At 45.8% G+C, this 51,427-nt stretch overlaps 1 protein-coding gene across 1 annotated transcript; it reads left to right on the top strand.

Annotated features, from left to right (window-relative positions):
* Nucleotides 1-7,514: 7,514 nt before the first annotated feature.
* Nucleotides 7,515-50,951, top strand: LOC120850830 (histone lysine demethylase PHF8). Its single transcript, XM_040223498.3, has 19 exons — nt 7,515-7,723; nt 8,372-8,457; nt 8,570-8,628; nt 9,409-9,467; nt 9,618-9,778; nt 10,042-10,183; nt 14,665-14,863; nt 19,511-19,761; nt 21,286-21,392; nt 23,582-23,670; nt 24,039-24,125; nt 32,419-32,630; nt 36,563-36,870; nt 38,364-38,544; nt 41,140-41,450; nt 42,430-42,519; nt 44,183-44,295; nt 45,691-45,832; nt 48,987-50,951. The coding sequence occupies exons 1-19, from the start codon at nt 7,626-7,628 to the stop codon at nt 49,064-49,066; spliced, it is 2,775 nt and encodes a 924-aa protein (XP_040079432.1). The 5' UTR covers nt 7,515-7,625; the 3' UTR covers nt 49,067-50,951.
* Nucleotides 50,952-51,427: the final 476 nt, after the last annotated feature.

Here is a 51,427-nt window from a genome sequence, read left to right on the forward strand (position 1 = left end):
ACTCTCGCATCAGGGAGATCAATTAGAGGGAGATAATGCGATACAATATATAGGAGCAGTGATGGAGGAGAAATTTCGGGAACGGGTACATGTGGAAGATAGGAGAAAAGAAGGAAGTAGCAGTCTAGTTTGTGACATCGCGGATTTTGGACAAAGAGAATGGGAAAAGGCGGAACGAAGAGTCCCTAGTGGCACTTCGACAGGCACAGATGGTATCCCTATAAAGCTGGTGAAGAATTTGGGTCCTAAATCTAAGGCAAAACTAAGGGAGGTAGTGAGTACCATGATAACAAAAGGAAATATTCCAGATGAATGGAGGCTTAGTAGGATGAGTATGATATATAAGGGAAAGGGAGATAAGTCTGATATTAGGAATTATCGTCCTATAACCGTGACACCGGTTATTTACAGGTTGGTAATGCAGATTATAAAGAACAGACTGGAGGGATGGGTAGATTGCGAGGGCATACTGGGCGAGTTACAGAACGGGTTTCGAAAACAAAGAAGGTTGGAGGACAATTTATTTTCTCTAACACAGTGTATAGAAATAGCGCAAAAAGAAAACAGACAGCTCTGGCTGGCATTTCTGGATATCAAGGGTGCCTATGACAATGTGAACCAAAGAAACCTGTGGGACATAATGGAGAACTTAAACCTAGATGAAGGACTAACAGCACTATTAAGGAACATTTACAAAGATAACAAGGTGATTATAACATGGGAAGGAAAGGCGACAGGGAAAATAGAGATAAGACGAGGCCTTAGGCAGGGGTGCCCGTTATCGCCTTTGCTGTTTATGTTGTATCTGAGAGGATTGGAGGATAGACTAGAGAAGAGTGGGCTTGGGTTCAACCTTTCTTACAGTAAGCTAGGCCAAAAAATTCAGCAATCCTTACCGGGATTGATGTATGCGGATGATATTGTACTAATGGCTAACAACAGGACAGAGTTGCAGGAATTAATGAGCATCTGTGGTAGGAAAGGAGAGGAATTAGGTTTAGAATTCAGTAGCGAAAAATCGGCAGTCATGATTTTTAACGAGGATGAAGTTGAGAGGCTGAAGATACAGAATATTACAGTTGAGAGAGCTAGTAAATACAAGTATCTAGGAGTATGGATATCTGATGGTGCAGAATATCTCAGAGACCATGAAAAGTATATAGTAGGTAAGGGCAACAGAAATGCAGCTGTAATGAAAAATAGAGCACTTTGGAATTACAACAGCTATGAGGTGGTGAGAGAGATTTGGAAAGGGGTCATGGTGCCTGGCTTGACTTTTGGAAACGCAGTGCTATGCATGAAATCCGAAGTGCATGCGAGACTAGAAATAAAACTGCGCGGAGTAGGTAGACTGGCTTTGGGGGCACATTGCAAAACGCCAAACCAGGGAGTACAAGGAGGCATGGGATGGGCATCATTTGAGAGCAGGAAAGCGGTGAGCAAGGTAGAATTTGAGGATAGGTTGAGGCAAATGGACGGGGAGCAATGGGCACGAAAGGTTTTCAGCTATTTATACATGAGGAGTGTAGACACAAAGTGGAGACAGCGCACTAGGAAATTAAGAGGAAAGTTTTTGGGTTATAGCGAAGATACGGAAGAGCAAGTCTCAGTTAAGAAGAAAGTTAAGGCCACAGAAAGAGATCGGTGGCTAGAGGGAATGCAGACAAAGACGGCTCTGGAAAGCTATAGATTAAACAAAAGAGTTATTGCCAAAGAAAGCATTTATGACAATTCTAGGGGAAGCTCATTGCTGTTTGAGGCAAGAACGGGTGTTCTGCGAACCAGAACATACAGAGTGAAGTACCAGGAAATTGATACAGTGTGCACTGCTTGTGGAGAGGAGGACGAGACGGCTGAGCACTTGATACTCTACTGTAAAGGGCTTCACCCTATGCCTACCGAAGACAACATAGATTTAATAAAGTCATTGGGTTTTAGAGACAGCGAAGGGAGAGTGGATTTCAAGACTGTAGAGATTACCAAGCAAAGATTAAGTGAATGGTGGCAGAAATCGAGAGAAAACTAGGTATTTTCTTATTCACTGATGGCAAGGGGGTTTCATAGCCTCACTTTCTTTGCACTGCGGAGTGAATATAGATTTCACATTTAAATATTCTAAGCTTAAATGGTAAAACAAAATGGCTAGGTGGCGTAAGCTACCGCCCGATCCAAAGGGCTCAGCCGTATTCATCCATCCATCCATCCATTTCTTGTTTCCGTATTTTCTAAACTGCATGTGTTTCTTTTCTCATCTAAAATACTAAACAAGAGCTACTTTCATAACTGATTGAAACGGTTCGCGCCACTTATATTTTGTATTTGGACTAAAAAAGTTGTTTAGCGGCTCTGACCAGACGTAAGGCAGAAGCTGATCAGAACCGACAACGTCACGATTTCGTCACATGCCGCGCGCGTTCGGAACCACGGGGCGCCCCCGTAGGAGCAGGAGGTTTCCGAGCTGTCCGGTTAAAATATGATGCACTTATATTTAGTTACTCTCTCCGTACCGACTGGGTTTCCCGAACCACACGAGATGTGGAAACCGCAAAAAAGGGTAGCCACTTAGATAAAATTGCAGGGCCCCTTTAAGCGCCAGATTTATTCGCACTGTTTTTTTTTGTGTGTTTTTTTTAAGCCAATAAATTAATAATTAAAAGAAATATCTAGTTTTGAGGATGGGATCCGAACAAAATAGTCTCGGACAGAATGGTCCCAACTGCTAACCAGGACAAAATTGTTCAAGTCGAGTTTCTTCGCCATTGCATGGTTGATCTTCGCGGGTGAGTAGTACTACGCAAAATACATATTAATTTCATGACATGGGACATACTAATTTATTTACCAAATTTCAAACACTGAAAGCGAGTAGCTTGACTAATCATGAAGAAGCAGACACACAGAACTGGCGAGGAGTACTTATAGCAAAACAAATGCAATTCTAATAATCTAAGATAGGAGCACAGGTTTTTCATCGTTCGTGCCTTCAGCTTGTGATGCATACGAATTCATTTACAAGTCAAGGAGGTAGGAGAAGCTCCTCCCATAAGCGTGACGCGCCCGTTTCAAATCCATCCGCAGTCGAAAGAAGAGTTCCCTGGAAACGCCACTTGCTCCAATTCAATGAATAGATAATGCATACAGAGTGATGCCAACTTGTCTCCGACCCCCACTAAAGCGACCGTTGTATTCATCGGAGAGGGAACCGAGCGCTTGAAAGTGGCCTTTGTATCCATCGGAGGGGGAACCTAACCCCCCAAAGTCGTATTTGTTTCCATCGGAGGAGCAAAATTCTAATCTCCCTCTCGTGGCTTCCACAACGCTAAGTCAAAGTCGAAAGATAAAGAAAATATTCACAGGAAGGCCAAACACTCTCCCGCGTTGGCAACGATGTCACGGAAACGATGGGACGTTATTAGATGCGGAGGTGGCGGAGGGATATATGAATCCCTTTGAGGGGCATTGGCATCTACTTTCTTGACCTGTAGCTTATTATAGTGGGTTCCAGACATTTCGTTTTGTCCCGGACCATTCTGTTTGCGACCATATTGTACTGCTCCACCTTTGCCGAACAGTTCCTTGTAAGTCAACCTTTTTGTTCAAAAGGTTCGCGTGTTCCTAAATTTGGCGAATTTTTCAAATCGCAAAATCTACAGATCTAATGGAAGCCAACAAATTTTGAAACGCATGTTTAAAACGCAGGAGAAAAGCTCACGGGTGGAAAGCTCCCTGATGTAATGATCATTGCAAAGCCGGTTGATGAGGCAAAAGCTCGCCACCCTTTTGCCAAAAGCAGAAAAGGACACGCACAGCCAGTGGTGTACCAACTTGTCTTTGAGGGGGGGGCAAACGAACCCCCCCCCCCCCCCCCCCCGGGCGGGGGCGGTGTCCTTGGTACCTAACTTGGTACCCCTCGGGCGCCGGCGGCCAGTGTTTGCCCTGCCCAGTGGCGGCCGGCTGTTTCAGAGGGGGCAAAACACGTGCTTTTGGGGAAGAGGGTGTGGGAGAGGGGGAAACACGCTGGCCTCGGGGCGCGCTTCTGACATGCCCCGCAGACCATAAGTTGGCAATGTACACATATGTTGTTTTTGTTGTTGTTTTTACAGAACTGTTGTTTAGATGTATAGCTGTACTTGAACTACGTATTTTACGCACCACTTAGATTAATATGCATACTATAATGTCACAATGTCTTGACTTCAAATTAGACTAAGTAAAGCACTTCGGATTGTTTAACAATTAATAGTCAGCATTGCTCAAACAACAAATAGTAACTCGGCAAATCTGCGAATAACACCCTGGAATTCTTCGCCAAATAACAATATCAAGTGTGGTGTCGAATAAAATAAAGGCAAAAGTGTACCCACCACCTTACTAATCTCTTCCGCCGGCCGCACGCCAGAACGTTGTGGCGTGCGGCTGGGACTTCACTTCTCTCATTAAAGAAAGCACAGTCACAAATGAAGTTTTGACGGTTTTGACTTAGCGCTACAACAGAACAAATCAATTACCGAAATATGGTATCAGCTAGGTGATCGCTAGAACTCGGGAAGTAAATAAAATAGGTAAAAAAATGCAGCATATTATCTCCAAATATTATTGCTACCACCTGCCCCCCTCCCCCCCCCCCTTTCCCCCATGTACGGAAAGACCTCGCGTTTAATGCCTTCGCTGTTTTACACATTAGGATTACACACAATTTTAATCGCAGAGTGTAAAAAAAAAAAAAAAAGGCGTTTGTACATTTGTGTTTTATGCCAACGAAAGTACAGCATCTTCGACGGCGCAAATGACGAACAGGGGGGCTATGTTGCGCTTTTTGCACTCCCAGGAGACTAGGGAGGGGGAAGTGACGTCAACGACACAGCAAACGCAGATTGGGTGTTGATTTCTTTTTCTTCTGTCAACATCCAATCTGCATTTACTGTGTCGTTGACGTCACTTCCCTCTTCCAAGTCTCCTGGGAGTGCAAAAAGCGCAACATAGCACCCCTGGACTTCCCATCGTTGCGGACCAGATGACGCGACCTGTCAGGGCAAACACTGCATAGTTCATTGCATGGCTGCACGCCACCCAGGATCACATTTTTGCATTGCAAATTATTATTATTATTATTATTATTATTATTAGTATATATGCAATGCGAAAAACATAAGAAAAATCAGGAGCCATTTCACTCTGTGAAGGTGGATGTCCAGCGAAGCTTTAGCACACGACACAGACGGAATTTTGAACAAAGGCACGAACACATTTATTGTCTTGATGGGTGGTCATCGTGACGAAATGTACGCAAACACACGTGCCTGCCCCCCGCCGTCGCTCACATTCTCGTTGCCGTTCCCGCCGTTGCTCTTCGGTGGTCCGGACCAGAGCCGTATATGGTCCGGACTATTCGCGGCCACGCCATTACGACGAGAGACGTGAAAATGAAAATGGAGGACGGCAATCCAAGCTTCAAGGAAAACTCTGAAAATGGTGTTCCACGCGCCGCACGCGCACGCCTGCCCCGTATAAAAGATTCAAAGCAAATAACCAAAATAACGCGTTGGCGAACAGATGCCATCTGTTTTAGGCTTTTGCTTTAGAACAGTTGCTACTGCAGACGCCGGCACGTGCGGCACGCGGGAAACGGAACAAATGGTCCCGGAATAAATGGTCCTGGAATAAATGGTCCCGGAACAAATGGTCCCGGAACTAATGGTCCCAAGTACAAACTAGGAAAAAATGGTCCCAGATAGATATTGCCAATATCGGTTTCGCGTTTTCGAATAAATCCGATAAAATCCAATAACACTTGCCGGTAAAACATTTTACGGTTTCCAATTTATACGAAAAGCTCCGAATTTCGATGCTGCCGGTTGCACGAACTCATCCGGTTTTTATATTTTTCTGGAAAGCTCAGAAATGTTTTGCGTTTATTTTTTTTTATTTATTTTTTTACTTTTTGTGCTACAAGCGTCAGAAAATAATATATTTTCAGGCCATATAAAAAAGAAAAGTTAGGTAGCTTCTCTACGACAATAATCGAATGGGGCTCGCTTATATAAATATACTGCTGAAAAACACTGCTACATAAAAGAAAAGATACTCAAAAACAACTGCGAGGCATGTAACCGGGGATTCAGCAGCATAGTCGGGCATAGCCATCCAACTGTATGGGAGGCGATCGGCGCCCTACGGGCGGAAGCTTTATCTGTGTCCGTAAAATCTGCTCAGGAGTTTTCACGGAGAAGGAAGCAAAAACAGCTTCTGGTCCAGATGCAGCGCCGACTGCAGACTCTCCGCCCAGTAGGACAGGGGAGCAAAGACGATGGAGGAATTTCTTCGAGGTGTCATTCGCACTGTTCGGTTTTGAACACCAGGAATAAGACGTTATAAGGCACGTCCATATATGTGTTATCAGTAAATTGTATAATTTCTGAACATCTTGTCGTAAAATATATTTTAACCTAGCTAGTGCAATTGCTGATCTGGTTAAAGAAACATGGAGGAGCATCAAATGTGCATGGAAACCTAATTCACCTATAAAGGAATCGAGCTCCGCTCACTCTGTGTGCTACCATCACGCGTCATGGCGAGATGGAAGTAATTCGAGTTTCAAGGCTTCAACAGAATGACTAAGGGTACTTATTTTTTTGTTTCAAAAGAGCCTACTGATGCTATAAATATCCTAAAGCCCCTTATATGAAAATAGTAATAACTCCTATAATATCGTATAAGTCCACTAAATTAACAGTTAGGAGATAACTGTTGGACAGTATTCATTTTGAAAATATTCTCACGATTTTAAAGAAAATTAAGTTCAATACCCGACCACTTTCTTCGAAGTAACCGGACTCAAAATATAGACGAGATCCTTCATTCCACCAGGAATTCACTGATTGCATAACGGATGAGGTATATTGCATGGTGCATCTTAGTTTCTAAACGATATTCTTACGGGACCATTTTTTCCTACCTTGGACTTGGGACCATTAGTTCCGGGACCATTTGTTCCGGGACCATTTATTCCGGGACCATTAGTTCCGGGACCATTAGTTCCGGGACCATTTGTTCGTACACCCGCGGCACGCGGGTGCGGTGCGAGAGTAGATTTTTGGTCACGCACACGAAAAATACACGGAACCCTAGCCGTGAACGGCATCGCTGTAAAACCTCTGTTTGCCATCGAATAAACAAGAACGCAGAAAATATGTTAGTGAAGCCACTTTTAAAGTTAGCTTTTGCCTTTGGTAAATAAACGCATGATACACTTTTATTTAACTAACGTGATTGTTACAAATGTGTTCGATACATCATGCAAAAACAAAATGGTGGGATGCAAATTAAATTCAGTTTCGATTTCTAGGCACCGGAGTAGGACGCGGACTCTAGCGCCAGAAAGACGAACTAAACGACAAGCTCTTTCGCCGTGCAACGGATATCATCCGCGGCGCGCGTAATCAACGAATCAAACAAACATAAAATGACCCCTTCTCAAAACTTTAGGATCAAGATGTCTTTCACACTCACACAACAGCTAAAGTTTTGCAAAACGCCATACTTCCCTAACACAGCCAAACACTTCGACAACACGAGAAGGCCCTCAACCCTGTGTGTTATTATTCGGGCTGCCGTCCGGAGCTAAGATGGCGTCCGTTGATGTGTATTGTGTGTGCGGCCAGCCCTACGACCCAAACCAGTTTATGATACAGTGCGATGTCTGCAAAGATTGGTTTCACGGAAGGTAGGGACCCTTCGGAGCATACGCGGACGGGCCAAGCGTCGCCGTCAACGCAGCGATGCCTGTCGTTCGCAACTTGGGAGGCATCCCGGCAGCAAGCGCTCACAGCGTCGTAACTACCCCGTCGTCCGCGGGACCGCATGCGGTCTGTTGTCATTCCGACCGCGCCTTCCCATCGCTTCGCGTGTTCACTTTGAGCGCTCGGAGAAGCGGAAGGACTGTCGCAGGTGTTTCCAGCTTGCGGTACCAACTTTCTTGCTCGTCGCGTCTCTCGGCCACTCGCATCGTCAGCTGGCCCCCACCAAGTTTATCCACGCGCTGTTTTTCCCTCCTCTTTTTTCTTTTTTTTTTTTTTCTTTCTTGTAATCGTCGTTTTCAGTGACTCCTCGCGAGCTCGTACGAAAGACGCGTCGACCGTTTATGAAGATAGCGGACGAGTTAAACGTTAGAGGCATGGTGCGGGCGACTTTGGGGTGGAATGTGAATGCCGGTGTGAAATAGCTCTGGAATGTGTCGCGTCTCGGATTATCTTCGGATTATGCGATTGGTCGCTGAGACGCCGCTGTCATCCGGATGAACTCCATCCAGTGGAGAGGTTGACACCGCTGCAGCTGTCAGCTTACACGCTGCTTGCCTGTCTTTTTGTTTCAGTTGCGTGGACGTTAAAGAGCACGATGCGGGCGACATCATCAAGTACCACTGCCCCCAATGCCAGCTTTCTTTCGGACCATCTGTTTGTAAGTTTCCGTGTATTTTGTTTTGACCACTCTTTATTTGTTGGTGCGACGAAAAGTGACCTTAACACGTGGTTTTCTTTCTTTTTTTCTTCTTCATGTCTTGTCGCGGCAGGGAAGCAGAGGACAAACTGGCACCGCCACGATTATTCTGACCCACATGCCAGCAACAAGGTAGAAACAACCACAAAACGCAAACAAAATGTCTCTTAAAATTTCATGCAAAATTGAACCTCCCAGTTTCTTGGTTTGGTCTCTGAAATTCGCGAGATTACTTTTCTGATCTTTTTGCTTCCTAGTGTCACGCCACTTAGTTCATCACCCTGAATGTATAAGGTGCTGTGAAACAGTTTTTCTTGAAGTCTGCCCAAAGTTGCTGTTCAAACCTGCAGTAATCATATAAAATAGACTGTGCGCTTTAGCGGCCTAAGGGATGTAATGTAGGTGTGTGAGAGGTTCTTAGGTGGTAGCTGCTTACCATGATATATAACCGTAATCGTAATCTTTATTGGCCCAGGAGAGCCGTGGCACCACGGAAAGGCGAGAGCCCGTACCATGGAGGCCCGCGGTGCCATGTCTAGTGATAATGATTATGAGATGATATATACAAGGGGGACGACGCTGTCTTCTCAACATCGCAAGCACCGTTGCTTGAAGGTTCGGGGTTTGCCAGGACACTTCTACCAGCTGTAAGAAGTGCCTGGGCAAAGGGTTTTCTAAAGTAACCAGTTCAAAAAGTAAGGGCGCAAACGAGCTGGTGTACATTGCACATGGTTGAAAAAACCCCGAGACTGCGGGTAAACGACACAACTTAGACTTTTAGTGTTGTGTCGTTTACCCGCAGTCTCGGCTTTTTTTTCAACCATAACCAGTTCACATATTTGCATTATTAAATCATGCAATCTGATAGCTCGTGAGCTCAACAAAATTTCTAATCTTTGTTTTCCTGTGCAGGCGGTGCAAACAGGTACTCACGTTTTCATGAAGGAACTGAAGTCGAGGCACTTTGAGAGGTAATGAGCAATTGATTGTTTTTTTCTCCTCTAATGCTTACTATTGTTCATGAGATTTTAATTCTCAATGAGCAGCAAATGTTTGCAGCAAAACTGACATAATTTCCTTCATTTCTGTTCCTTGTACTTTTTTTTCTTCTGTTCTGCCAGTGCGGAGAGCATAGTGACTCGACTCAACGGTGACCAGTTCAATCTCCAGTACCTGTTGCACAGTGGCTTCACCAATCCCGTTTTGGTGACCAGAAAAGATGGCCTTGGGCTGGTGATGCCCCCTGAAGACCTCACCGTCAGTGATGTCATGGACTACATTGGTGAGATGATACAAAAGTGGTCTCAGATTTTGCAAGCTTTTTCATCCTGCGTTTTGAAAAGAATTTCTGCCCGAGCTTACCTTTTCATCGTCTTTGCATTTCGGGTGTGTCGCCACTACAGTTTCCATGTTTTTGGTTTCTGACATCGTAAAATTAGTCACAGACTCGTGGAGCTCTGGGAGCAGGCCGCCAACACCTAATGAAATTCATGCTCACTGTCTCTTTGTCGATGCTGCGAGGTTTGCATGCTTGCACCGACGCAGGACCGGATTTCATGCTGGACGTGATCGACGTGAGGAAGCAGGAAGACCTCAAGATGACCATGTCCGAGTGGGTGGAGTACTTCAACAGCTACGATCGGACCAAGGTCTTCAACGTCATCAGCCTCGAGTTTTCCGACACGCGGTGAGCCTGCTTCTGGCAAACTGTTTCATTGCAATTGGCAGATTTCTGTTGACCCTACATTGACTCTTGAGAAGAAAGATGTTTCCTATTTTGTTTCCTGATTTTGATGCTGCATGGACATAAATAAAGTTTTATGAGTGTTTGGAAATGGTGAGGTTCTTACAATGCAGGGTCGGGGTTGCGGAGTTCAGAGAAAACGGTTGAGATGCTGCTTGCTGTGGGTTTTGCTATGGCTTTATTTTGCTCCTGGCTCCCTCTCTAAAGGGTCACTGACAAGACATTTGTGCTACATACCTGGATTTCCACAGCAACACAACCCATAAGGTCCCAACAATGAAGTAAAAAGGTTTGCAAATCCAAGATTGTTTGTGCTACTGTAAGTCATACTACGGAGAAGAGCCTGTACAACTTCGATCGGCCAAGCCGCGTTCCAAAACGGTCGTCAGATAATGAGCCGCCAATACATTCTCGCTTCGACCATAAAAGTGCTTATCTGCTCACAGAAAAAGGACGAGAAGGCTGGAAATAACAGCAAAACGAATCTGCTTTGCATACTTGAGGACCTGCTCATTAAGGTCATGCTGAGGAGGCTTGTGGCAGAGGAAAATTGTTAGAAAACTCGCCACCTCCGGTCATGGGATATACAATATTTTATGGCTAACCTGCAAAAATAAATGGTCCAAAAATGGATGTGCTGATAGTCGAAAGGCCATGCGTGCACGTTCGTCCTTCTTATTGACTTTGCGAAGTTTTCGTTCGAATCATTTTGGGGTTATCACTTTTTAGAGCGCAGCTCTTAGGCGCCCGTTCCCAGCTTGAGCGGCCTCGCCGTCGGCATAACCGCCGTGCTAAATTTACCGGGAAATTGAGTTGGTGTTGAGGTCACGTGATGTCAATTTTCCCGCTAAATCTGGTGGAGAAATTGAATTTGTTTATGGGTGATGGGACACAAAGTCATGTGACGTCGTTTTCCTTGCCAAATTTAGTGGGGAGACTGAATTGGTGTTGAGATGGCGTGACCTGACATCAATTTCCTTAGTAAATTTTGCGGGAAAACTTGGCCTGCAGAAAGATAGCAAGTTGTGTGAATGCCTGCTCAATAAAAGGTAACTTTTCTATAAATCTTGTCGTTCCAACATAAATATAAATGCATTAAAAACCTGGTATCATAGACAAAATTTTTATTATACGGAGATTTAGTGGCGCCATCTAGGTCCTAGGTCCACAAAACCGTCGGTTCTATCTGCTACTGCGAACAGCCGCCAGAAGCCGGAGGGGGACGGAGGCAGCGCCGGGCGCGGATGGCCAGACCTGGATGAGACTTTCCTCCTTTCACCATATTGTTCGCGCTGCGCCAGCACGTGGTTACGCGGTCGCGAGCGGATGAGTTCTCGCTGCTCACTGATGACTCTAGAGAGAGAGCTTCACCAAAACCCCGCACGACCCCCATTGACGTCACAGCGCACGTGACTCGGAGGATGGTGAAGGAGTTGAGAGGTGCCGAAAACCTCCATCTTCGTCCTTTTTAAAATATATAAAAACTAGGACATGCAGGCAAAAGCGGTTTTTTGCTCTCTACTACTTCAGAAAGGTTGAGACACCAACTCCCAAATTATTTAAGCAAAGCACTGAAATTGTTGCACAGCTCTTTTAAGGGGGAACACTACCTGGGTATGTCAACTTTTGAACCGCTCACTTAATTGGCATCAAATTTGCAGGTGGTGTTTGTAGCCATATAGAAGGAAGGCATACAAAGATTGAGCCCTGTTATCCAGTTTAATAAGGTGCTATACTCCTAGAACGAAGTAAAGCATAGCTTGGCATGAAATCTGCTCGATGAATCTGTTGCCGAAAAATAATATTGAAACCAGATATTTTTCTGGTGGAATGCACACTGAAATACCTGTTGCAGGTTGCTATGAAAAGAAAAACTTAATAATATATGCATTTTACAGGTAAAAAAAGTTTCTGCAAAGAAAACAGATTTTTCACATTTACAGTGATGTGATTGCTGCTCCAATTGCGCCAAACTGCGCCAAGGGGCTAACCCTGCTACATCCTGCTACATTTCGCCGAAATATGGGTAATCTGCGCCAAGCCTGCGCCAAAGGACCAATTTCGGTCGCCTTTCAAAACCGAAACTAAACTGAGTACTAATTGAGCATGCGTGAGCTAGGTGGCGCAAGCGACCGCCCGACAGGAAGTAGGCTGTATCAATCGTCCATCCGGTCTAGCATGGTTTTTCCCGCCGTTCCTCATTTCGCACTCTCGTGGGTCTTGTCTCGCATCCTCTTGAAAATATTTTAACGATAGATGCAAGCGTACCAGCCATGCCGTCATGTTGTAAAACGAAACCACGTTTTTGCGCATTGGGAGTTACTTGTGATCTGAAGCACTCGCTTCTGAAAGAAACGGCCGTGGCAAAACTATCTTTGGTCCCTGCCTACCAGTTGCCGTGGTTATGACGTCGGGTGTTCCCGTCCACACATTGCTGCAGATATGGCGCCTTTTAAAATGAAACGTAAGGACCGCTGCAGGGTAATCAGCAATCTTGTCCTTGTTTAAATTAAACGGTATTACAAACATCCCTCTAGCTCAAAGACTGTTGTGTCGAAGTACTGTTTACCTAGGTTTCTCTCGGTCGGATTTCTTTTGAGAGGGACACCGGTACGTGAAAAGTCTGTCGCAAAAGAAAGTTTAAGACAAGTTAGCTAAAGCAACAAAAGGCAATGCCTGCACGCTGAACCCGCACAGCCCGCTTGTTTGTCTTGAGTCCAGTTGTTGCACAAAGCGCTCCAAGAACTTTTTGACCCTGACTCGCGATGTCTTGCATTGATGTGCTCAGGTTCTTTTTTCTTTTTTTTTATTAGCTTTATGGTCCTTGTTTTGTTTGCGCTTTTTAACCTTTTAACTTAGCTTGTGCCTCGCATACTGGCCTGGCAAGCACGCGCCGCTAGACTGTTTTTCTTTTTTTGTTCTGGATTGTTACATTTTGCATACAATTTTGGGGACCAGATGGCGATGGAGCGGAGTGGCAGAGTTTCGGTTTCGATCGAACAGCCGCCTCCGCTCGCATAACGAAGCGCGTGCAACTGCAAGCTGCCGAAGTTGCCCTCACGTGCATGCGAACATGATTGCACGATAGAGGTACCAGCCGGGACGCTTGCAATCCACTGTTTCACGTTTGCTTGCTTCTGACGAAAATCTGGCATGTCGGGAACCAGTAAAACGGTGGGAGACGTTTTGGAATTGCTCGGCAACGCCTACAGCACTGTACACTTGTGGGATGTCTCAACGTCTCTTTGGAGACATTGAAAGTGGACATTCATTACTTGCCGAAAGCTAATTGCGAGGCGTGCAGCAGCCTTGCAGAAAGTTTCAACTAGCAAAAGGAAAAGCACCCACCAGTCGCACTGCACCTTTTTCATGTGTACAGTTTCGTATTGCATTGCAGTAGTTACGTGTTTCATCAGTTGGATACTGCTTCAATTTATTATATTATATAACCAGTGAAGTGTATGCTTTCATATTTACTGCTAAGCTGGTCATTTTCAAATAAATTTAGTGTGTGCAATTTGGTTCTTATTTATCTATAGCGGGTACATATATATATGTCATTTAACTGAAGCATTGCAAAAAAATGTTGTGTCATTGCCATTTCAGTTAACAACTTGAAAGACTCCCAGGTCGTCTAACTTGACCATAATTTGATTATTGTGGCGAGCAAAGTGCCTTCCTTTGTCCAGCACTTAAAACAAATATTTTTTTTTTTTTTTTATAAAAAAATCTGCACCAAAAACCACTTTTTGCTGCTCCGAAACACTGTTTTGGCTGCTCCAAAAGGTGCTCCAAAACGGCTTAGGCCAATCACATCACTGCATTTATTAAGTATTGCAAATTACAATTTTTCATAATACAGGAACATGCAAATGCAAATCCTAATTTTATACTAACCGGCTCCATAAAATTTCAGTATATAAGCCTAAAAAAATCAAGTCTCAATAGTTTCATATTGAAACAATATATGTATTAAGTGAAATCATGTAAAGCGGAACGGAGAAAAATGCATTTAAAGTGCTCAAACTTCCCCCTTCTCTTTAGCATCAATGGACGGAAAATAATATATAAAAATATAATTATACAGTGCAAACAAAGGAAACTTTCTGGGAACACTCTCTAGATGTTGGCAGATGTAAATATTAAATTTTTCAAAATCAATGTTTTTTTGCAGAATTTTTTTTTCTTTTTTCTGAATAGTGTCTTTATTTAAAGAAACTTCGAACAGATGTAGTTGTCGGGAGTGAGACAGCACAAGTGACGCCTGACAACTTTCTGACCCTGACGTCACAGTCCTCCGGTCTTGGGTACATATATTTCTGAGCAACTGTGCAACTCTGCAGTTAAAGAATGTTAGGGTGGCGTCTTGACAATATAATGCTTTTTATATTAAAAAGACTTCTTGATTGCCGGCTTCCTCCCAGGCTGTCGGATTTTGTAAGGCCCCCATCGCTGGTGCAGCGCATCAGCTGGGTGGAGAACTGCTGGCCGTCGCACGTACCCAACATCGGCCCCCACCAGCGGCCCGCCGTCATGAAGTACTGCCTCATGAGCACCGAGAACAGCTACACGGACTTCCACGTAGACTTTGGCGGCTCCTCCGTCTGGTACCACATCCTCAGGGTGGGTGGACGTGCCCTGCCTTCTCCACCCTCTGTTTGTTTGTGTTCTGGGTCACGCAGTTTTTGGGGTAGGCGAGACGAGCGTGACAAGAGTAGTGAGTCGTTCTCTCCTCATGTCAGCACCTCTTGATTTTTGTCTTTAATGTGATGGTCATTTATCAGTTGTACTCACAAACTTTTTCATTGGGTGCATGCATGTGAAAGGTGAAATTTTTTTGGGTGTTTATAAATGAAGGAAGAAAATGCAAAGAGTTAAAGGGATGGTGAACCGAATTTAGATTTCAGAAAAAACAATGCAGGAGATGTAGGCGGGACACTACAACACTACTCGTAAGGTGATATCTCGAATGGACGGCTGTATTTTTGGAAAAAGAGGTCGAGATTGAACTAGGCCGACGAGGCGCGTGACGTGAAGATACCTAGTTTCCTTCTCTCTTCGCTTCTCTCCCTCAAAGCCGCGAGGCCGTTCCCTCTCCTTCTCGGAGAAACATGACGTCAACATTTCTGTCAAATGCGCCTCCCTTTTTTGAAAAATACGGTCATCCGTTCAAAATATCGCTGTATGAGTGATGTTTTGGTGTTTGTAGCATCCTGTTGCACGCTTTTGCCGCCGTGTTTTGTAGAATCCAGATTTCGGTTCAGCATCCCTTTAAGGCTCTACACTATTGCTCACTATGCAATAATGGCTTTCTTGTGGACTTTTTCTTGGCATTAAGGGATGCGTAATATTTATGGTAATCCCTCGTTATAACGAAATCGCTTTTTTATATTCTTGTGCGAATAGTGGATTTTGAGCTCGAAGCGAATTCGAAGCAAACAGTGGTTTTGGCCGAATATTTTCGAATCGAATATCGAATAGTTTTTCCACGCCTTTCACTACCATAGCATAATGCTTAGACAAAACCCCAGCTAAACTTGTGAAGGTTGTTCCACCTGTTCATTTATAAGCCTAGTTTAATCTATCTATATTTATGAACTGTGACCTCAGAATGTCTGATGTCTTGGGATGGTAAGTAAACAGCAAGTTTGACATAAAATGAATCCAATGCAAATGGATAAACTATACCCATTTGAGCGAATTTACAAATCTTAAGTATTTCGAGTTAAAAAAGAATGACTCGCGCATGATGAACGCAGGTTGTAAGGGCATCTCTGCCCAACATATACTTTTGCAAAACAGTCGGTTTAATTTTAAAACTTTTACTACAATGTAGATACTGTAAAACACTTAACGTTCGCGAGCCCTAAATTTTCGCGAATATCGGAAATTGAAAAATTCGCGAAACTTAAAGGTACGCGAAAATTTCGGTCTTCAAGAATTTCAATGCAGGTATCTGGAATTCGCAAACTTTAGTGGCTGCGATATGTCCTCTGTAACCGATTCGCGAAAAATAGGGGCCCCGAAAATAAAGGGTTTTAGTATACACATTCACAAAGTTTCCATTTATTTTCATATACAGACGGCACGCGTGCACTATCCCGCTTTGAATGTATGGTTTTCGTCCAAGCATGCAACTGCGATATTCATACTTTTCAAAATGTTTATCGCGGCGGGTTACTCCGTTGAGTGCGCTTCTTACCAAGCACCCTTGTAATGCGGAGAAGCAACACCCGCGGAGCTTGCTTTCGCGAGTATTGCTTCTCCGCAGTGCACCGGTGCTCGGTAACAAGCGCACTCAACGGGGCTAACCCACCGCAAACAAGACTTCGAAAAACGCGAATAGTGAAGTTCTTCTCGAAGCGAATATCGAATAGTGTATTATTCGGAACTACTATTCGAAATTTCAAATATTCGCACAACCCTACTTTTTTTTAATTATTGCTTTTATCAAAGTTCAACGTATTTTCGAACGAAATGCGTGCATTTTGAACCAGATTATTCTAAGTGTATCGGCGGCCAACCATGCTTATTGTGAAGGCTGAGGTGCCCAAAGGATGCAAGCCTACACGGAGGCACATGGAGGACCTCTCATTCCGTCCCTCCTCTCTGCCAAGGCAAATGGCAAACTGGGAAAATGGAGTACACGGGTGACGGAGGGCAGAGCATGCGTGTGCAGAGTGCGGCGGCCGACGCTGCCTGACTCCTGTCGGAATCGGGTCATGGGAGCGATGGAGCCTGGAGGAGATAATCCCTTTGGGAACCCCAAATGTGCATGCTTGCGCAAGCGCACCTGCGACGTACTACATGCACATGTGTGTCGGTATGGGAGATAGGGAGTGTTTACCTGAAGTCGCTTAGATCTGTAAGCTTGAGAAAAGGGGCCGGCCCAAGTCCGAAATCGCCAAAGAATTTGACATTCTGGCATCGGCTGCTTGACACTGCCCACCATTTTGTGGAACTTCGAAATTTCTCTCAAGAGCATGCTTGCCGAGCCGATGCACAATTCCCAGAGCTGCAACAATCTCTACAGGAGTGTGTGAAAACATGTCAGCAAAGCCACCGGAGATAACTCATTCGTTCGTGCTATCGATGCGGACATTCCTGTTGTTGCTCATGCCACGGATGCTGCGATCGTAAACCTTGCGTGTGGCCGTGGTAAACCCGAAGCGACGTCCGAAAGACACTTCGGGAAATGCCGACGACTGCGGAGACACGAAGCATCTTACGGCTGCTTTGAAACAAAGTGGAGTGCAGTGGCAGTGACAGTGTTCTTGCGATGCCTGGAGCAGTTTGAGGAGAACTGATGCCCGTATGAAATTATCGGTAAACCCCACTTAATTATTTTTTTACTCGGTGAAGCTGCCGGTGGTTGTTCATAACCAAGGTTTGTTTGATTAGATATATGGTCGGAGTGTTCCTCAGTGTTCCTGTCCACCTTGAAAGCTGCTGGGGCTGTTTTCTTGGCTTTATCGCTTTTATCGAATTTCCGCTTATATCAAATTTTTTTGTTGTCCCGTTGACTTCGTTATAATGAGGGATTACTGTATTTATTTATTTAGGTTTTGGGGTGCCCCTAAAAACAGCCTGTAGGCATACAGAAGGGTGCATCTTTTACCAGGCATATGCATTCTAACATAAATGTAAAACATATAAAGCATGCAATCTAAAACATTATCGGATGTGAATATGAAACATCAGACAAAATATGATCTGTGACATTGTAAAAAAAAAAGAAGAAAGAGGAAGGCACACAAGATAGCTCAAACATCCATACTGACAAAAAAAAGAAGAAAAACAACTTCTAATGCTTAAAGCAAGAAAGTAATTAACTCAAAGAAGTTTGAACATACTAAAATATTTATGTATAAAAATGTCTACCTCGGACGAGTTTACCACTTTCGAACCATTGAAATTGCAGTGCAATCGACTTATAACGATAATGAGAAATCCCTGAACTGCAATTGTTATAACCAATTATCAATGTGTCTGGTCTAGAAACTGGTTGTTTCTAGTCTAGAAACTCTAGTAATGGATTATTTCTAGTCCAGGAACTTCAGAAATCGATCGTTATAAGGGGTACATCGTTATATGTGGCATCGTTGTAAGTGGATTGCACTGTATATTGAATCCATTCAAGGGGTCGCATGCTTTTTGGCTCTGAGCAACCGAATACACGATGGGTGTCAAGAGCCCCATTTGGTAAAGTGATAAATGCGGACAAAGTTAGTTTAGGGTGGTCACTGGAACCATGGAGACACTTATGTAAAAATAACAAATCACATGTCATTCTCCTTTCAGAGAGGTAGTGAAGGTCTAAAATCTCTAGAAACCGCTCATGGCTGAAATAAATCCACCTGTGAAAATAACAGTTATAAAGCATGTGGACAAATTCCTTCTGTACATTTTCAAGTTCATGTGTGTGTGTGTTTAGTTTAAACACGATTAGAAATCTACACAGATATAAAAAGCATAAAAAAACTCTTTAAATGGCAAGTCATTTGGGTGATCGCACCCAAAGTGTGGTACTAATAAGCATTGCTTAAGTATGCAACATGTTCAGAAAATTTTAACTCACTATCTAAAAATACGCCCGGATCTCGTACTACTGAGACTTGCTCAGTCATGCAGTTCTTTAAAGTGTGTCCTTAGGTGATACTGAATTTTTCCTTAAAAAAAATATTAGCTTTGTTTTAGTCTGGTTAAAGAACAAGTTGTTTCTGCGCCAGTCTGTCAGGGCTGTATGTAATATCTTGCTGCAGTTGGTCGCACACAGACAAACCAACAATAGCTTAAAAGAGCTGCAAAGAGTTTGCTATGCTAGCATGTAGCTTTCATTGTTTCGAATCCTCCACGTGCAGAATGCAAAGCTGTCTTTCTCCTGGAAGAATCATTCTCCCAACATTGTTTTTTATTTCATGGGCCAGCCTGCGGGCTCAAAGATGAACTTTTCATTTTGCCGCCTAAAACAGTTTCTGGAACCCTCCTTGCACCCTTGCCCCCTCCCCCCCTCCCGAGGGTCTTCAGAAACAGACATGCCCACTTATCCCTGCAGCCTGCTTTACAGGCAAATTTTAGAGCGAGCTCCGATTTCTTTGTGCTGTGCGCGCAAGGTTAGCTTGAAAAGGGCTAGCACCGCTCTAGCTTCCTACTCTCCAAAATTTGCCGTCCCCCCCAATATTCTGCCGCCCTAGGCAGTTGCCCACACTGCCCGTTGGTAAGTCTGCCCCCGCGTATACCAACGCGACCTCTGTCTGGCATGGAGCGCAGGGTGAGAAGATCTTCTACCTGATTCGTCCGAGCCCAGCCAACATGAGCCTGTACGAGCACTGGATGGCCTCCGCCAATCAGAGCGAGACGTTCTTCGGGGACCAGGTGGACGCCTGTTACCGGCTCTCTCTGGTGGCCGGACAGACCCTCTTCATCCCCACGGGCTGGATCCACGCCGTGTACACCTCCACAGACTCCATGGTCTTTGGGGGAAACTTTCTGCACAGCTTCAACATCGGGCTGCAGCTACAGTGCGTCACCCTCCACTTTTTATGTTTTTTTGTGTACTCCGTTTCACTTTACAATGGTTCGCAGTGAATGCTGGGAGCCATCCCAGCAAATCTAGTGCTGCGGGAGTAACGCATGACTGCGAGCCCCACACGCGTTGCTGCGCCTCTTTTCATGGTAATGGGACACTCGTGCGGCATTGGAGTGACTCTGATGACTCGGTCCGTCCTAAGGTGAAACGGAGTATAGACGGCATAAAGCTGGTATTGGGACGTTAACCCTTCATTGAGGCAGTTTTTTTCCTCGAGCAAAACGTTTTGTGCAAAATTTAGTCACTGGACGAGGTGGTTTTGCCAAGATTTCGTTGTGACAACGTAAGTCTTAGTAAATATGGTTTTTGTTAGTTAAGTGATCAATTATAGGTTAGTTAAGGAAGCAATTATTAAATTAACTTGATAGTTAAAAGTTAAAAAGATTGAATCCATTTCATCATTGGACTGTTTTCTTGACACAGTAGTTTCCCCCACAAAGTAGCCAAATCTCCACTGCAATATAGTTATGCTAAAAAAGCATCATATGCAATATGCCTGCTGTGACTTGATCTTGACCCTATGTGCTTAAAGGGATCATGAAATGAATTTTCAACTTCCTCCTTAACTTTAACTCTCAGCTGAAAAGCGAAATGCGAAATCACATGGTTGTGACGTGCTTGGGCACTGGAGGTGATGACTCCAAGTTTCCACTGTGGTTTTAAAGCACAACATGGAACTTGTCATTCTTAAGTGACGATAAGTGCCATCACGGCACTCATTGGCGACGAACGCGAATTCAAGTATTTTTCGACGGATTGATTGTTGACGAGTGCGTAAGTCCGAGCTACGCAGTGCTCGTGTCCAATGCGTGAGCTGGGTTTGGATGACGTGCTTAGGCACTGCAAATGCATCACAGTGAAAAGGTAAAAAACTTTGGAGGTACAAAATAGTCAACTATATTTTAAAATTTTCATAGCGACAAGCAGTCTTTAGGCTTTTTACGCACGTGTACTAGTTTTATTTTGGTGCACTAAACCAGTGGTTCTCAACCATTGATATTTCGCGGACCCCTTGTGGATCGGCGGAGATGATTGAGGACCCCGTTCGTGGCGAGGGAAGGGAAAAGTCTAGGTTAATTATGATAATAATTTAATAAATGGCTATAACTAAGGGCTATTGTGAGAAAACTCACTCGAAAATTGGAATATTTCATCTCCACCTAAAAAATAACGGAGAGAAAAACATCTTTTATTGCCGAATTTGACTGATGAGGCGAGGATTTGTGGTCCCTTAGAATGCCTTCGGGGACCCCAAAAGGCCCGCAAACCCCCATTTTGAGAACCATTGCACTAAACAATGCGATTAGTAATATCCGAGTTTATCCCAGCCGAAAATTAATTTCATGGTCCCTTTAACCTATTCACGACCAAGGCCTGCCTGCCTGCTTTCCGTCATTGTCCTTTCACCTCAAATGGCTTGCTAAACCCTGTGTCTTTTTGCCACACTTCCTTCTAGGGTCTATGACCTAGAGAAGCGGATCGATGCGCCACACAAATATAAGTTTCCTTCCTTCGAGACGGCTCACTGGTTTGCAGCATCTTACGTCATTGAGCAGCTCAGAAGTGAGTGATTGGTCATTTTCAACTTTTGGGGCATTTGCTTTGTCTGGCTTTTTCTTTTTTCACCTGGGAATTCCTTGCCAAACTGAAACTTCTTTTTGACGTTCCTTCCAAGCCATGTTCAATGTATCTGCCTTGGAAAAGCAATTCTACAAATGTGCTTTGCTACACTGCAGGCAAGGAGCAGAATAAGGGGCCCTGCAGATTGGCTACTTTTGTTCTTCGTTAGGTTTACTTTTCATTTGATCTTGATCCCATGTTTCAAGCCCTCGGGGTTAACAAATGATTGTGGTGGGACCAAAAAGAGTAACATTTGCCACGGGGTATTCGTGGTTATTGCATGCTTTGATCAAGTTAGGATTTGCAGTTTGAGGGAGAATGCAGGTCAGGGACACCTTTTTTATAATGTTACCTCTAAAATAATTAAATTTAGCTACCTATAAAATATTGTCTTTTCTTTTTTAAAACAGTTGTTGGTTTTAGTGTAGCTTCTATAGTTTTGTGTTCAGAGGCAGAAACAGTTACATAGAAAGGTATTTTTTTGTGTGGACATCCAGGCACATTACCGTTTGGTAACAAGCATGGTGCAATAGCTCATTACACTCCCTATGAAGTGGAGAGTGCCAGTATCTAGCCAAAAGCTGTGAACAAATGTTTCATTTAATATGAAAAAATAAAGACGTCATAAAGCCTTCTTCTTTGAAGCCCTTTAAAAGTTAGTTAAAATCTGCTAAAACATAATTAAGATAATGCAATTCCAAAGAGATAATGGTACTCCACATATGCTCAAGATAATACATAAAAAAATTGCTTGTTATTGGAAGATTCTAAGTACTAAAGACTGTTTGCACAAACTGAAGACAACCCAAAGTTTCTAAATGAGTAAAATGCATTGAAAGTTCAAGAAATTTATTCTTTGCAAATATTGTTTGCAATTACACAAAATATGGCCAGAACATAAGTGGGGTGTTTAGGAAACATTCAGAGCCAACAAATCTGTCTCGCACTGTATGCTGCGACTTTCCTGGCCCCTCTTGTACTGCGTGCCATTGTCTGTGTTTGCACATAAAAGTTTACTCAGTACCATGAACCAACTTGCCCAACAACAAGTCTTGCTAAACTACATTATAGCTGTTCCTTCTATGTCGGCATTTCAGTCTTCACGGTTTTGTTTGGCAGTGTTCGCGGCGGCAGCATGAACTTTCTTGCTAATGAAAGTCTCTTGGTGCATCGGTGCTATCAGGCTGAGAATCGCGCGTCGCAGAAGCGCAGAAGGTGACGGCTTCCTAGTTGGCGGCAAGTCTTGTGCGAGCTCTTGCTGCCGTAGCTTCGCTTTGCGCTCCTATCTCTCTATCTGATACGGCACGTTTTGATGAAAACGTTGAAAGAAAGAACCCTCCTGGGGCACTTGCTTTTCTCTAGTTTTAGGGACAGTGAAAATCTTTCGCACAGGGACTCCCAAATACGTAGCGAATCTGCACTCATGACAAGCAAAACAGGTCACATAGCCCACAAGTATCGTCAGCGCGCCAACGTCTCGCATCACTGTACTCGCAGTGTCATAGTCCCGTGTTCTATATTTGTTTTTGAAGGACACAATCTTCCCTGTAGTGCTCCAGTAGTTCCTAGCGCGAAAATCATGCTTTTTAGTGTTATCTAATGTAAATCGAGTCGGAGATATACTTGGAAAGTGCTGCTGTCCCGAGTGACAGCCTCTCGAAGATGGCAGATGTTCGGTTAAACTTGCGATTTTTCAAGCACTGTGAATCAGTAAAACTTTTTTTTTCTTTTTTTTTAAACTTTAGGTGAGAATATTGTTTTGATTATTTTTACTCATAAAAGTAGAATGTTCAGGTATAATAAAGTAAGCAGAAAAAAAAAAAAGGCAATTTCCAAAATAAATTTGATTTTTTGACCCACATCTGATAACTAGGGAATTTCTCGAACTGCTGCCTTTCGGAATATTTTGTGCAAACTAAAGTTTGCGCTATGTGCGAAGCAGGTGCAGGATCACACGTTCACCCCTGTAAGTTGTTATATTTCTGCAATCAACTTTTCAGCACTTCCGATTCAGCCCCTGTCCTGCCTGCACAGATCTAAGGGGTATTGACGCGCTGTTCCTCCTCGGAAAACTGTTTTTGCGCCGTCCTGTAGTGTGTCGCGCCGTCTAGACAAACGTTTTTGTACCGCAGGTGCGACCGCGTCGGAATTTGAGCCGCCATCGTTCCTGGTGGTCGGTGCCAAGGCCTTGCTCACTGCCCTTAAGAACTGGACCCAAGAGGTGAGCCCGACGGTTATGGCCCATTATCCTGAGGCCCGATGCTACACGGCAGGACCAAGCGGGACCAAGAGACCGGGATAAAGTCGTCTGCAGCAATTGGTCAGCGGTGTGGCGCTGACCAATCGCAGCAGACAGCGTTGTTTCTGTCCCTCGGTTCCGCTTTGTCCTGCAGTGTAGCGTAGGGTCCCTGGGATCTGTTTTCTTGGTTTGCCTAGTGACATGCACTGTAATGTCTTGACACCTGGTCCAAGCAAAAACTGGAAGTGCAGGAGCTGCACACGTGCCGTCGTTGAGTGCTCTGCAGCTCTACGACGGCACGTGTGGATGCAAAGATTGAGCCGGATGAGTCATGCTCTTCCCCTCCGCAGCCGGATTGCAAGTTGGACACCATTCCCAGCGGCATCAACGTGCCCAAGCTGCTCAAAGACCTTGCAAAGGAGGTCAGGGCTGCAGAGGTGCGTAAACACCCTGACAGAACACTTCATTGGTACTTCTCTTGTCCTTGATGCAACCGGCATTGATCAAGATATAGTGTTGTGCGTGCTTTTCTTTGTTACATTCAGTTTGTTTGTACTGGTGAAAACTTATGTGTCTTGGGCCATGAGTACTCTACTCTAGAGTCTGCAGGGAATTCTAATGTACTCAAGATAGACCCTTCTTGAAATTTCGAAATGATGCATTGATTACTTGCGGCCGCCATTAGTTAGTCGCTATAGCGCGGAACACATGTACAACGAAACCGTCCGACCACGCAATACGACGGTCGGAGGCGAGGGTTTTCAACGCTCTCCGATGCTATGAAAACCCTCGCCCCCCAAGGTCATACCGGCAGCCCGCACGTCGGATCGGAAGGTTTCGTCGTGCATGTGTTTCCTGCTTAAGTCAGCATTCGGAGCGTCAGCATTTGGAATGTACTTGAATCGAAACGCATTCCACACGAGTGCTGCGTCGGTGCTCGGCGTGAACTCGCAACCAATCATGAATTTCACGACGGCAGCGATGAGACAAACAAATGGCAGCTGTGCATAATCTATGCGTCATTTCACAATTTTGGAAAGGGTCTATATGGTGCACAGTAAGGGCATGTCATGGTACTATAGCAGGGGTGGAAGCGCTGCGCCAATTGCGCCTCCCTGCGCCAATTCACTTCCCTGCGCCAGCCTGCTCCAAAACGCCAATTTCAACTTTTTTCTTTTTTTTTTAGTGTTTTCTTTAAATTTAGCGGAAAACGGTTGGCCACGGGCCACCATGTGGTGTGTACTTTTGCTTAGGTGTCACTGCGGGTGACTCCTACCAACTCGACTGGGGCTCCAAACCATGTCTAACCTCAGGGCGAGGCGCCGATTTTAGTTCATCGAGAGTGCGATGTCGTTTTTTACTACAAAGAGCTTGATATACGAACACATCGGTTTGGTTTCGGGCATAGTTGGTTGGCGCGGTTGGAGCGCGCATGCAGTTGCCCGTGGTCCCGATTTGCCGTGATCGTGGGAGTTGGTGCCTCGGCACCGGTGGGCTACCTTGGCCATTAACATGAGCAGAAGTAAGTGGTCTTTACTAGCTTTACCTGTTATTTGGTAGCCTAGCATATTTGGACGCTTAGCCGTGAAGAATCGCGAGCACAGGCACATCCGTTCTCGAGCTCAATTTGTCTTATCAAAACGAAACCAAAACCATCATTGTTTGCGCGAATGTGCACGCTGTCGTGTGTTGCCTCCCGCCGTCAGACCACTAGCGAAAACAATACCCGCGATCTTAAGCGAGTTGGTTAATTGGCAGTGCTACACACTTTTTTGTTTCTTTCCTTTAGCGTGGAGGAGTGGGGGTGACATCAGAAATGCCGTACAACACTCCCGCGCTGCCGATTCCTGTCAAGAACGTACCTTAACTTTATATAGCCACCCTACTCGTATAAGTGTCGGGTATAGGTGTATCTGGTTTGGGGGGGGGGGGGGGGGAGGTGGTTGGGTAGGGTAGAGAGAAGTTGGTGGGCTTTTTGTCACGTAAGAAGGCAGCCTGCCCCGCAGGGATCAGCGCCTGATCAGCTACATCTCATTTTCAGTCTCGTTCAAACTGTCTTCTCTTAAAGCACTTCTACTGAGTGCACAAGAACTCATAAGCAAGGGTGAGGCAGTTAAGGACGTGGACAAGGTGGGGAGTGGACACCTCCTGCTAAGAGATGTGAACTCTAAACTGCCCAAAGTACTCGAGCGCATAAAAGAAATTGACTCTGCTCTTCAAACTGTGAAAAAAAAGGTGAACTTCAGTGGTTTCTAAATTACACAGATTCAGCTTAGTCACAACCCCTTTTTTTTAACATGGAGCCTGTGGGCTCTTCTAGTCAGTGTTTATGCTGCATATGTATTAGTGGCCGTGATATCTTTAAGACAATATATTTTTCTATCCAAAGTAATATAGATATAGCTTTGTATGTTAACTTGGGTGTAGGGATTACTGTATTTTATGAACAGGGATTAAGAACATTTGTATTTAATGAAAACAGGTCAGCAAGGACTGCTTTATTCTGAGACATGTTGTGGTACCTTAATTTTTTTATGGAGACACGCAATGCACAGCATTTTATGGAGTACATAAGGTTGCGTTGCTCTTCTAGTCGATGCTTAAAGCTGCATATGTACGAGTGACTGTGGTAGTCTAAAGATATAAAATACACATTTTATTTTGCATCTGAATTTTTGTCAAATGTCAGTGGCCTTGTATTTTGTTACTAAACTTGATATAGGGCTTTTTAAGTAGTGATTGAACATGTGTATTCTTTATTAAACAAAAACTGTAGTCGGCGGAGGTAGATTATCTGACACCTTGCAGTGGTTTAGTTTTCTGGATACATGTTTACAATTGGTATATTAAGTAGACGGTTTTGTACTGGCGTGGCTCAAGCTAGGCTTTTATTGTCGGGGCCTCCCATATAAAGTCTATCATGACTCTGCCTGCTGCCGGAATGGTTCTCAAAGCCTTTCCTTTGCATAAATTGCCAATATTCCATATTTCAATGCAATAGAAATAGAAAGGTGTGTAGGTATGTTGCTTGAAAATTATTCTGGGATGTGTATGCATATAGTTTTGCTACATTTTCACATTTAGAAACAACAAGTCACTTTTAGACATTTGTTTGACCTCCGTGACCTGCCGCAAAACCTACTTCGACGGCTACAAAACTTATTTTTGCTGCTCCCGAGCTGCTCTAAAGCGAGCGTTTTACTGCTCCAAAACTGCTCCAAAGTGGGACTTTTGCTGCTCCCAGCCCTGATACAAAAGGCTCTAGCCCGCTTCCACCCCTGCTATAGGCATGTGTTTGCCATCTGGGCTCCCTGAGTATAGTCTTCTTCCAGTTGAAGTACTATTTCAGAATATAGACTGTATTTACTCGATTCTAAGCATCTCCTTTTTTTCACACCTGCAAAGAAGGGGGGTGGGGGAGGGTGCTTAGATTTGGAACATGCTTACATTCGCATGCAAACTTTTTTTCGGGTGTTTATGTTTGAAAGTCAGGGGGGGGGGGGGTGCTTAGAATGGCGAAAATACGGTATGTCATCTATTGATGCATAACCATGTTCTGAACAGCTCCTAGTGTATGTAGAGTATTGATTACGAGGTCTGTATGCTTCTGCACTGTTTTATAACATTAATGCCGAGACTAGGAGCAGTTCCTTGGCTATCAATCAAGAAAGATAGGCTTTTTCATAAAGTTTGAGAAGGCATCCACTTAGGGTACGAGCATGGTTTTGTGCAATCCATATGAGTTTATAGTGAAGTTGTTTTCAATCGTTTGGCAAGCTGGGTCACTGAAATAAGTTTGCCCAGATGTTGTATTTAGGGATGCCAGAAACTTTTTTCGAACCGAAGTTTCGATGATTGAATCAAGTGGTTCGAAAGATTTTGGATTTTCGAACTTTCTATATCGAAAAATTCAACGGAAGTCAAATTTTCGAACTTGTTACACTAAGAAGTTCGGCTCTTTTCGAAATGTCCAACTTTGCACGTTCAGAAATGCAATGTCTTTTGAACCTTCGCACTTATTACGCTAAAAAATTCGATCCTTTCCGAACATTCAAACTTATTATGCTGCAAAATTTGATGCTTGTCTAACTTCTGAACTTGATAGACCAAAAAATTTGATAATTTTCAAACTTTCGAATTTCTTGCACTAAAAGGTTTGAAGCTTTTTGAACTTTTGAACTTATTTATCTAGAGAATTCAAAAAGTTTTGAACTTTTGAATCCTGAAAAGTCAAAAGTTTGACGAACTTTGAACTCCTAGAGTAAAAGTTCGAAGTCCGTCGAACTTCGAAAGACTGGCGGACGGTTTCATTTGAATTCAAGCAGTAAGATACATTCGCAACTTTTTTCTCAAATTTTTACATGCGGTGTTGCGTTCCTTGTGAAAGACAATGCCGTTTATTTCAATGTTCTGGCATGCTTAGTTTTATAGAGATAAATTCCCGAAGGAGCGAGGAAGGACGACGGGTTTCTGACGATTGTTGTTTGTGCCATATTTGAAGCGCGCTATAGCCGTAACTATTTATTGTAGAAATGTTAAACTTTTTAAGAACGATCTATGTATAGCCTAGATGAGTTTCGAAGAAATGTTCAAACATGTATTTACGGACTATTATGCCCTAAACTTGGTAATTTTTTTTGTCTAAATTGTTTGAGGTATCGCATTTAAATTAACACCACAGACAGTGCATATCATTGCCACCTGCAGAATACAAAATAATGTATTGTTTTTTCCCGTTGAGGAATAAATTAACTCGTGAGGGAAGGTTTCTAATATTGTTTAAGTTCAGCACGTCATTAACCAAAAAAAAAACATAAAAATTTTTTTTTTGCTTTATGTTTCTGGGACGTGTTTCTTTTAGCCTGTACACATTTTGGTAGGAAAACTTGTTTCAAAGGTACCTCGGGTTGTGTCGGCTCTGAATATGCAAGAATACGTCGCTTCCGGTGGGTTCTTGGTAGTTTTTTTGTTCTCCAGCTTTTTATCCCCGCTTTTAGTGTTATGTTGTTTTTTTCTGTTTTCTTTTTTAATGGCACAGTTATTAAGGTTGAAAAGACATAGGTTTGAACTTCCGAATCACTAAGCATGTGACAAGTAGTGCCTTCTGACCAGAGGTCGGCATTTTAGGTCGCCCTCACTCACCCTCACCCTCACAGCCACACTCATCTAAGCCCCTCACTCACCCTCACCCTCACAGCTACACTCACCTTCAGCCCCTCACTCACCCTCATCCTCACAGTCACACTCACCTTCAGCCCTTCACTCACCCTCACTGAACCTCACGCCCCTCACGGCCCTCACGCCCCTCACCGCCCTCACGGCCCTCACGCCCCTCACTCACTCGTGGCCCTCACGCCACTCACCGCCCTCACCGCCCTCACGCCCCTCACGCACTCATAGCCCTCACGCCACTCACCGCCCTCACCGCCCTCACGCCACTGACCGCCTTCACGCCACTCACTGCCCTCACGCCACTCACCGCCCTCGCGGCCCTCACACCCTTCACGCCCCTCATGCACTGATGGCCCTCATGCCACTCAGGCCAGCTTCAGATGGGGCAATTTCGCCCAGAAACTTTACGTCGCAACACCAGCAACACGGGCCGCCCGCGATCACATGCAGCAACCAATTGCTGCAATTTGCCCTCATCATCATAAAATTTTATTTTTCTTACACTATTTAGACACAATTACGCGTTATAAACGTGTTTTTATGCATTTAAATCTTGTTAAGAATACTAATGCACCTTTCTGAAACAGTTTATATTCAAAAAAAAAGAACGATTGATTTCACACCAGAACCAAGTCTTTCGGTGTCATCATCACCGGCACGAGGTATCACGTGAAAATGTTTCGTCCCCGATTGGATGCAGCCGCTTCAAACGCATTCGAATTGCTCCGAGTTGCTTGCTTATTCCGAGCCGGACCCAATCTCAGCAATTCGTGTCGATCTAGGGAAAGCTAGAGAACAACCCGCCCTTAACACCAAAATTGCTGAGAAAGATGCTCGATCTGAAGGGGGCCTCACGCACTCACCATTCTCACGCGCTCATGGCCCTCACACACCTCATGCACTCACCGCCCTCACGGCCCTCACGGCCCTCACGGCCCTCATGCCTCTCATGCCACTCACTGCACTCATGCACTCATGGCCCTCACACCCCTCACGCACTCACCGCCCTCACACCACTCATGCCCCTCACGCCACTCACCGCCCTCACGCCCCTCACGCACTCATGGCCCTCATACCCTTACCGCCCTCACCGCCCTCACGGCCCTCACGGCCCTCACAGCCCTCACCGCCCTCACGGCCCTCACAGCCCTCACGGCCCTCACTCACCCTCATAAATTTTCCTGGTTCAGAAACTCACTCACCCTCACCTCACCTGTGAAGATGAGGGTGAGTGAGGGTGAGTGAGGGCCCTCATGAGTGAGGGTTGCCGAGGTATGCTTCTGACAACGAGTTTCCGACAATGACCATCTACACAATCTTTTATGGAGTGAAGAGCGACGGTAGCAATACATATGCATAAATAATTTCAGATTAAAATAAGCTGGACCACGCCCTCCTTCCCCGTATTGTTTTCTTTAACAGTCCGAAATACCCCTGAAAAAAGTGAAGGAGGGGGGGGGGGGGGGGGGCTGCAGCCTTCCCTTTTTTCTTTTTCTTCTGTTTTTCCTTTTCCGACGGCACTGGTATGGTAGAATGCTCCTCGACCTCGAGTTGTGTCGGCTTCTGTGCTTTTTGCTCGGCGTCTCCCTCGTCCCGGAAAATAAACCTCCAGAACAATTACAAACTAAACCTACTATATGCCAGCGTCACTCGGTCGGCGTTCGATCGGATTACTACCAGCGTACCAGCATGCAAGGGGGTGGGGAGGTAGTTTTCCAGATCGCTTCAAGGCTTTTCTGAGCCTCCACCTCCTGCCAGCCCCTGGCCGTTTCGGACTGGATGGGTATCGTAAAACAGTGCATTCGCGTGATCACGACTGTGCGATGCACATCAAAGACTCCCTCCCTGGGCTGACGGTCATATTTACTGATCTATGGTCACACGTCACTCTGCGCTGGCAAATATTCCAGCAAATCCGGGACACTCGTCTCATTTCATTGCCTGAATAACTTCGCGCAGTCGAAATATCACACCCAAACTTTTCTATTTTCTAAACCTAATTTCGTGAAAACCAGTGAGGTGTGAAAATGTTATTTGAAACTGAAACTGTGGAGGAAGATGAAAACCGGGCTTTAAACTTTAAAAACCTGGACTTAAAAAAAAATTCAAACCCTTTTTAAGTTTTTTTTTTTTTTAATTTAGCCCTAAAGGAGAATCGAAACCTTCGAACTTGGTGTAGAAATAAATTCGAAATCTTCGAATTTTTCAAACTTCATGTCTATAAAAATTCGAATTTTTTTAAATTTCAGTTTTAAAAGAAATTCAAATTTTTCCAACTTCAGATTCAAAGAAATTTGAAATCTTCGAATTTTTCCAACTTCAGATTCAAAGAAATTCGAAATCTTCGAATTTTTCGAACTTCAGATTCAAAGAAATTTGAAATCTTCGAATTTTTCTAACTTCAGATCTCAACAAATTTAAAATTTTTTAATCTCTCGAATTTCAAGTTAAGAAAGTTCAAACTCTTTGAATTTCTCAAACATCAAGTAAAAAAAAATATTTGAAATATTCGAACCCACACTTTTAGAAATCGCGAAAGCTTCAAACGTTTCGAATTCGAAACTTCACGGTGTCCGGAAGTTCGAATTTTTCGAATTCGAACCTTGGTTGGTGCAATAATATCGAAATATTTTGAATTCGAACCTTAGTTCTGTTCGAAAATGTTGAAACCTTTCGAATTCGAACCTAGGGAGGTTCGTGACATCCCTAGTTGTATTATAGCCACTTCTGCGGAGACTGAAAGGCTCGTCTCACAAAGGAACACCTGTGCTGAATCTCACGACTGGTTGCTCATTTGTTCATTGGTTTATTTTGAAGTTCGTAAGCAGCAGGTGGCATCATACTGACGTATCATAGGTTCTTTCTTCACTGTACTCAAATTGGCTTTTTGGGTTAAATTGTACTTTTGCAAATATGTTTTGTGTTATATTCCCATTCCAGTGATTCAGGCCATACAAAAGTTTATTCACATCAAAGGTTTGGAATTGTTTAAAATTCCTGGGATATTATAGGCCCATAATGGCCACAGTTTCAGTTCACATTTTGTCCAACTGTTGCCTGGTAACATAAATTACTTTTCTCTCGACCTTATCCTTCAGCTTCATTCAAATAAACTTGTTTTTTCCACACATTTTGTGTTTTTTGTCATCAGTTTATGGTGTCAGACAAAAAAAAATGAGGTTTATCGGGGCATGTGACAAAAAAAAAAAATGACACGGGCATGAAATTCTTTAACGTCCAGGGACCATACACAAAACCCGAATGCCTGGAAAACACCCCCTTACCGTTAAGAGAACAAGATTATAAAGAAAGAAGCACCTTCGCAGGCAGTTCAGTGGGGGCTGTTTAGTGTCGACACAAAACAAAGCCGAAGGTGAAAAGTTTCTTCCTACGAAGCTTCGGTTTTTTTTTTTATTCAAGGACAGTTTCAACTCGGGACTTTTCCCTCAGTTTTCTTCGATTTTGATAAAACCGGCTTGGGGGGTTATTTTCAAGGTTTATCGGTATTTACCGAGAATAGGAACCCTGCTCAGGATCAGCCCGTTTTGCGCCTTGCAGAAGAAACTGAGCGTCAAGACCAAGGCAGAGAAGGCGTCCAAGAAGGGCAAGCCGAGCCCTTCCAAAGCGGTCAAGACCGAGGTCCTGGAAAATCTCACCCCAGGAGCCGGATCCATTGGGCTCAACCTCAAGGTCAAACTGCCCGTCAAGGCCACGGGCGGCGCCAAGTTCTCAGGAGGACTTAAGGGCCGGGGCTCCAAGAAAGGCCAGGGGTATGTGTGCTTTGAGGCAAATGGCATACACACCTATCTCCAAACTTGTGCAGTATGCTTTGATGTACTCCGGGAACATTGCATGGTGCCTAGGTTTGCTAACACTATCCATTTTATTTTTAGGCCTATGGCAGGACACTTTCAATTCAGACAAAAAAAAAAAAAAAACAGCGTTGAGAGAGTAGTAGTGAAATTACTGTATTGAATGGCCCAATCTGAGTTCAACTTGTCCTGCTGCGGTTTAGAGGGCATATTTTATTAGGTCTCGAACAAATGCCATTTCAAAAGGTTGCCATTTTGGTTTTCTGGCCGAATAGTTTTACAATTAAAAATGTTAAAATGTCACCTTGTGCAGAATGTGGTGAGATATCCTCGGGTTACAACATTTTTGGTTCAGTTAATATATGTGACCTTGTCACAAATTTATAGCCCCTTCCCCTGGCAAAGAGCAAGCACTCAGCACGCGCATGCCGGGCGGATTCTTGTTTTCCTCGCGAGATGCGAGCAAGCTCTCTGTGTGCCGCATGTAGATCTGGAATCGGTAGGGCGCTCGCCGAGCGGCTCCAACCAATTAGTGGTGAAGTGGAGGGGCGTGTCGAGCGGTTCGAAGTAGTTCTTTGTGCTGCCTTTTTTTTTTTGAGGAGTATGATCTATAGTCACTCGTAACATTTCAGTTTCATTATCAATGTTCTCGCGAGGGAGTTTCGCTGCTTTTTGGTCTTGATTGCTGAGTGGGCTCTCCGTTGTTGCGCTTGCTTTCGTTCCCCTTGTCATGACCGGCTCGACCGAGAATACTGCGGCAATGACATCCCTGCAGTTAGTTTTATGAGGTCTAATAGAAAGCAATGACAGCGAAAGCTGCGGCAGGGACTGTTGTGTCTGGTATCTGTCGGAAGGAAGTGCTCGCAGGGGGTGGAAAAAAGACGAGGAGTGAAAGAGAAGACGAAGATGAAACAGCTGGTCCTTCGTCCAGCTGTCTTTGAGTTCCGATATTAAAATGCAACAATTGGCGCAGTCGACAGGACAAAGATGACAAAGATACCAGCTCCTCCAGCTCGAGCGACGACGAGGCAGCTGTTCTCGGCAAAGTGTTTCCCAAGTCGTTCACCTTGCCAGTGAAGAGGCCCAAGATGTTGCGTTATGTCAAAGACGTTGCGCGCACCCATTTTGGATGAAGAGGTATGTCGTATGTTCATTGTGTGGTCCTTGTAAAGTAATTCGACTAATTAGAAAACAATAAGCCAAATACTCCGGAGATGGAAGTTGTCTTCAAAGATGACGATCGCTTTACAGCATACATGTTTTATATTCTGCTTAATTGCATCCTACGGATCGTACAAGTACTTCTAGTTGTCTTCATTTGGTTTATATAACTATAAGGAAAAATTAATTGTATCTAAACGTCGGGGTCACCGTTAATTAAATAGTAAACAGTCTGGGATGCTTCCGATCTGAAGTTCATGCTTTCAGCAAGATGGCAATGGGAACCGAAACTGCTAAAAAGCACGGACAGACGCTCCGAAAGTGGTGGCGCTGGGAGTGTTACGCTCGATTTGCTCCACAGCATGTGCCACTGGGGTGGATCACGTGACCGATTGGTCGCCGAGGCCGGCCGCTTGACAACCACTAATGCAGAGCGCGCGGCATCTGCCAGGGGAAGGGCCTATTAGTAATTCACGAAATTGCTGGGCAAGGCCTCAAAAGTGTGCTAATCTAATGCACCTCACTTTATTGCAATCGCAGTTTAGCCATAAGCATTTGCTGAAAAGGAGGAAGACCTGTGGTTGTGCGCTCAAATGAGTGTGTGAGGATGGCACATACTAGTGAATTGGCCGACAGCTTGTGCAACCTAGCCACCGGCAGCAGCTGCAAGGGATATGCAATCTTTCAATGGGTGATGCTACTTGGGCCGTAAAATACCGAGCATGTGCCTGTGTCCTAATAAGCACCCACCTACTACTTTACAAGTTTGAAAATCAAAAGAAAAAAACTGTGGGTGGCACAAGAAATTAGAGGGGGGTAATATATGAAGTCATTGTTTATTTGCATAGAAATGAGGTGAGTATGTAGAGCGATGGAAATCAAAGAACAGCGAGCATAAGACGAAGGTACGAGAAGTAGCAGATGTGTCTGGTGCATCGCAAGACGTCGAAATGTTTGTGGAACTTCGTGTCGATGCACGACCTGCCGAGAGTCGTTGGTGCAGTTGTGGACACAAGTAGGAGAGCAAAGGTGTTGTGCATGAAAGAAACGAAGGCAGCCAGGGTGCAGACGTTTTCTGTCCGCCAGTGTCTTGACTAGGCTGTGTGGAATCGTAGAGGCCGTGCCTTGTCCACTCGTCCCAGATGTTTTGTTTGTGGCAGCTGGAGATTTGTCCACGGGCCTGTGCCGCACGACGATGGCGGGTGCGCAAGAAATGAATGCCCGTTGCTCGGAGCTTGGTTGAAGGAATTTCGCAGCCCCATGCGCCACTATCCCTGAGGCGCACATGCGGAATTGCGCGCAAAGTAAGTCAATGGGGAAAACCTAAGCTCACTATTGGGCCATTTCGAACCCGCAATTCGAATTTGTTTTTAGGAAGAAGCACGTACGGATGAAAGGAGCCGATTGTGCCTCCGTGGCAGACGCAATAGTATGTTCGCCACATCATTGGTGTGTGCCTCTCGCAAATTTGCACCCCCTTCAAGGTGCGGTGGAAGACATAGTTCTACATCAAAACATGTGAAGTGCCCACCCCAGACTTACAATCCCACCTATCTGACAGAGTTGCTCATCGTCGGCCACTTCTCTAAGCACCCCGGTGCAAAGCAGCTAGAACCACCCTATCTCGTGCCTCCTTCCTCCTTTCTGCACTCGGACTTAACGAGCACCCATCTCCCGGTTTTTAAGGCGAAAGCCTTACTTGTCCCATTGAGCGAAAAAACAGAAAAAGCAGATAAAGACGCGATTGTGCAGCACGTGCCACTAAATGGGCGACCCTACTTGTGCCATTAACTTGGTGTCGTCCTTGCGGTCGTCCTAGAAGTCATCCTAGTCCTCTAGGACGACCTCGGTTGTCACAGTATGTGAAAACCAAGTGCCAGCGTTGTGTCCGAAGGATGGCCACAAAAATATGTCATAAGCGTCGTCATACGCCATCAGCGTGATATCACCGCAGGAGCGCTGTGTGCGAAAGGTGCGCTTTGGACTTCATCTCTGCTCGTTGTGTGCTTCGTGTGATGGACTGTGAGTCAACCGCGTCTACATCTACGGCCTCGACATCGGCAGCGGCGTCTACATCAATGGCGGCTTTTGCGAGAAACGTGGCCGTCTACGCAAATACGCCACAGCCTCCTTAATGTCCTCCTCTAGGCGTCGTTCTCGACGTCGTCCTAGGTGTCGTCATCTAAGCGTCGTCTTCTAGGCTTCGTTCTCGACGTCGTCCTAGACGTCCTTAACATCGTCTTGGAGGTCGTTCTAGACGTCGTCCTTGACTGGCTTTCTCCTTCCTACGTGTAAGTAGTCTTTAAGTGCACTCGTGTTTTTTTTTAAGATCATCTCCAAATTTTGGGTAGGCACTTGCTCGGCATTTTACGCCATACGAAAACTGAAGTGTGACGGTTATCAGATAATCATTATCACCATATTCACCGACAGAATTAGAACAGCAGGGCACCCGAAAGAGTTGCCCTTCTGTTCTCCTCCTGTAGGCGACTACAGACTCGGCACATGGGCCTCTATGGTACAAAGATCCGCAGCACTGCCTTTCTGCAGTGCTGCAGATCTCCCGAGCCAATAAAGCTTATTAACGTTATTATTAGGGTGGAGTCTAAACTTGGGGCAATTCAGTGTTACCAAGAGCTTTCCCATGTAACGCGGAGTCATTACAACGGACACCTTAGGGAACAAAGTCCCCACCCGTGCAACACCGAACCGTTCCCCTCGTGACACAGCGTCAAGCAGGAGAAGAAGACTGTGGCGCCCCTCCAGAAGGAGTCGGTGTACGACTTCAACGACTCGGACGACGACGGGCTCGTGGTAGACGAGAACCCGCCCGTGCAGTCCCGCCGGTCGTACCAGCGGGCTGTGGCAGTGCCGGCCACACCGGCCCTGCCGCCCATCTCCACCTTCAGCAGCAACGCCTCCATGGGTAACTTTGCGGCCGCGGCCGCCGCGGCAGCCGCTGCCGGGAGCACCTCCATGGCGGCCGTGACGGACCACCACGACTCCAAGCAGGGGTCCCTCAAGCTGCGTCTGTCCTGTGAGCGCCTCTTTCTCTTCCTCTCTTTGACTCAAAAGGGGCATTCTCTTCGAAGGTTGAGGAACCTGCAGAGCCCTGATATTCTGTTTGACCGGGTACTTTGGGGTTTCGTGTGAGGGTAGCGTAGTTCGGACGGAAAATGAGCTAAAGAGTGCAAACTATAGTTGGCGATACAGTCGAACCCCGCCATAACGAAACCGTCGAGGGAGGCAATTTTTTTCGTTCTCGCAAGAATATCGCCGTCGCGAAAATGGACAAATAAGCACACCTATCACTTTCCAGGACTAAAATTGATGCTGTCCTTGGATTTCAGAATCATAGAAAGTGAGCTGCACGGGGTACTGAACTCCTTTGCAATATCCGACTTCTTTCTGCTTTTCGGCGACGATTGCAGGCTTCTCCTGAAGAGTCACAAACTTTTGCTTTTTAACGGCAGGCGGCATTTTTCCGACAGGCCAAACACAAGGAAGTAAACAAGGCTCGAGCGATCTCGGCGTGCACGCGGCAGACGGCGAAATGGCAGCGGGCAGCCGGCGGTGTCATCACGCGCCTACGCAGTTGCCAACAGATGGGCTAGCAAAACGCTGTTTTCAGCTACCGAAAAAGAAAAAATCTCGTTGCTATCATCATTATTATTCGACCGAATGTAAACAGCAATGGCCGTGCCGATGCTTGTCGGAAACGTATGTGCCCGACTTGTCGGAGGAATGCGCTGCTCCACTTTTCGTACTTCTGGTTTCCCAACTGGTTTCCCAACTGTTGCAGATCACTACCTCAAACTTTCGTTAATGCGGGACTGCGTTTTAAAAACTCTTCGCTGTTGAGAGGGTGCAGATGCATTGTACTCTATGGACGTTCGCCGGAGCCGCCAGATTTCTTCGTTGCCGCGAGAATTTCGTTCTTGAGGGCTTTCGTTATTGAGGGGTTCAACTGTAGTATAAGAAGGCAGTAGAAGGTCAGCCTTCGACACATGCTCCTTGCTTTTTGCTAGGCTTTGCCTGTGCGTGCAACGAAGCATTAACAAATGCAGAAAGCTTGCTCTGGAGGTGGGGCATCTACTGAAATCTTGTCCTGTCACCAACCCTAGACATGGGCAGAGGAAGACACACACATACAACGAGGACTGATCTTAGCATTGTACTCGCTTATTGCAGGGCCAACCGAGCACACTTCTTAGCTATTCTCCCTAAACACGAACCAATTGGCCCCAATAGAAATTTTAAGCCGTTAGGATGCTTCATTACAGATACAGTCATGTCTTATTCGTACAGACATGTCTGTTTTCCCAAATAGTCGTCTGTGATGCGAGTAGTCTATAACAATGAAACATGTATGAATGTATTTACCCAGTTTGTCCCCAAAAAGTTTGTTTCTATAGCGGGGAAACTATAGGAATCCGTATTCATGAGACAATGTAGTAGCCGTGAATGTTCTACTTTGACAACATCACTTACATTGTTGGTAAGCAGTAGATCACGTCGTTGGTCTTGCAGTCAATGGAAAGTCGATGCTGGAGAAAGCGACGCCAACGAAGGCGGCTCCGGCGGCCAAAACGAGCGTCAGCGAGGAGGCCTCCGAAATCCCCAAGAACGGGACCATCGACGATCTCCTGTTGGCCTCCAGCATCGCTCTCGACACAGACAGCACGAGGGTCAGCCTTGAAGAGGAGCTCGGGTAAGGACTTTGCGGACTCGTCATGCTGGTGCACATTCACGTGATCGCTTCCCGCTGAAGCTAGTTTGCTGCACTGGCCGATTTACCGGTATGCATTTAGACAGAAGTCTATCTATTCGCTTCTTATATGCGGTCCACAAGCGTTAGGCGGACAGTCATCCTCACACAGTCATCGTACATCATGGATTTTGGAACCCAAGTCTGACGCGGTTGTGCCCTAAACATAGTATTGTGTTTTTCACACTATAGTCTGCACCTGCTGTATAACTGCAAAAACAAATTTTGGCCAAAACTTTTTTTAAGGCGAAAGCCGTACTTGTCCCATTACGTGAAAGAGCAGTGGCGTTAAAATATGTCATCAAGCACGCGCCTCAGAAATGAAACACAAAGAGAGGTGCAGCAACGCAAATGCTTTGTCTCGGAAGCCGTCGTAAGCCCGGCGGGGTTCGCCGCGCCTGTGGAGTGGGGGAGCTTGATGTCGCCGCCGGAGCACCGTGTGCAATAGGAAGACATGGCACGCTGCTTGTTGGAATGCTTTAGCCTTCCTACACATTACCATTGTGAAATGCCTTTGCCAAAATTTTATTTTTTCATTTTTTTTTTTTTTGTAGATTGTATGCATTTTGTGATTTTGTGCACAGTCTGCATCTGGTGCCTAGGGAAGTGTTAATTTCTTCTATTTTTCTTCGTTTGGTGCTTGGTGCCTAGTCTGAGAGCGAGAAAAAAATCTCATACACTGCACTTCTTGACTAGTAGTACCTGCTTTATTAGCTCACAAAGAAGCTTTTATCATAGATAAATCATCATCACCATACCCTTTCATTCATTAAATATGTTTAGTCTCGTCATAATGAACGATTCACAGGAAATAAATTTTTGTATGGTCCACACCTGTAGAGAGTCCTCGCCGTGTAAAGTTTCAACTTTAAAACATGTACTAAAAGGATCGGTGGCCGAGTGGGTCAGGGCACCGCAGCTCACAGCATGTGGAGCGAAAGCCCGCGCCGCAGAGGCCAAGGTTCCCTGCCCTGCTCGTTGCAATCTGGACGAATGTCGTACCGGCGTGCAGTCATGTATCACCACTGCGTGATACACCATGCTTCGTTTCATCACAAGTCGTGACTGATGCTACGGGCCGACGGGTTGAATGAAACAGTGTCACGGTGTTGTTCAGGTGCCGTGTGTCAGGTGTTCTATCATTACTGAACCACTCATCCAGGAAAGACCCGGTGACTCATGCTTTTCACGCCGTTCGATTGGTCTCATCAACTCGTAGCGTTAGCTGCGTCTGGACCTAAAGCGAAACAAAGCATAAACGCCAGGCTATACTTTGTTTCACCGTAATTTGGCAAAGAGTGAATGCGACAGCGTCGAAGAGAGTCGCACGACCATGCTCTATCTAACCACTTTGTGGAGTGCCGTCGAAGTGTGAGCGGGAGAGAGGATAAAAGCCGCTTTGGGGTGAATTTTGAGCGACGGGCTGATCTTCTAGGGGCAAGGATAGCAACGTCTTGGACATGTAAAAGAGGTCTTGAGTTAAGAGGTGCGTTCCTTCTTCCCCTCTTCTCCAAATGCTTGGGCTCTGCTCTCGCCCCTGTACCTTTGTTAAGGGCTGTCACATGCTTTGGCTCCGTCACGCCGATTGGCTTGAAGGGGCTGTAGCGTTCGGTCTTCGTCAAGTTATGGCGAAACAAAGTTACAGCGAAAGCAAACGAATTTAGCGGCAGTACTGCACTGTCTAAATTTGTCATCTACAGCGGAGGCACCGGACACCCATTGTGGCCGTCTAACTTCCCATTGTCTAAACAAACATGCAAGACTATTACATTATTATCATTAAAGGGGCACTGACACCCCAAGGGTCATAATTTTTTTTATTGTCTAAAACGATGCAAGTTGTAGTCATAAACTCGCAAAAAGAAACGCGTCACAAAAAAATTTTTCTTATGCCACGCTTTTTTTTTTTTTGGCGCTTTCCCCTCCCGCTTTTCGCCTCCTCGCTTCTTTTGATTCGTGACGTCACAAATCATGAAGTTTAGAAGCTTTGTAGGCGACATTTGTATAACATTTAATAACTGCAATCGTAAAACATGTTTTTTAACGCAATTGCAAATGCACTACGGCCCTTCTTTTTGAAATACCAAAAATCATAGTCCGGTGTGATGTCGCCTCCTGGATTTGTACCCTCCCTCGGAAAACTTGGCGGCGCTCGAGCAGAGAATGATCGGTGTGTCGGGGAACCGGACGAAGAAACCGGTTTGTTCACGGTCTGCCGGCGCCCTCATCTCTCCCGCTCTTTTCCTCCTCACTTTGGGTCGCGATGGCAACAGCACGGAGTCGTGAAAGAAAGTAGGCTCTCAGGACTGCGCAATACTTGACGTCAACGCACCGGTGCAGATCGCACGAGAACTTCGAATTCGGCGTTTGGAAATTGTTCTGAATTCCCAAGTTTCGAATTTTGAGAGTATTGTCCCGGCATTGTTTTCAATCGTTTCAGATAATAAAAATAAAAAATTATTTTGATGTGTCAGTGCCCCTTTAAACAGGTATAGTCTAGAAGATATGGTAGTGTACTAAGCCCTCTTCCTTCCCCAGGGGCGGGCGGGCATCGCCGTCCACGCGGGACGCCATCCAGGGGATGCTGTCCATGTCGAAGAGCGCCTTCACTTTCGGCACCTCGGACGGCCCGATGGGGCCCACGGCACAGGAGCTGCTGGAGGGGGGACCCCTGAGCACGGGGCTGGCCCGCGTCAAGGGCATGTGCCCCCAGAAGGGCTGCAGCCTTAGCCCTCGGCGGCCCGGCCCGGCCCCGGCCGGGGGCCGGCGGGGCCGGCAGAGGCGGCGGGAAGGGGACGATGAGGACTTTGAGGAGTCCCTCAAGAAGTGCCACCAGGACGAGGAGTATGGTGAGCGGCACCGAACCAAACAGAAGTCGGTTTTTAACGCTGAACAAGCTTTATTGGCCGAATCCTACGCGAAAACTGTCACGAAGAATCACCATGCTCCCTCACAGCATCCCGTGACGTCGTAGCCACGTTACTGTGATGTTGTAAGGTCACATGACTGCATGATGTTGCATGACTAGGACATTGTGACGCGTCATGCGACTGGGACATTGTGCGACGTCGCGACGCTATGTGACATCGCACACGCTTGGCATGCGGCCAGCTCATTCACAACATATTTTGTGCTCTCCGGTCATTGTCAGCATGATCAAGCTAGTGTCAATTTTATTGTCCACGCGAGCCAATTTTTTTCTGCAAAAGTCACATTTTTGCTAAAACCGGCTCGAAGTTAGAACCAAACCTTTCCGAAATCAGTTCTATACTCCGTTTCGCCCCAAGTCTGGATGCGGCAGATGCTGGGATCCGACAGGTCTAATCGAGGGGCACCGAAAGTGCATCGTCGTGGCGTTCGTCGCCTTTGTGCGTTTTCCGTCGCCGGCTCAATCGGTCGTCCACAGGAAACGATGCACTTTTGCCACTGTCTGATTGGCCCCATCGGATTGTAGCTTCGGCTGCTGTTGGTCTCGGAGTGGGACGGAGTATGGCATTGATTTGAGCGGCGTCCCGACCTCAGCCTTTAGCGCCCGATCGTCGTCGTCGGCATAACCACTTTGAGACAAAGCTTCAGCTGCGATTTTGCTGTCACGCATCGTCTCGGTTTCTACCATCGCGTGATGAATGTGGGAAGGGGAGACGCATGTGGAAACTGGACACAGAGCACCGAGTTTCTGCACCACTTCTGCTGTGGTTCCTTCCCCACATTTCTCGCTTTGCCACAACGTCTGCACTTTTACATACGAGTCTTTCCAACGTAAAGAAAACCTTCTCGGCTCAAAAACCGCAGAAGCGAGTCACGGTTCCCGGCGCTCTCTCTGTGCAGTTTATCCGGGGCTCGAGGCATCGGACGACGAGCTGCATGTCTTCAAACCCAGAGGGCGTTGGAAGCGGGACGAGGCCTGGAACCCCAAGGGTGGGTTTCGGTGCACGCCGCCCCTTAAAGTAGCTCGAGGTCGCGACAACTAGTTTTAGTGCGCAACAAGTCGTGAAGTACTTGCACATCAACTGCAAGAGCGTACACTGAGTTGATGAGGCTATGATCTGTTGCAGGTTAAGAATAGAAAGATGGGCTCCTCCCACAATGCCCCCACTCTTTCCACTTTTGCAGAAAAAAATGCTGGGAAGGAGGAAACCTCCGAATTAGGGCAAGTAGAGAGCTTTGTGGGAGGGACTTGTCCCACTATTTTAAGGGGGGACATGGGTCTTCGGAGCCAAAAACGTCCTAGAACTGAATTCTTTTGAAAATGGCGATGGCTGTTGTTCTTCTGAATTTACCAGGCTTCTAATTTTGTGGATGAATATCTGGGCTATAAATCAGTTAATAATGCCTATCTGGGCTGAATGTGTATTGAAGTTGATTCTGAAACATTGTTTTCAGAAGACACAATTTTTGGACTCGTTGAAAACTTGCAGGAGGGATATCTAAGCATCCAGAGCAGATAGAAATATAACCTTTCCTGAAATGTGTAGCTAAGTGTGTGAAGCATACAATGTTGAGAGCAGATTTTCTAATATAAGTCTAGAAGTTTTTCTATTTGATTTTTTGTTTTATTAATTGTTAGCTATGCATTGAGTCCTGAACTTTAATGTGAGGTAAAATCACTAATAGTGGCTTTATCTTAAAAGTACTTCCAACATTGTATGCTGTGCACTTTGTAGTATCTAGCCATGTGTTAGAAAGGATATATTGTTGAGCAGTTTTTTTCCTATCATTCCTCTAAACAAAGGCAGGCAAGTTTTAATTACCTTGAGGACAATCCTACGTACTGAGGAAATGACCAGATATATGAAATCAGCACAAAATGCTGAACAAGCTTGTGCAGTTTCGTTGGGTTTGGTCATAGAATAAGAAAAAAAGCTCCAAGACCAGTGTTCCCCCTTAAACTGGTGGCAGACTAGCCACTCGGCAAAACGTCAATTGCCTTTTTGGGCCACTTCCCAGGGGGCCTGCAGCAATCGGTTAGAGTCCCTATTCCCCTGCTAACTTCCTCTTTCAAAGGAATTATTTTCTTTCTTCCTTTTGCAACCCTTTTTTAATGGGTCACACTGCCGCTTAATTGCAAAGTTTGTTTTCGTCTTTTATTCATTACTTTTTTGGGAACGTGGCATAATTATAGGAACCCCTCGAACTAAACCCGTCTTTACACTGCTGGCATCGAGCCGAGCTTTTGAGTTCTGATATATGGATATGGTATTCGGGTAGAGTAGGGAGGAGGAGAAGTCAAGCCGGAGTTTGATTGGTCAACTACAGGTACAGTGGGATCTTGCTAATTGGAACCCGAGGGGGACCCAAACTTTTAATAATGCAAAGTTTAAATTACCGGGGGTTTCTTCCTAGAAACACAGGGGACTGGGCCTGCATGTTAGTTTGAATTATCCACCAGTCTGAATTAAGAGAGTTTAATCGAGATTCCACTGTATGCAAGGATGACATTTATGCGGGAAAGGGCCAAAGCTTCGTCCGGCTGCCACAACCCCCATATGTGGAAAAAGGAAGAGCAAAAGGGCTCGAAAAACATAGTCTCGAGCGTGTCACTGAGCCGAGATGTCCTTGGAATCTCCATTGCGTCATGCAGCCAAGCTGGTCCCCAACTGCCCCAAGCCGTCCAGGCCCATCAGGGAGGGCACCAAGAAGGAGGCCGTCGAGACCAGCCTGGCCGAGGCGGCCGCCAAGCTGGCCGAAAAGCCCGTAAGTCGCTTGCCAGACAGCTTTCGCTGTTTCTCGTCTCTTCGCAACTCTGCACTGGGTGGCGACGGCTGCCACAACTTGCAAATGATCTAAGCATCGGCCGGACGTTTTTATGGCTGGGCAATGTGTTGAAGCTTTTGAACATACCTTACGAGTCAAAGGGATCGTTGGCTTTTTGAAGGGATCGCTAGAAAACAGTTTCTCAACGTGTCGAGTTGAAATTGTGTACAGAGGTGGCTGAAGATGGGGCATTTTGCATACAGAAGTCCCTCGTTATAACAAAGTCAAAGAGACTGCAAAACAGTTAGACACAAGCAGTAATTCGATGAAAGCAAGACAGCCAAAACAATTTAATTTTCGCAAGGACCTGATTTTCGTGAATCGCCTACAATTGGCGAAAAATAGGTTTCGCGAACAATTTCGGTAAAATGTAAACACATTGGAATCTATATTGAGATCCCACCGCGCTGCGAAAATTAGAAACTGCGAATTATTTCAAAACTTAAGCTTTGACCTAAATCGCCAAATATTGAACCCGCAGAAAATAAGTCGCTTACAGTATGTGATCAAATAAACCTGAGTGATGAACAACTCACAACACCTTTACTGAGGAATAAAAAAAAAGTGAAGTGGAGTTTGCCGATGACTTTTTTGGAGCAGGAGTCCTCTAGTTGCTTCGGGCATCCCGTCGCCGCCATCGCACTTCACTTTACTCCAAAGCAGTCGTCGATGTTTCTTGATGCGCCTCTCCGACATCTCTTCGTCTTTACCTGGGCCGCACGCGAGATCTACGCTCGCAGCATGCAACAGTGGGAATGTCTGCACCGACGAGCGCAAACAAATCAAAGTTATCCTCGATGGCTTCACCAACGTGCCTTGCACACACTCCCTTAGAGATTGGCAAGGACGCGCACGCGAGAAAGTCCGATGTATGAAAGGCAGTTGGCAACCTTTGTTCTTCGAATCGCGGGTGCGCTTTCTTTCGCACGAGAAACTCTTCCGAACCTGTCCAATACGTCTCGCTTCTTTGACACGGTCGACAGTGTCCGACAGTCGATGCCGAAAATGTTTAATTTGTCGGCGATTTCAGACTTGGGCAGGCCTCTTTTTTCGACCTGTTTGAAGCAACTTTATGTAAACATTCCTATACGACGCACGCATACGCCACGCGCGTACGTCGGGGGCTCTTGAAGGGAGAATCGACTCCTGGCTCCTTCGCTTCTTTGATGCAATTCCAACGGGAGTCGGACTGCAGGTGCCGCGCGTGGCGTCGGAATGTGGACGCCACTCCCTGTTGGAGAGCCTAGATTCAGGAGAGGCAGCAACTGAAACCATGGAGAGCGTTTCCAAATGGTGTTTAATTATCACTAAGGTTAATTTAAACTTGGTCTGCAGCCCCCCAAGCGGCCCTACCATCGCAAGAAGGCCCAGCCCTCCAGGGCCAACAAGGACAAAGACCTCGATGTGTTTGATGCCGGGCCTTCAACCTCGTCTGCCTCCAGCAAGAAGTCTCCCTTGCCTCCCGATGCCTTCAGGCGTGAGTAGATTCAGTGATGCTTTCTTTTTTTTTTTAGAGCGCAGCTCTTAGGGCCCTGTTTCCGGCTTGAGCGGCGTCGGCGTAACCGCAAGGTCACGTGACCCCCTGAAGTCACGTGACCCCCCCCGAGGTCACGTGACCCCCTGAAGTCACGTGACCTCCCTCAGGTCACGTGTCCCCCCCTCAGGTCACTTGACCCGCCTCAGATCACGTAACCCCCTGAGGCCATGTGACCCCCTCAGGCCGCGTGACCCCACTGAGGCTACGTGACCCCCTTAGGTCACGTGACCCCCTGAGGTCATGTGACCCCCCTGAAGTCACCTGACCCCCTGAAGTCACGTGACCCCCCTCAGGTCACGTGACCCCCTCAGGTCACGTGACCCCCCTCAGGTCACGTGTCCCCCCCTCAGGTCACTTGACCCACCTCAGATCACGTAAACCCCTGAGGCCACGTGACCCCACTGAGGCCACGTGACCCCACTGAGGTCATGTGACCCCCCTGAGGTCACGTGACCCCCAAGTTCACGTGACCCCCCTGAAGTCACACGACCCCCGAGGTCATGTGACCCCCCTGACGTCACGCGAGCCCCCTTAGGTCACGTGACCTCAAGGAGTCACCTATCCCTCATTACGCTCCCATCTTCCTCCTCAAGAGCTGCGCTCTAACCGGCGTTACAGGGAATTGTAAACAGCTTTTTTTATGGGAGTCAAAGAAAGAATAAAAACACTTAAGGACAAGGACAGACAGCACAGTTCTTTCACGGTCACTAGAAAGAATAAAAACACTTAAGGACAAGGACAGACAGCACAGTTCTTTCATGGTCACTTTTTATTCTTTCTTTGACTCCCGTATTTTCACCAACACGCTCTTTCATCTTTGTAGCTTTTTTTATGAGTCACACTGTATAGGTTTTGCATGCCACCTGCATTTTACATGCTGCGCTGATTTTTAATGTGCGAGCGTTTTTCCCCCGGCCCTATTGCTCTTTTTTTTTCTTACGTAAAAAGTTTTTGAGAAGTTTTGCAATTCATACTTTATTTGTATGGATGATCTAGTCTTCAGTCATACGTGTACTACGTGAAGCTTGTCGGTGTGTGGGGAGCAGAAATGCAGACAAATCTAAGAATGTTGTCTCTTCACTTTCCTTCTGCATTTCTAAAAGAGCAGTCTCTATTGTTGTCTAAGATTACATTGCCCACCCCATCGAGCAAATTGCCCAAACGGGGTAAATCAACGCAAAGGGGTCCACCACCTTTCGGTGCTTTTTCGAGGGGTGAAAATTGGACGAGAAAGTAAGGGTGGGGCCACCTTCAGGATTGGGCCGTCTCTTATAATATTGCGGTACGGCAGCGCTAGCTGTGAAACAATGCAGTAATCTGAAATACTTTTGCGTGAAACACATGTACGACGAAACCGTCCCATCCGACGTCCGATCATCAGGCAATACGACGGTCGGAGGCGAGGGTTTTCAATTCTTTCCGGTGCTACGAAAACCCTCCCCCTTCCCCCCCCGCAGTCCGCACGTCGGATCGTACGGTTTCGTCGTACACGTGTTTCGCGCTTTAGCCTTCCGCTTTGCTCGAGCAAGTGCGCACCTCCCAATATCTTTGGTTGCTGTCTCCTTATTTGACAGAAACCGTTTAGGTTTAAAAGAAGCGTGCTTTGCTTCTACAGTCACCATTACGCAAGATGTTCAGATAATTCAGACTGGCAGCTTGATCTATGACCGGCCCTTTTTAACTACATTCCTTGGCACATTTCGAGGCCATTAAGCATGCGTCGGAAGTGGTCGAGGAACTTAGAAAGAACATTGCGCTTGTCGCGTCACGGATCACCTCGGTTATCACTCTACAGCAGTGGTTCTCAAAAGGGGGTCCACGGACCCTTTGGGGTCAGCGAAGGCATTCTAGGGGTCCGCGATGCACTGCCTCATCAGTCTAGCCCGGCAATAAAAGTTTTTTTGTTTTTTTTCAGATTGATAAGAAACATTTTAATTTTTGGGCGAGTTTTCTCATGTGTGCGTCAATGAGCAAAGACTACTTCACACTGGCCCTTAGTTATATAGTTTATTAAATAATTCTCACTATTAACCTATACCTTTCCCTTCCCCTCACCACGGAAGGGGTCCTCCATCATCTCCGCCGATCCACAAGGGGTCCGCGAAACATAAATGGTTGAAAACCGCTGCTCTACATGGTTACACGAGCACGAGGCAAACAGCAGAGGAAGTTAAAGTGGTATGGATTGTTCTAGAGCCGCTAAACAAGCTATGCTTTGAGTATCGGTTCTCCGTTCGCCGACTTTCTCGTAAGAGCTGCCATTTTGGTGCTCAGCGCAGGGCAGGCACAATAGACGATATGCAGAGCGCCATCTAGTAGGGTGCCGAACAAAATGCTCCGTCTCACCAGTTGACTTTGGCGCTGGCAAAGGCCAGGGCGCGAAAGCGTAGCTCTGAACGATCCGTCATCGCACAAGCACTCGCGCAGAGAAAGCGCTTTCGAAAATTAGGCACCCGTGCCCATGCTGGCACTCGGAGCTCAATCTCAAGCTTAAGCGTATGTTTGTCATGTTGGTTACGTGCGAGAAACCAGCGATTGGCGGGGTGACGAGCACATACTTGCGCAAGGAAGAGCGTAAAACAATACTAGCCCTAAGCTCGAAAATGTGGGTGGTGATTGACAACTGTGAGCAGTAGGCTCCGATTGTTACCGACAGTGCTACGGAATTAACAGGCAGCAGAGGAATCTTGACGCAACAAAGATGGCAGTGCACAGATTGTTGCCAGACGTTCAAACTTTTTCGCATTTCGCATACAATCAGAAAATGTGACTTCCTAAGCTTTAGATAGTGTTGGGAAGTTCATTCTTGTGTGTTTTGGTTTGTCGCTTACTGTTGTAGCATTTCTGGAGGGCGGAAAACCGCTTCTTGCAATTTCAGATAAAGCTTTGGATTACGGGCAACGACGCCGCCTGAAGCATCGTCACTCTGAAGCTTGTTTAGCGTCCTTAGATCGGCCCACTGCTCGCCACGTCTGCAAAGCATCGTTCCCGACACTTGGTGTTGGGAGCGGGATTTTAAAATTTTGTGGGCATACGGTAACGTGGTATCTGAACTCTCGCGCACTAACATGTGCCCGCTTGTTTCCCCATCCAGTCAAAAAGCCGAAGAAAGGATTTGCCACGGCCAAGCAGCGCCTGGGCAAGATCCTCAAGATCCACAAGATGATCTACTGATGCCCGAAACTCCCCGCGCCAGGCAGAACTTTGGCGTCACGTGTACATAGCCTCTGCCACGCCTTCACGACCATTTTAATTCACCGTCACGAAAAAAAAGGACTCCTTCCCCACACCGTTTTTCTTTCATTGTCACCCGAGAGGGTTTTTAAAAAAAAAAATATATATATACATATATATACTATATGTTAACAGAAAGACCCATTTCTACACTTTCAAGTTGACAGGAAATGGAGCGGTGTCGTTGCATCAAAGCTATTTCTTCCCTTGTCCCGGTAGCTAGCAATGGGTCCTGCACCAAGCCTTACGTAGACTTTTTTTTTTATTTCTTTCGTTTTTGATACATGCATGGGATCAAGGCTGTAAAGGTGTGCTTACGACGTGGTTTTGGAAGCTAGACTGTAATGCAGTTGTCCTGCTAGTTGTACATAGAGAACAATGAGACAGTGCTACGCTGTAGATAGCACTGTATTCGCTGCTTGCATTTTTCGTGTTGTGCCAGGTGTTGCTTTGAAGTGCAGTGTTCCCAGGGGCTTTCTTTTGCTCTTTCCACCTTTTTCGAAGGCCAACGGGAGTAGGGAAGAACTCGATTCTGTCCGTCTATCCCAGAACGGAGGGAGCCTTTCCTCCGTTAAAGACTGACGGCCAGACTCGAGATTCTGCAAGGCAGAAGATCCTCCTCACCATGAGAGAGGAGGAAACAGGCAACGATGGACAGGGTAGAAGGGGGGGAGAGGAGGAAGTGAGGGAAAAGTGGAAAGCGCGAACTGGTCGTCGGCCTTTAAGTGTGGAATAGCCCCCTACTTCGCTGCCTTTGGGGGACGAGGAAGGGAGTATGAGGCAAGGAAACAGGAGATAGATTTTCAGCCAGACTGAAAAAGGAGTTTATAAATTGGATTTAAGCTTGCAGCTCTCAAGCTGGCAATGCATTTTTTTTTTTTTTTATAATTTAAGGATTGACGTGTGTTTAAAGGTTTTGATTGGTGCCTTACAAAAACATTTGAATTCTCAATTTACTTGTGCTTCGTGCGTCTGCTGCAAAACTTTGTGGGATAAAATGACAACTTGTCATCCTGACATTTTGTCTACAATCAAAGGAGTTTGGAAGAGTGGTTACTTTGGAATGGGGGTTTCTCCTGTGGTAGACTCTACGTCATGTTTGGTTCTTCCCTTCCCTTGGGTACCGCCCCAGGGAATCTAGGTAAACAAACAAGGTTAAGCATGAGGGGGCTTTTTTAGTAATATGAGGCCAGCTTTTGCATTGGTTTTCTTGCAATAAATTTTGTGCAAGTCCCAAGCTTTTGCCTTGCCTACTGCAAAATTTATTAACTGCGAGTAAAACACCGATTTAATGGTGCTGAAATCGCAGATAGAACTTTCTTCAATGGGACACAATATGCAACTTCTGAAGCAATGCCTGTAAGAACACCTTATCCCCCATTTTAAGGTATGAAGTGTATGCATTATTGCCTATTTCTTTTTTTTTTTTTTTTTTAGATGTACAAGGTAGTGCATGCCAGATTGTAATGGATTGTGATGTAAATTCTGATGGGGCAGATTGACCTTACTATGTTCAACAAGTGCTCCAATTTTTTTTAAAGTTGTTTTTGTGCTTTTCATGGACATCATCGTATAAATACTAAGCAACAAATGCATTTTTGTGTTTAGCAACTTGAAATGCCTCGGCTTATTTTCATCTACAGACATTCAGTCGATAAATGTATGTAAAAAAAAAGGAGTAAAACCAACCTTATTCTATCAGAGTCTGCAATTATTATGCCGAAATAGTGCATTGTTTTACATGCACTTTAATTTTAATTTACGGCTGTAAATAGTGCTGTACATAGGGTGTCTTTTAAAATAAACACTCGCTTACAATCCTGCACTCTCTGTTCCTGTGTGTACTGCCGAGAGGAGAATTTTTGTGTATATTTTGTTTCTTTACACCACTGGGTGAGCATGCGCAATCAGTAAGCGAAGCCATCGCCTGCGCACGAACCTGCGTCGCGACTCACCTGCTCCGTGCCCGTTGGTAAACATTGGACGGGTCCCAAAGCGATGCAGTACAGAGCGAAAGGCTTTCTACTAAAAAAGAAAAGAAGAACGACGGAGGGATGTGGCGCGCCAATCGGCGAGAGCAGCATGCCGAACCACGCGCCGCAAGGGCGGTAAGCCAGGTAAGCTTGGGGAAAGGAGTGGCGGCGCAGCTGGCGCGGCGGTCGCCTCCACTACGGGCAGCCAGCCACGTGCGCCGCGTGTGCCCCAGGGTCCGGTGGGCCGGTTGCGCTTCGGCGACGGCTCTGGCGGCACTCCGGCGGCACTCCGGCCGCTACCGTTCTGGAGTACGGGCGCCAGGGATTG

The sequence above is a fragment of the Ixodes scapularis genome, unplaced genomic scaffold, assembly GCF_016920785.2.
Source record: "Ixodes scapularis isolate PalLabHiFi unplaced genomic scaffold, ASM1692078v2 PGA_scaffold2__306_contigs__length_199485367, whole genome shotgun sequence".
NCBI classification, from domain to species: Eukaryota; Metazoa; Arthropoda; class Arachnida; order Ixodida; family Ixodidae; genus Ixodes; species Ixodes scapularis.

Bases quoted from the DNA above. Each gene is read 5' to 3' on its own strand.
- LOC120850830 (XM_040223498.3), top strand. From the start codon at position 7,626: ATGGCGTCCGTTGATGTGTATTGTGTGTGCGGCCAGCCCTACGACCCA. The intron at 9,779-10,041 runs GTGAGATGATAC...GCACCGACGCAG, and splicing joins TGATGTCATGGACTACATTG to GACCGGATTTCATGCTGGAC. The intron at 14,864-19,510 runs GTGGGTGGACGT...CATGGAGCGCAG, and splicing joins TCTGGTACCACATCCTCAGG to GGTGAGAAGATCTTCTACCT.